The sequence below is a fragment of the Panthera leo genome, chromosome A2, assembly GCF_018350215.1.
Source record: "Panthera leo isolate Ple1 chromosome A2, P.leo_Ple1_pat1.1, whole genome shotgun sequence".
Taxonomy (NCBI): domain Eukaryota; kingdom Metazoa; phylum Chordata; class Mammalia; order Carnivora; family Felidae; genus Panthera; species Panthera leo.
The window spans coordinates 99,512,894-99,584,982 of record NC_056680.1 but is presented as its reverse complement, the minus strand read 5'-3'; the positions used below and the strand labels follow the sequence as shown (position 1 = coordinate 99,584,982).

At 39.1% G+C, this 72,089-nt stretch overlaps 1 protein-coding gene across 3 annotated transcripts; it reads right to left on the bottom strand.

Annotated features, from left to right (window-relative positions):
* Nucleotides 1–44,383: 44,383 nt before the first annotated feature.
* On the bottom strand, nt 44,384–52,510 carry TAC1 (tachykinin precursor 1). Of its 3 annotated transcripts, none has more exons than XM_042927584.1 (7): nt 52,273–52,509; nt 51,757–51,879; nt 50,599–50,695; nt 50,092–50,136; nt 49,595–49,618; nt 47,995–48,048; nt 44,384–44,949 (listed from the first exon to the last, which is right to left on the bottom strand). In XM_042927584.1, exons 2-7 carry the CDS (start codon nt 51,868–51,870, stop codon nt 44,900–44,902), a joined length of 384 nt encoding a protein of 127 aa, XP_042783518.1. In that variant the 5' UTR covers nt 51,871–51,879; nt 52,273–52,509; the 3' UTR covers nt 44,384–44,899. The 3 variants fall into 3 exon arrangements, with proteins under 3 accessions (XP_042783518.1, XP_042783520.1, XP_042783521.1); XM_042927586.1 differs by lacking the exon at nt 52,273–52,509 and adding an exon at nt 52,107–52,182; XM_042927587.1 differs by lacking the exon at nt 50,092–50,136 and having other exon boundaries at nt 52,273–52,510.
* Nucleotides 52,511–72,089: the final 19,579 nt, after the last annotated feature.

The following is a 72,089-nucleotide window of genomic DNA, read 5'->3' as shown; positions in this document are numbered from 1 at the left end:
ATTCCCATTTTGATTTATTGATTTAAAGAGTTTTAAGTTTATTGAGGGGTTTTTGTTGGCTTTTTAATTAAAAAATTATTTTTGGCGAATAAGTATACAGTATAGGAATCTTTGTATTTGAATAGTCATTTAGTGTATTATCAAGTTAAGTAAAACTAGCTGCTGTAACAAACAACCTCCAAATCTCAGTTGCTAAATATAATAAATGTTTTTTTATCTTTTTCATAGTTTAAAGTGTGTTTGATGGGCAATCTTTCCTGTGATGATTTAGGTGCCCAGACTCCTTCATTTAGTGGCTCCATCATCCACTGGGGCAGTCTCAAATTTCCACGTTGAAACAAACCTCTGCCATTCTGCTGCCTTGTGAGTCATGAGAAAAAACACGGAAGATCATAGTAAAAGTTCTAGAAGTCAAGCCTGGAAATGCTTTATTTTATCTAAAATAGTTTTTTTATTAATGTTTTATTTATTCTTGAGAGAGAGAGAAAGAGCATGAACAAGGGAGGGGCAGAGTGAGAGAGGGACACAGAATCCAAAGCAGACTTCAGGCTCTGAGCTGTCAGCACAGAGCCCGATGTGGGGCTCAAACTCATGAGCGATGAGATCATGACCTGAGCCAAAGTCAGAAGCTCAACCGGCTGAGCCACCCAGGCGCCCCAAGCCTGGAAATGCTTTAAATTACCCCTGCCCTCTTTCCATTACCTGGAACCCAATCACATCGCTCAACTTCATAGTAAGGGGGGAAGTAAATGTTGTTTAAAGGGTTTCTCAGCAAGAGGAGAAAAGACACGGATATTGAGGAGTGCTGGCATTCTCTACTGTAGCACATTTAGAATTATCTGGAACTAGGCTGCCCTGTATAAAGTCATATATTCCTCAATTTCTTAAACTATCTGAAATTACCTGTTCCATTCATCTCTAAATAAAGCATCTCAGGATACGTTCCTGTAAAACTGCTGACAATTACAATGAAGTCCTTATAGGATTTCAGCTTGTCACCCATAATCCAAGAGCTCTTTTCCTTGTTTTTGATGTTTCATTTCTGCTACTGCAAGTTGCCCCACTTCACTATAAACATGACCAGAGCTTTCTTTCTTTTTTTTTTTTTTAATTTTTAATGTTTATTTTTGAGAGAGAGACAGAGAGAGACAGAGAGAGAGCGAGTGCGTGAGTGGGGGAGGGACATAGAGAGAAAGAGGGAGACACAGAATCAGAAGCAGGCTCCAGGCTCTGAGCTGTCAGCACAGAGCCTGATGCGGAGCTCAAACTCACAAACTGAGAGATCATGACCTGAGCTGAAGTCAGACGCTCAACCGACTGAGCCACCCAGGTGCCCCTAGCTCACTTTCTTCATTCTTTAAGACTACACCAATACAAGATAGATGGTGAGTAGTACTGATTATTAGCAAAGCATTATTGAAGACCTGGGTAGACAATCAAGGAGTTTTAATATGGAAAAGAAAGATACTTGACATTGCTGTTTCAAAGCTCTAGCAGCCAAACCCTGCCATAGAAGCCCCTCACTGGTAATTTCTCTGCAGTTCTAAGGATCTGGCCTATTGGCATGAATATGGAGGCTATTCTAAGGCCATCTCCCAATTTATTTTCTCTCTCCTCCCAAAGTCTTCCCCTAAACCAATCAACCAACCAGCCAACCAACCAATCAACAAACCAACCAGCAGCCTCTCAGCTGCCAGAAGAATCAGCAAAATACTCACTTTAGAAAAATCAAAACTATTGGCCAGCCATTCAAATAATAACAAAGCCAATAGGAAATAATTTCTCTGCCAAAGGAAAACTTCTTTTTACCTAATTATGCTGAACAACTTTAACTTCCTTTAGAGTCAACATTTCTGACCCAGAGTAGTCTTTGGTATTGGCTTTGTCCATCTAAAAAGAATTTAAATAATTTTCTCTCTATAGTGATCCCCTAATTCCTAGAAAAACTACTTTTTTTTGGTCCTTACATTGTTTTTTTTTTGTTTATTTCATTTCCTCTGCCATTTTTAACCCTTATACCAGTGTTTATTCCAAAAGGTTTTCATACATTTAGGAAATTGTGAAAAAAATGAAAAGAAATCTGATCTTTCAAAGAATCATTAAGGGCAGACATTCTCAACCTTGTCTGCACACTAGAATCATGCGGGGAGCATCTAAACTTCTTCCTCCTCAGACCACACTCCAGACCAATTAGATTAGAATGGGGGAAAGGGTGAGTAGATATCAGTGCCTTTTTTTTTTTTTTTAAAGTTCTTCATATGATTTCAATGTGTAGCCAAGAGTGAAAGCTACTGGATTACAGAGAGAGCCATTCTCAATTTCAAGGAGTTAACTTTTAGATGATGGTCAAATTGCAACAAGATATATGTGTTTACAAAATTACAGAGCCAAGTGTACCTTGAGAGCCATTTCTCTTGGGAAATAGCATACAGTTTGCTTGGATCATCACTGTTTGAAGATCCTGACACTGGGATATGATACACTGGCTTCCAGATGAAATTAGATTGCTGTTTTCCCTGCAAGCAAAAGCAGCAACTGTGGTAATCACTCGACTGTCAAATTTGTACATTTCAAACCTGGCAGTGGGTCTCATTGCCAGTTGAATTTTATCCATGGGTAATTAAAACATCACAATAAATATAATTTAAAGTAAAAGAAATTTTACATAATTTCCAATGGCTCAGGTTATTAGACTGCTAGTAAACCTTTTAGAATCAGTGGTGTGAAGAAAATGGGAGAATGATTATATAACTTTATCGATACCCTACACTTCTAGACCACCAAGTATATAACTGTGGTAAAAATAAATTAATATCAAGATTAATTTTCTGGGCCCAGAGTTAGCTTCTCAAAAATAGTGACAGTTGTTTGAATTGGGGAATTTTGTACATATATGTGATACATACAGAGTCGTTTCCTTTAAGATGTCTTTTTACTCAACTCTTCCTAATTAGAGGCTGGTCGAGTGGCTGCTTTTGTTCCACTGAGGTTCCCATTCTTATTTCATAACTGTCTGGAGTATCATTACATTTTAGTCTTCCAAATCAGATACTTCTCAGGCCATCTTTGACTTTTGATTCCCCTCTATTTCCTAACTCCAGGGTCACCAAAATAAGTCATTTCTTACTTAAAAAATTTTTTCAGATATTTTACATTCTCTGCATTTCCACTGCTGCTTTTTATAGATCAGGTCTTTACTGCTGAAATTCCTAGCTGGTACCCCAGCTTCCATCAGGCTTTCTCTTTTTAATTTGCCCCATTCTTTTATGAACTTTACCTTCTTGATCACCACTTTCAGCAACGCCATGAATTCTAAACTCCTGTTTCTTAAGGCCTTTCATAAACAGGATACTCTCTGACTCTACAACCCATTCCCTACTATTCCAGCACCCACATGTGTTGGCAATGTAGATTTTCCATAGGATAGTCTTAAAAGAATTTCAAAAAGGGGAGAGGCAGTTGGTACTTAAGAGTAATTATGAGTTATCTTGAAAATTGTTTTTGGGGTGCCTGGGTGGCTCAGTTGATTGAGCATTTGCCAACTCTTGATTTGGGCCCAGGTCATGATTTCCTGGTTGGTAGGCTCAAGCTCCATGTCAGACTGTGCTGATGGTGTGGAGCCTGCTTGGGATTCTCTATTTCCCTCTCTCTGCCCCTCCCCCACTCACACACACTCTCTCTTTCTCTCTCAAAATAGGTGAATAAACTTAAAAAAAGAAAAGAAAAAGGAAAGAAAATTGCTTTTATTTATTTTAAATTTTTTAATATTTGTTTATTGTTGAGAGAGAGAGAGTGAACATGAGCAAGAGAGGGGCAGAGAGAGAGGGAAACATAGAATCTGAAGCAGGCTTCAGGCTCTGAGCTGTCAGCACAGAGCCCGACGCAGGGCTCAAACTCATGAACCGTGAGATTATGGCCTGAGGGAAGTTGGATGCTTAACAGATTGAGCCACCCAGGTGCCCCAGACAATTGCTTTTAATGTGATACAATTCCCTGAAGATGGAGTCTAGTTGGTTTACAAAAATACAATTTATTTGTTTCCCCTAGAGCTAACAGTTCTGTGTCTTGGGTTAGTCACTTTGCCACTTGCTCACCTATAAAGGTATGAGAGTAACTCCTGATCCCCATTCACTCTTTAGGAGCAATGAGCAATCAAAGGAGATGGTATACAAATAGCTGTGGGGCTCATGCCAAGATAATGAGTCAAAATTGTTGCTATTGTTGCTTTGGAAGTTGAACGTGAGCATGCAAAGCTGATCCTATTCAAAGATCATTCTCCTACCTTCAGGAAGACAGCGCTGGAGATGCTACTTAGTGGGTCTGCTTTCCCCCTTCCAGCTTCTTCCACTCTGAGCAAGTGCCCTCCATCTTCAACCCTTCCTGAAGGGACAGGCCCAGGTGGCCAGGTTTTTTACCTTATAACCCACTTCTCCCAGCTCTTCGGACCCAGGGTGGGTGTAGAGTAAACCCAGTGAGAGCAAAACCACAGCCCCCAGCCAGTGGCTGGCAGCTTGGCTCAGGCAATTATATTTACTCTTCAGGGAGCCTGAACTGAGTAACACCAAAAGGCCAGTTACTAGTAACTGAAAAATGGCCCCCAAATTGGAGAGGAGTGTCAACATTGTGTTCATTTTACTTCATCCTTTTCCCACCTCCTTCTCTTATGTTTGCATAGCAAATCTCAGACATTATGTTATTTCACCTCTAAATACACATTTATTCTAAATACACCACTTCGTTATACGTCTTTAACAAGTAAGGATTCCTTTTTTAAACATTTTAACAGATTTAATAGTGTAAGGGAGGGAAATAATTTTCCCTCTACCCTTCTGAGTTCTTAGCTGAGACCCATATAATAAAAGACAGAGTAATAAGAGAAAAACAAATAGAAATTTATTAACATGTTTACTTCATGTTTACATAGGAGAGACCCAGGGGAAAAATGAGTAATTCTCTTAGGTGGCTTAGAATTCAGACTTAAACACCATCTTAATTGGAAAAGGGGGAGGGAATATTGACCTTTTGGGGAGAATAAAGGATTTGGGGAAAGAAGAATGGGCCCTTGGAAAAAAATAGATGGGGGGTATAGTTTGTGAGTTTGTCAGAATGTGCTGCAGACCTCAGTCTCCTCTCCTATGATAAGAGTTAACCCTCCCTGGTTGGTGAGACTCCCAAGAGGTAGTTACGACATTTGAGTTCCTTTCGGAAGATCTGTATCGAATCAGATAAGGGGAATTCAGAGAAAGCCCTTTCCAGTATTTGCTATTTTTTTTAGACCTATGTTTCAAAATAATCAATATACCAACGTAGCATAGTGGGGGTAGTATTTCCTGAACTCCTACAGTCATATTTTGGGACCGCACATTCTGTTACCTTTCATCTCATATTATCTAACCAACCCATATTCAAGTGTCTCCAATTGTCTAAAAGATGTCCTTTTACAGTTCAGTTTATTTGAGTCAGAATCCAAACAAAACCTTCATATTGCTTTTAGTTATTCTGTAGTGAGCAGCCCCACTGTGATTATTTGTTGTATAGAATGTCCCATATTCTGTATTTGGCTGATTGCTTCTGTGAGCTGCTGTTTATCTTTTTCTTCTGTCCACTAAATCGTCAGAAACTGGGAGGGAGAGGCTTGGATTTGGTTTTTAAGACAAGAATACTTTATTGCTACTGTTGTATACTTTTTTTTTTATCATATCACCTTATGAACCCATAACATCAGACTGTCCCACTTTCAGAAACGTAGTGGCAGACTAACGTTCAGAAACGTAGTGGCACACCTCCCAGGGCGAAATGGAAGCTCTTTCCATCCCTTGAATCTGGGTTGACTCCTGTGCCCTACTTGGCCAGTTACAGCCCAGACTCTGGCAAGGCTGGCAAAACTCGAAAATAAGTTACATTCAGGGAAGCTTGCCTCTCTCTCTGGCTCCTCCACTCTTGTTCCTTTTCTCTTCTCATTGTAGGGAAACATTTTTATGAATTTTTAGTTTATCCTTTCATTGTTTCCTTATGAAAACAGAAATAGGTATGTATATTCGCATATATTTATATGTACCTTTTTTCTCACCCTAAAGGGCAGCACACCACAATTAGTATACTATACATAGCTTTTTTCACTTTACAATATAACCTGGAGATTACTCCATATCAGAATGTAGAGATTGACCTCATTTTGAAGGGAGTTTGGAATTAGGTTGTGAAAACAAATAAAAAGAAAACTGAAAAGCCTTGTCCTAGTACCAGTGAGGCTACAGTGGATGGCCCTGTGTAGATCCCACTTTGTATTTCCGCCTTTGAGGAAGATTTCTAGGAGTGAGGTTGATGAGTCAAAGGGTGAATGCATATGTAACCTTACTAGATGTGGTAAGCTGAAACCCAGGATAACAAAGGAAGTTCTCTGGTGGAGAGTTGAGAACGCAGAAGAAACACTGAGGAAAGTGGAGACCTAGAGAGAGCGGTGAGGTGGACCCTACCAGGGCCATAGTGAGAGTAACAGTTCTTAGAGCCACTTGAGTGCCCACAAGTGTTCAATTCCAATCTTAGGTCCAGTCCACCTGCATTCTTGAAAATTATTTTCTCTGGGTTACTTAAGTGGGTCTCTGATCCTTGGAACCAAAAAACTGTAACTAAAGTAGTCAGAGAGAAAAGTATATTGAAAAGGTACTCTTATTACTATTTTTATAAATTTCATCCAGTCTTCAATATTTTATTAGAAAAATTTCAAACAGGAAAGTTGAAAGAAGTGTGCAGTGAACATCCCTCTATCTACACAAACTCAACAATTGTTAGTATGCTTTTTTATTTTTAAGTTTATTTATTTATTTTGAGAGACAGAGTGAACAAGTGAACAGGGGAGGGGCAGAGAGACAGAGAGAGACAGAGACAGAGGGAGAGAGAGAATCCCAAGCAGGCTCTGCACTGTTAGCCCAGAGCCCAATGCAGGCCTTGAAATCACGAACGGTGAGATCATGACTTGAGCTGAAACCAAGAGTTGGATGCTTAACTGACCGAGCCACCCAGGCGCACCGTTAGTATTTTTCCTGCATAAGTTGTTTCTGTAGAATAATTTGGAACTAAGTTTCAAAATCATGATACCTCATTCCCTAAATACTTTAGTATTCATCTCCTAAGAATAAAGAGATTCTCCTGGATAACTATAACACTATTATCAGAACAAAGATAATTAATAACTTTCTAACACCATCTGATATCTCATCTATATTCAAATTTCATTATTTGTAGAATGATATTTTCATTCCCCTTCTTTTCAAGTTATATCCAACCAAGTTACATGTACTGGTAAGTATATATAAAACATGCATTCATGTTAAGGAAATATGTTTCACTGTATAATTTATTAAGTTTTATTAGAAAGGGTTTTTAGATTTTTGTTGAGTAAATTTTAGCATTTATGGAGATGATCAAGTGCCTTTTCTCCCCCAATCCCTTAATATAATCTAATTTTATATTAATGGATTTTCCAATAATATTATTTCCTTTAATTTCTTAAATAAATTCTAATTAGTTCTGATATATTTTTTAAAAGTTGTTGTTGGATTTTGTTTACTAATATCCTAAGATTTTTGTATTGCTATGAGACAGAGTGGTCCAAAGTACATTGCTTTCTTGTGTATATGTATGTGTGTGTAATGTTCATCAGGTTTGTTGTGCTCAATTCAATAAAAGAATTTAGAAGTTTTCTTTTTCTTCTTATTTATTGATTCATTTTTAATGTTTATTTATTTTTGAGAGAGAGAAACAGAGTGTGAGTGGGCAAGGGGCAGAGAGACAGGGAGACACAGAATCTGAGGCAGGCTCCAGGCTCTGAGTTGTCAGCACAGAGCCCAATGTGGGGCTCAAACTCTCAAACTGCAAGATCATGACCTGACCCAAAGTTGGATGCTTAAACTGAGTGAGCCACCGGGCACTTCAGAAGTTTTCTTTTTCTTCTTTATCTTTATGTTAGAGCATTTAATATAGATGGATATTATCCGTGTTTGAAGATTAGTAGATTTCCCTTGTGATGGCTTGTAGACCTGGTGCTTTCATAGGGGCAGGGATATTTCTTTGTTTTTTTGTTGTTGCTGTTGTTGTTGTTGTTGTTATTTCTTGTACAGAAGTGATACGTTTAATCATTTAAAAATTTTGCTGTGGTTAGTTTTGGGAAATTAAGTTTTCCTAGAAAATTATCCAGTTCATCAGGGTTTTCAATGTGTTCGTTTGTTGGCACACAATTGTGAAGTAATCTCCTAAGATTTTTAATTTCCCCTGTTTTGATGGTTATTTCTGCCTTGTGATTTTTTATTTTGGATATATGTGCTTGAAGTCTCCCCCTTTTTTTGATAATGTTAGCTAGTGGTTTGTCATTTTTTTTAATCTTTCCAAATAGACATTTTTCATTTTAAATGTTCTTTTTACTGACATTAATTTAAGATTTTATTAAATTCTTCCTTCTGATGTTCTGTGAGGGTTACTTTTTTCTAATTTTTTTGAGTTGGATGTTAAATTAATTTTCATTATTTCATTTTATTGATATTTAATGTTATTCATCTCCTCATCACTGTTTTAACTGCACTCCATAGATTATGATAGGTAGTATTTTCATCAATATTTCTTAAGAATTCTGCAATTTCTGGCACAAAAACAAACACTCAGATCAATGGAACAGAATAAAGAACCCAGAAATGGACCCACAAATGTATGGCCAACTAATAATCTTTGATGAAGCAGAAAGAATATCCAATGGAATAAAGACAGTCTCTTCAGCAAGTGGTGCTGGGAAAACAGGACAGCGACATGCAGAAGAATGAACTTGGACCACTTTCTTACAGCATACACAAAAATAAACTCAAAATGGATGAAAGACCTCAATGTAAGACAGGAAGCCATCAGAATCCTCGAGGAGAAAGCAGGCAAAAACCTCTTTGATTTTGGCCGCAGCAACTCCATACTCAACATGTCTACAGAGGCAAGGGAAACAAATGCAAAAATGAATTATTGAGACCTCATCAAAATAAAAAGCTTCTGCACAGAGAAGGAAACAATCAGAAAAACTAAAAGGCAACCAACAGAATGGGAGAAGATATTTGCAAACGACATATCAGATAAAGTGTTTTATCCAAAATCTATAAAGAACTTATCAAACTCAACACCCAAACAACAAATAATCCAGTGAAGAAATGGGCAAAAGACAGGAACAGACACTTCTCCAAAGAAGACATCCAGATGGCCAACAGACACATGAAAAAATTCTCCACATCACTCATCATCAGGGAAATACAAATCAAAACCACCACAAGATACCACCTTACACCTTTCAGAATGGCTAACATCAACAACTCAGGCAACAACAGATGTTGGTGAGGATGCAGAAAAAGAGGATCTCTTTTGCATTGTTGGTGGGAATGCAAGCTGGTGCAGCCACTCTGGAAAACAGTCTGGAGGTTCCTCAAAAAATTAAAAATAGAACTACCCTACGACTCAGTAATTGCACTACTAGGTATTTATCCAAGGGACACAGGCACATGCACCCCAATTTTTGTAGCAACACCATCAACAATAGCCAAAGTATGGTAAGAGCCCAAATGTCCATCGATGGATGAATGGATAAAGAAGATGTGGTATATATATACAATGGAGTATTATTCGGCAATCAAAAAGAATGAAATCTTGCCATTTGCAACCACGTGGATCGAACTAGAGGGTATTATGCTAAGCAAAATTAGTCAGTCAGAGAAAGACAAATATCATATGACTTCACTCATATGAGGACTTTTAAGACACAGAACAGATGAACACAAAGGAAGCGAAGCAAAAATAATACAAAAACAGGGAGGGGGACAAAACATAAGAGACTATTAAATATGGAGAACGATCAGAGGGTTACTGGATGGGTTGTGGCAAGGGGGATGGGCTAAACGGGTAAGGGGCATTAAGGAATCTATTCCTGAAATCATTATTGCACTATATCATAACTAACTCGGATGTAAATTAAAAAAATAAAATAAAAAGTTTTTTAAAAAAGGAAAAAAAAGAATTCTCCAATTTCACTTTGTACTTCTACCTTGGCCCAAGAATTGTATAATATTTAACTGTTTAATTTCCATGTAGAAGGATCTTTAAAAACTTTATTATGAACTTCTGGTATATAGCATCATGATTAAATAATATTTTTTATTATCTTTACTTGCTTAGATTTATTGAAATTTTCCTTGTAAGTTACCACACGGTCAATTTTTATGAGTGTTCCATGTTTACTTGGAAAACAACATGATGTTATTTTTTGTTTATTCTTGCTTCCCTTTGTAGTTTCTGAGTTTTGAAGTTTGCTGCTCTGTTACTTGGGTACATAGATATATTGAGGCGTAAATGTGGCCTTTAGCATTAAAACTTGTCCTTCTTCGCCTTGTTTAATGCTTTTTGGCCTAAATTCAACAGTGTCAAATGTCTTGATCTGAAGTTGTGGTTTGCACTTTCCCAGTACACCTGTGCTTATCTTTTTATTGTCAGCCTTTAGGAATTACTTTAAGAATCTCTTGTATTCTGCAGTTACATTTGGTTTTTTGGTGAGTCACTCTGAACTGTTAAAAAAAGTATTTGTCTGATTATAAAAGCAATATGCGCTTACTGGAAAACAACTGGGAACTACAGAAAGTATAAAGAAGAAAAAGAGCAAGCACTTCTAATCCTCTACCCCAAGGACAGCTGCTTTTAGCATTACGTTGTAATTCATTTAGTTGTTTTTTGGTTCCTTTCCTTATAAAACATTTGTTATACAATATTTCTATTTCATATGTTGCCTATTTTAAAAATAGTATTATTCTTCAGTATGTGAACTACATTTTCCACTTGTTTTCAGAACCATGAAGTGCAATGTGTTCACTTTTTCTATGCCCCTACATTCAAATATTCTGAGTGCGCATTAAGGTATTTATACCCAAGTACATATATTATTTTTTTAAAACTTTCATAAGATTTTTCATTACAAAGTTGAGTACTACAAATTTGGTCATTATGGAGAATATGCTCTTTGCTCTCTGCAATGGTGGGTCAAAATGGACAGTGACTATAAGTTATCCTCCAAATTGGGACTCCCTGAAAGTGAAGGCAGTACTATTAACATTAAGCTCAGGATAATAGGCATAAGCCAAGAATATCCAGGGCAAAGTGGAACGTATAATCATCATGCAGATAAAGAGCTCTGCCCTAAGGATGCTTCTGGACATTCCTCCTGGTAAGCTGCCTACATTTTGATACAGTTAAGAATGATGGAGTTTCAGATCATCTCTCCCTTTTTTGATGCACATATTCTTCCTTTTCAGCAGTATGATTCTTGCTTAGCTATTTTACCAAGTGTTTTTGTTACACCATTCAAGAATTGTCTGTTTATCATCATTATTGATCTTGCCTTAATATTCTTCAACTTCCATGTTGGTCTTCATGATGAATGCAAATATTTGAAGAAGTTCTTGGGAGAACAACTTGTCTCTTCATTCATCTTCAGCTTTGTATTTTTCTACTTCCTGGACTATCTATTCAAATCTGCCTTGCTTAAATGGCCTTTGTCATAATCTTGGCCTCTTTTTATGTATTCTTATGTTCAACAGACATATTGAAGGTGCTGGAGACACCTATATCAAATGTTTATTCAATCTGAGAAGCATCTGTGAGCTCAAACTTGCCTAGCGTGTTATTAGTCTCTGTTACTGCACACTCAGCTTCATAGAACTGAATAAGCACATCAGGCTGATCATTCAAGTTAGGTAATGACAGTTTGTGTCTACTTGGCAGAATGATGGGACCAGCAGTTATAATACCGAGGAACAGCGAGAGCTACCACAGGCAGCAAACCCCAGACATAGTCGGATTTGTCTCCAACTACAATGGTTGCCTGGACATCTACCATAAGCAGTAGCCTTGTCAGTGTTAAAGGTCTACTTTAAATTCTTACTTCTGAGGAAGTCCTGAAGGAGCTTCTGAGTCTTGGGGATATTGGCAGAGCCAGTGACCAAAGTGCTCATAGACTTGTGACTTGTCTTCATTTGACTTCATGAAGGGTTTTCACCACATGGTCCAGCATGTTGGCATTTAGTTATCAAAATGGATATTGGCAAGGTAGATCTAGATGGCATTAATCTAAATGTTGTCAAGGATGCCAAGAGTATGTGTTTAAAATGTCCACAAGCATCAGAGAAGTATCAGATAGTCTTCTTGTTTTCACTAATGTCCTTCTTATGTTTCCCTTGATTTTGACATTGAAATGGTTGACCTTTGGTTAAGGAAATTTTCTTCACCCAAGCAGATGTCCCCACTTCCTAGCTGAAGACTAGAAATGAAGAATTTATTCTTCAAAAAGGAGGATTCATACATCAAAAATGTCACCTCCTATGTCAAAGATCAACACATTTCATTTGACAACAACTATCTTGTCCAAGCCATAAACAGTAGCAGTGGCATTTGGCTCACTGACAATGCTAAGACCAGTAATGTTTCTAGAAGTGTTTGTGCCCTGGCACTGGGAGTCATTAAAGCTCTGTGTGCTGTACCAGCTTGACAAAGTAATCCCCTGTAATTCTATTTATCTTCTTTAAACCAAAGTTTAGATAAATTGTTTTTAGTCTCCTTATAATCTATCTAAAATTTTGGCTTGTTTGTATTACTAGAGAGTTGAGTAATTAAATCTATGTCCAATTGTACATTTGACACCAAAATTCATGTTGTGAGATTGATTCTAACTTGATTATTTACAGTATCTGTGATCAATCATTTTATGTCTGTAAAAGTGACATAGATTTGATAATCTTCTTTCCCTGAGTTTTGGCAATGAACTCAACCATGTCTTCTTAGAAGACACTCTCTTAGGAATCTGTGGTAGAGGATAAATGCCAACCGTGTGTTTCTTCAAACTGGTTTCTGGGGATGATCGATTTGGTGTAATAAAGACAGACATAGACACCAGAGCTGCTGATGCATTCAATAAACTTATAATTTCAAAGATAAAAATATGAAAATATACAAAGAATTATATGATAAATGTGATTCCAGAGTTTGTGTTCTCATATATTTCTATATGCTTTACGTTCAATCCTTTAAAGTTTTTTATTAAAATTTTTTTAAGTTTATTTATTTATTTTGAGAGAGAGAGAGGGTAGGGGCAGAGAGAAGGGGAGAGAGAATCCCAAGCAGACTCCATGCCATCAGCACAGAGCCCAATGTGAGGCTCGAACCTACAAACAGCCAGATGATGACCCAAGCAGAAATCCAGTCAGATGCTTAACCAACTGAGTCACCCAGGTGCCCCAATCCTTTAAAGTTTTTTAAAGTGTATATATATTTATATTGCTTATTCTCTTCAACTTGTGTTTCTCACTCAATGTTTCATGTGTGAGATCTAGCTATGCTCATGTGTGTACCTCCAATTCCTTTCCTGTTGCATAGCATTTCATTGTTTGACTATGCCTGCACTCATTTGCTCATTTTCCCATTTTTCCGGTGATGTATTAAGTTGTACCCATTTTTCCATTATTACAAACAATGCTGCTGTGATTATGAAAGAAAGGATCAACGGATTGAATTATATTAAACAGTGCATCAAAACATTTGAAAAAAGTGGGAAAGACAACCCATTGAATATATTTCCAGGGCATATAACCAACAGAAGGTTGGTATTCAGGATGCATAAGAACTGTTACAAATCAACAGGAAGAACATTAAAAAAACTCAATTGAAAAATGGGAAAAGTTATGAGACAATTTACAGAGGAACAGAAAAGTAAACGTGAATAACCAATAAAACATTAAAAGATATTCCACCTCACTAGAAATCAAGAAAAATGCAAAAACAAAACAAAACACCACAAAAGGGGCACCTGGGTGGCTCAGTCGGTTAAGCGTCTGACTTCAGCTCAGGTCATGATCTCGCAGTCCGTGAGTTCAAGCCCCACGTCAGGCTCTGTGCTGACAGCTCAGAGTCTGGATGGAGCCTGCTTCGGATTCTGTGTCTCCCTCTCCCTCTGCCCCACCCTCACTCATGCTTGGTCTCTCTCTGTCTCTCAAAAATGAATAAACTTAAACAAAAATTTAAAAAAACACAGAAAACAAAAACAACCCACTTACACCTAACACACTATAGAAAAGCATGATAAGCTCAAGCACTAGTAAAGATGTGAATTGATGAAAACTTTTTATCCAGCTCAAGGAAGTTTGAATTGGTATTTTCATTTTGGGGAGCAAACTGGCAATATCTAGCAAACTTAAAGATAAGAGACCCCTCTGACCAAGTACGTCCAAGACTGAGAATGTAGGTAGGCTAGAGAAACTCTTAGCTGGGTATCCAGGGAACTGTATGTAAATGCTTTTTACAGTTTTTCAGTGAGCATTGTTCTGTTAACATAATTTAGATCATGATGGCCATACTAATTTTTAAATTAGAATGATTTAGCTATCTCAATATTTAATTCATCAGTGTATGTTAATATAAAATAATATAAAATAAACTTTCATGGCCAGTGAGAATACCTAATGATTCTAACACATGCTCATTTTCTTTTACATTTATTGTGTGCCCATTGTGTGCTAGGTGGCATATTAGTCCTGAGGTGAATAAGACATAATAGCTATCAGTTATTAACATACATTTAAAACAATTACTCAAACACTGCTATCTCTGCTCTTATAAGCCTTTCTGTCCCCAAAGGCAAGTTGCAAACTTGGCAGGAAGCATAACATTTTCTGGATTAACCCACATCCGCTTCCTGTTGTCTGGTCTCTTGTCATGACCGTAGATGATTGTCTGTAAACACTGGCTGATGGTGATCAGTGATAAAGTTTTTGTCTGCCTATCTCCTGGGCTCTCATCTGTAAAGAGACAGTAAAGACATTCATTTAGTCACTCATAGGAAATGAATGCCAGATACAGAATGGCTTGTGAAATTATAAAGCACAGACAGCAATAATTCCCCGAAGTCCCATCTTTCATAGCTATTCATTCCATTCCTGACTTCTAAGATGCAGAGGAAATACGAATAATAAAACATGATAAAGAAAGAAGAGAAGGACATTTCTCCTGTCATCTTAGCACATTATCTAATGCATTGATCCTGAAATAGTTCAGAAGGAAAATGAAATGTATTATGTAATTTAAAGTTATTTTTTCTTTAATTGAGAGTAAGATATTGACAACATTGGTTTCCTCTTTATCAAATGCAGTGTCCTATTTTTTCAGGATGACAAAATATTTCAGAATGACAAACTGATTTTTCTATTCCACATATTCACCAAATTGATGAACACTTCTGTCTCGGTTGGCAAACTGAATTTTAATCTGATAAGCTTGATTGCAGGGCACATGCAGTATTCACCTCATTAAACCTGCCAATTGAATGAGACATTATAAGCAAGCAACATCCTACTTCTATTTAGAGATGGATAATTTTTTTGTGAATTTTTGGGAAAAATAACCTCAGACTATAGGCAATGTGAAAAAAGATTCTGCATTGATGAAATGATCCCTGTCTGTAGTATATGTGTCCCAACTATGCACTTCTGGCTGGATTTCTCCTACTTTGTGTAGCAGCGATGAGGAACAGACACATTTTGCTTCTTTTTTATTTTCCTCCATTCACACTGGCCAGACTCAGGGGATGGTCATCAACATCGAGAGCAAAAACTGGTTAATTTCATAGTACTAGGGCATGGCAGACAGCACGGATGAATTGAATATGTTACATCTTCTCTAGTTTTATTAAAACACTTTGAGACAGGGGCCCCTGGGTGGCTCAGTTGGTTGAGCGTCCGACTTCGGCTCAGGTCATGATCTCGCGGTCCGTGAGTTCGAGCCCCGCGTCGGTCTCTGGGCTGATGGCTCGGAGCCTGGAGCCTGCTTCTGATTCTGTGTCTCCCACTCTCTCTGACCCTCCCCTGTTCATGCTCTGTCTCTCTCTGTCTCAAAAATAAATAAACTAAAAAAACAAACAAACAAACAAAAAAAACAACAAAAACACTTTGGGACAATTTCTGCCACCAACAGTGGCTTTGCCCTACTGCTGCGGAAGGGTCCCGCTGTAAGAATATGCCTCTTTTATTCCAATGTACTATTTATTGTTAGTACTCTGCAGAAGCAGAATGGGCCCCCACATAAAATTGAGTTTTGATGTCAAGACTGGTGATGCCACACATACACAGGGTGTGACAGGTTTATTACTTATATAATGAAGCCATCTTGGGAGAGCAGAGCTTGAGGAAGCAAAGGAAAGAGACTGGCTTGGAGTTTTTACAGTGGTTAGAGGGTGGGGCCGTGGTGAGGGTCCATGCACACAGGCAAGAACTTGTGAAATTCGTTTGTTCCAGCAGCCAAAGAAAGTGCACCCAGCGTTTCTTATGAGCATGGCCAGATGTGGGAAGACACAAGGAAAAGAGGCTTCAAAGTTGTCAGCAAACATATAAATATGGAGTCAGACTCTTTATTATACTGTATGTGTTCTCTGCTTATATCAGAGCAAAACCATCCACCCTCCTTAGATAAGGGGAAATAAGGAACAAGTCACTGTTTTTACAAAGACACTGGGCACTTAAAGATTCCATTCACATCTGATGTAGACCGCGCATCAACTCATTACTTCTTCACTTGGGCTTGTTTTCTCTACTTATTTGTAATATCATGCATTGTATTAAGCCTTCTTTAAATTCAACATTTACTTACATTATTTTTGATGGCTCAAATTTCTTAGCACTTGGTATGTTCCACTTAAAATAAAATACATATTTATTAACCCAATCTGATTAAGCCGTTTTTTAAAATGTTTATTTATTTATTTATTTTATTTTTTGAAAGCTCCCAAATATTTATTTATTTATTTATTTATTTATTTATTTATTTATTTATTTATTTATTTTAATATATGAAATTTATTGTCAAATTGGTTTCCATACAACACCCAGTGCTCATCCCAAAAGGTGCCCTCCTCAATACCCATCACCCACCCTCCCCTCCCTCCCACCCCCCATCAACCCTCAGTTTGTTCTCAGTTTTTAAGAGTCTCTTATGCTTTGGCTCTCTCCCACTCTAACCTCTTTTTTTTTTTTCCCCTTCCCCTCCCCCATGGGTTTCTGTTAAGTTTCTCAGGATCCACATAGGAGTGAAACCATATGGTATCTGTCTTTCTCTGTATGGCTTATTTCACTTAGCATAACACTCTCCTGTTCCATCTGTGTTGCTACAAAGGGCCATATTTCATTCTTTCTCATTGCCACGTAGTACTCCACTGTGTATATAAACCACAATTTCTTCATCCATTCATCATTTGATGGACATTTAGGCTCTTTCCATAATTTGGCTATTGTTGAGAGTGCTGTGATTAAGCAGTTTTAAAGTGAGCTCTCAATTTTAGGCTAAGCAATAAATCTGGTTCCAAGTGATACAATTCACAGACTACTTGAAGAGATAGAGGGTGGTGTTAAAGGGAAGAAAGCAGAGAGAACACAGGGAATTATTATCTTCTGTAGGTTTGTAAGAGAATCCAAAACAGGAAAAAATAATTGCATGTGCAGAGAAGAACATCTTTCTCTCCTGTTATTAGAGGATGAAGGGTTTTGAGACAGGATGGAGGAAGTCATTCAAGATGTAGACCAGACAGAGGGGATTCCTGGGAATTGTGGGGAGATCAAGCCCGGCGGCTACCAAGGGTGGAGAGTCAGTGTGCAGCCACCAGGGGCAGGGAGACATGTCTGGAGTCACTATAGGTGAAGACCTACCGGGGGCTGGAGCAGGTTCCGGGACAGGCTCTTCTTCCTGGGGTAGTGGGAGCAGCCCCAACACTGGGCGGGGGGTGGAAGAGAACAAGGCTTCAGCATGAAGATGATGCAAGAAAGGCTGGCAAGGGTTTCTGTGAATTTTGTGAGGCCCAGGAAGAATATAATGGACAAGAGAGTCACCGACAAGCATGCTACATAAAGATAAGAGAAGATAGGTGAAAATGTCCTAGGAAAAAATATGAAATTGATCCTTTGAAGTCACATTTTACTATCAGGTACCAGTAGATGCATAAAAATGGAGAAGATGCCTTGTAATCCTTAGGAGCAAAACAGAAAAATAAATTTGGAACAAAATTCCAGACTATATTCATCTATATGTTCACCCATTCAATTATTCAGTGAATCTTCATTGAGTGCTTATTATGTGCTGGGACCTGTTTTAGGTAAGTGGAATAAACAGGTGGAGAAGATGGAGAATCTTTCTTCAAGAAGTTTATGACCTACATGAGTACTTAGGAAAAGGGAGGGATGAATTCTTGACTAGAGGCAAGTCCAAGGAAAGCCAGGAGACAGAGAACAAAACCAAACATACTCCAAGATTACGTCTACTTAGGTTTTAGGAAGAGGGGGTGCTTTTTTTTTAGAGGGAGCTGGGTATTAGATGTTTTTCTAGAAATAAAATACACTTTATAAAACACAGAAATGCAACTCAAATGTCAGCTTCCCCACTCTCTCAAGACCTAGGTGAAGTGGATATGGAGCCTACTTTTTGGTGAATTCTCAAAGGGAGGACTAAGAATGAGGTTAATTAACAATCTTAAGGGCACTTCATCTATGGAGTCATGGATCCACACCACATCAACCATCACGTGAAATTCGACCCTGTCTTCACTTTCCACCTCTGCATACCAAGCATTTTTCCCACTAGAAGCTTTGAGCTCCTGCACTGATAAGGAAAAACAATTGCTGTGATTCACGTAGATCAGGGTTTCTCAAGCCTGGCCCTATTGACATTTGGGGCCAGATGCTTCTTGGCCATGTGGGGTTGCCTTGGGCACTGTCACACGTTCAGTGACATCCCTGGCCTCTACCCATGAGATGCCAGTAGCAACCCCTTCTCCTGCCCAGTTGTGACAACCACATGTCCCCTGGGTGTCAGATCACTCCCTGGTAAGAACCATTGGCTTAGATCACTCATTCTTCCCTTGGGGCAGGGTTTTGAACAGTGGGGAGGAGAGTGGGGTGGTGCGTAATGGATGTTGAGGAGTGGCAAACATTGTCCATTCAGGGCCATCAAGTCACACAACTGCAAAGGGCGCTCTTCACACTGTGTTTGTTTAATAGCACCCCTAGCACATCTCCCCTGTGAGTGGCACTCCTTGAGTTATTCAACACAGAAGTACCATGATAGTTACCGAGGCAACCTACAAACTCCCCTTTGACCCCTAGTAACAGATACACACCCAGACTGGTCAGAGGGTCAGCCCAGGCACAGCTGTGAATTAGCAAGTTCATCTTTTGTGCTTCCTTCCCCATCTATACTTTTTTCTTCAACTTCTCCCTAATTGCCACCCTCGGGTCTCCTTGTACTCCCTGCCCTCCTCTCAAGAATAAAGTTCTCTGGCTGTCCTCAAAAATCTACTGTGAATTAGTATAATGGGTCTGAGGAGGGGCTGATAAAGGACTGAATCTCTAATAGTCTAATAGTGGAAGCACAGGTCCTACAACCCTTGGTTGCAGCGATAATGACAGCATGAGCTAATGTGCTGACCACTTACTGCAGTGACTATGCCAAGCACAGTCCTTGCATGTCATATCTAATTTTAACTATCATCTTAGGAGGTAAGAGCCATGGTCATTCCCACAAAGGAAGGGTTGAAGAGGTTAAGAAAGTTTCCCAGTGTCAAACAGTTCATAGATAACGGATGTGGAAATCGAACCCAAGTGGTCCAACTCCAGGGTGTGGTTTCCTAATTATTTTTCTATCAAATGGCCCACAGATAATATTACATACATAATCACTGTGCAGATGACCACTTTTTTGCACTCATGTCTAAGGCTGGCCTTGCTCATCATGACATTAAATCAGAGACAGAAGAACTGAAGTTGGAGCTGAAATCTACTTTCAGGGCTTGGGGTAGGGGGCTCAGGAGGGCCAGCGGGAAGCACAGGCTAGCCAGGCTGACACCAGGGAAGTCTCAGGTTCACACCTGAATCAGATAGGAGAAATACCAGGAGCACCTAGGTATGACATAAAGGGAGGAGACTGAACCAGCCTTGGGATGGAAAACAGAATACCACACCCAAAGTTTTTAGGTCTCAAAGAGAAGGCCAAGCAAGAAGTCCAGGGACTCCTGGGTGGCTCAGTTGGTTAAGAGTCCCACTTCAGGGGTGCCTGGGTGGCTCAGTCGGTTAAGTGGCCGACTTCGGCTCAGGTCATGATCTCGCGGTCCGTGAGTTCAAGCCCCACGTCAGGCTCTGTGCTGACAGCTCAGAGCCTGGAGCCTGTTTCAGATTCTGTGTCTCCCTCTCTCTGACCCTCCCCCATTCATGCTCTGTCTCTCTCTGTCTCAAAAATAAATAAACATTAAAAAATTAAAAAAAAAAAAAGAAAGAAAAAAGAGTCCCACTTAAGCTCAGGTCATGATCCCACGGTTCATGGGTTTGAGCCCGGTGTCAGGCTCTGTGCTGACAGCTCAGAGCCTGGACCCTGCTTCAGATTGTGTCTCCCTCTCTGCCCCTCCCCCACTCACTGTCTTTATCTCTCTCTCTCCTTCAAAAATAAACAAACATTAAAGAAGTCCAGAGCTGGTTGGCTGCAGGTGTGCTGCAATCTCAGATAAGGGCTCAGAGTCTGGGGCCTGAGTTCAAGGCACAGCATTGAGACCAACGCCATCTCATATCCCTTCTTGTCCTGCGGCATGGCATGATCCAGGTTTTCTTGGGGTGACAACTACAAAAAACGAAGACAAAGTAAGCTTCTGTCCACTTCTACAAGGTCAACTTACTACATAGCTCAGGGGCAGATGGAGTTATCAGTTACCCAGGGATTGTGATGTAGGGAAACTGAAAAAGCACCTTTAGCCCCCCAAAGGTCTCCCCAAGGTGCCTCTTATGGAATGTAGAATTTCACCCTCAGAGATTCACTTGTTTGGATTAGAGCTCATGTAAATGTCCGTGGATGCACCATGGAGAACCATCATTTCTCATTCATACCTTTCGAGATGACAAGTTTCCATCGAGAAAACAGTATGAATCCTTGTGGATGGGATGCAGAACATGTGGGTCTGATGGTGGCATGAAAGGCAAGGACAGATTCTGGGTGTTAAACACTCAGGAAGAGCGAGGCCAGTGGGCACAACCTTGGCAATTCATTTCAGTATGGGGCAGAACACAGCAGGACACAGGGACGTAGTGAGATGGTGGTGGTGGGGGGGGTGTTACTGGGAATAGAAGAGGAACAGAAAAGGGAGGTGGGTGTGAGGTTGGGGAAAGGGGTGGCATTGTACCAAACCTGACTCATTAGTTACCTTAATGCATGAGGGTCCCAATCCTTTGATGAGGTTCTTTTCAATTGTTGAACTTCATTTTCAATTTCTTTTTCTCCACTAACAATTTTTTTTTTTAGTATTTTAAATTCTTTTTTTGTGGTTTTGGGTCACCTTCTCTTTCTCTGTGTGCATTGGGTGTGACACAACCCTTAGTGTGAGTAACTAGAACCAAAAATTTTCCTGTGAGACGTCCAATTTTCAGGGATTGCCGACGTTTTCAAAACGAAAGCATCCTTTGGCAGCAGTGGGGGACTGTTTTGCAGCAGAAAACTTCTTAAAGATGATCTATTGTGGCATCATTTCACCAAATGCTAGTTCAGCTTTGGGCACTGAGCACAGAGACGATGGGAAAAGAATCCCAATGGTGACAATAAAACTTAGAGCATTTTTGCACTTAACTATTAAACACAGAATTGTAGGCATTTAAGCAGAATATCAAGTGGGAAAGCCAGCTGTGCACAGAAATGAGGACTATTCAAGAAAACCAGTCACTCTGCAGATACCACCTGAGGTTCAGTAATGAGAACATCCAGTAAATGCCCGTGCCGGGAGGAATGTTTTATTAATGCCGTGTCACCGATCGTTTCAGAAATGTCCTCAAAAAATGGCTCCTGCCACATTCTGTGGAGCTGAGATGTCCCATCGAAAAGTGGGAATTGCCGAAGCGGGTTGTGTGAGGCCTCTTTTGGCAGGGACCAGGAGGGATGCTGAGATGCCACACAGTAGCGGTGGCTGAGTAGCTGTAGGGGGCAGCACGCTCTTGGGTGGGTGGTATCCTAGTGCAAATGCCAGGAAGGAGAAGCAGGGCTCCTAGGTTAAGGGAATCAACACTGCAATGGAAGAAGGCAGGAGCGTGGTCACAGGTGAAGGGTTCAATACCGGGTGGGATGTGGACACTCTAGGGGCCTTATCTAGGTTTCTCAAGAAGAATCTTTTCATCAGAAGGCCTAACCTGCTCACAGCCCACTATTTTAAGTATTCTGCCTTCCTTTTTTTCCCCATAGATTCTTTTTTCTTTTTTTTTTAATTTTTAAGTTTATTTATTTTGAGAGAGACAGAGACAGTGAGAGCTGGGGAGGGGCAGAGAGAGAGGGAGACAGAGAATTCCAAGCAGGCTCTGCACTGATGGGGGCTCAATTCCATGAACCACGAGATCATGACTTGAGCTGAAATCAAGAGTCAGATGCTTAACCGGGTGAGCCACCCAGGTGCCCCTTTCCCCATAGATCCTTAACCTTTAATTAAATTAATTAGAAATATTTTGGATATACAAAAAGATCAAGAGGCTAATGACCCACTGTTCAGCTTAAGAATGAACACAATACATACTGTGGAGGCCTATCTCCAGAGGTAAACACTGTCCTGAATTTCATGTTTATCATCACGAGTAATGTTGTTCTATGTCTATGACATACACAGGTATTTATGTACAAGACATAGTATTGTTTTGCATATTTTAAATTTTCAAAAAAGTACTTTCTCAATATTTTAAAAAATTCCAACATTTCCTCAACATTGTGTTTTTGAGATTAAGCCCATTTTAACTATTGCATAGTACTCTGTTGACTAAATATGCCACAATTCTGTATTCATCCTCCTGCTGACAGAGATGCAGGAGTTTTTCTAAGGTACATGCCTAAGAATGGAAATTCTATACCATAGAATTTGTGCATCTGTAGCTTTCCAAGATGATTGCAAGGCATGGAGGCTCTTGTTAACTTGTAGGGGTTATTTATTTATTCTGCAAATTGGCAGAAGTTAGAAAGACCGACAATACCAGATGCAGCCAAAGTTGTAGAGCTTGGGAAACTCTCATCTGCTGTTGGGCAAAATGCAAATTGGTATGTTGCCTTTGAAAAACAGAGTGTATTATCTAGTGAAATTGAACAAAACCATACCACCCAGCCATTCTGCTACTAAGTATATACTCTCAGGAGACTTTGGCACATCTGTACCTGAATGTTTACAGCAGTACTGTTTGTATAGAAAAAAAAAAAACCCTGAAAAAACTTGTGTCCATAAATAGTGAGACAGATAAATACATATGAAATAGTTATCTAGTAAAATACTACGCTGTAGTGAAAATGAGTAACTTGAGTGCATACATCATCATAAACTTGAACAAAAGAAGCAAGTTATGGAATAAGAGACACATTTTATTCCATTACAAATGTTCAAACATAGGGACGTGTAGGTTGTAATGACTGGAAGAAAAACAGAATAACTGCAATTTCAGGATAATGGTTACCACTGAGAAGGATAAGGGGGGATTCAATCAGGGAGGGCACAGAGTGGCTTCTGGGGAGGGTAATATTCTATTTCTTGGCCTGGGTAGTAGGCATATGAGTGTTTATTTTATTATTTCTTTTTAAATTGTGCAAATGTTTTCGATACATACTTGTATGTAAGTCATGCTTTATAATTTTACCTCCCTCAGATTTTAGGTCGGTGTAACTTGACCTTGATGCCATTAGTTTACTCTTCATATTTCAGACCTTCCCTTTCCATTTTGCAGCCTCCTGCTTTACGCCCGTTTCGCTTTCTATATTCCACTGCCTCTACGACCCCTCTTATTTCGCTCTTAATGCCACCAACCCATGAACCAATCCCAGTAATGTCCCTCCTTGGTCCTGGAGAGCAGTAAAATGCTATGTTCTGTAAGTAAAGAAATGGTTCATACCTAGACAAGAGTGGAATTGAACATTAATGAATTCGCTAAGCTAATTTTTATTAAAGACCTGCTGCATGCCAAGCTGCCCGCTAAGTTTGGGGATAGCAGGGAGCCTGCTGCCCAGTCAGTCTTCCCTGGCTTGCCAATGCTGATCAGCTGATGGTGAGTGTTGCCGGCGGGGCTATTTGGAGAGGGATTTCTATGTCTGCAGTAGGGGAAGGGGTAGAATCAGTGTAATAGATTTGCTATCCCTACACCTGAAGGACAAACACATGAAAGAAATGTGACACTGACAAGGGTCACTTCTACAAATGCTGTTGGAATATATCAACATATCCACGCATGTTAAAAAATAAAAGAGACACTTGAATACCACCCGGAAGACAGAAAGTTTGCTCAGTAAACCCTTCCTACGGGATCTTTCTCCTGTGAGCTTCTGTGGTGCCAGTGCTCCTTATTTGGCATCAGGCATGAACTGCCCCCTTTTGTCTTCGATGTCTTTATTCTGTCTGTTCAACTCAAGTATTAGCTCTGTAAGGAACAGAGAACTGGCATCTATATGCTGTGTGGAAATTAACGGATAACCTTGCATTTTCTATGGCTAAGTATTTATTGACTGATACGTCTAACATGGTTTTGGTATCAGGACTGAACCAAATATTTAGTACTATTTAGATGTAATCACTCAAGTGAACCAAATTCATGTTGTTTATTTTTCTAGGGGGCGTGGCTTCTAGTTTTTAAAAGTGAAACAGCCTCAGACTTTGAGATTGTAACTTGTAAACTAAGGATAAACTTAATAGCATGTATGAGAAAAGAAATACTTAGTATTTGAATTGCTTCTTCTTTAAAAAGAAAAGCCTTTTTAAAAACTCAAAATAATGTTACATTGCACATTGTGCAATTCACATTGTACTAAAAGAAAAACATTCTTTTTATAGCACCCCACCTACACAGAATAATTTAAGAGAAGTGTATTATAGCATAATCCAAATACAGGCTGTTATCTTAAGTATATATCTTGCATTTTGTTGGAGAAATTGTTAGGTGTTTGTGTGCTACAAAAAACGAACGCCATAATAACATCCTTCTTCTGTTTTAGTAGCATGTTCCTCTGGATGGAAATATGTAAACCTGTGACAATAGGAACCAGCCCTAAAGAAAGCATTTAAGTTTAATATAATCATTTTCTTTAATATATAGTTTAATTATATTAGGCAATGTTTCTGATATTTGATGGAAGATTCAGATGTTGGGAAAATCATGCATATTAGAATCAAAGAGGAAATGTCAACCTGCAAATCAAACAGCGTATATGGAAACCTCAGCTACTGAAAACTTTAACCAAAGGAAAGTATGAGTTTTTTCTGTGTTTAAAACGTAAGTTTGAGTACAAAAGCCCAAGTTTATGAAGGGCTGGTCTCATACGTTGCATGTGTTCTATGGTTTCAGGTATATCTGGATTGTTGTCATGTTTTCCACAACCTTTCCCCACCTGTCGTTTGATACTGTAAGTGTGTACAACATTGGACAAGCTATTCATTGTACTTTCTGCTTTAAGGTTTAAAGTGAAGTTACCCTGGGAGACTATGACACCATGATTTAAATTCAAACTATGGCCTTCTGTTACTGATACCAGCTACTTAATTAGAATAGATTTGGGGAGATGGACAAGGAAAGAGAGTATAGGAAAGATCATAGCTAGCATGAGAAATCCCAGCTGAAAATGTAGTTGTATATCATGACTTTTTTTTTCATAAAATGCAAGTGGCAGCTACTTCTCTTTTAAAATGTTAATGCCGTAAGTCAAAATGTGTGTGTGTGTATGTGTATAATATGTCATACCTAAAGTATTTAGGAAAAGCAACTTTGTTCCTTGATGAGGGGAACAAAGGCAAGAGAAATGTAGCTTAAATTAAAGTTCCTTACAGCCTGCATCTCACAGACACCTGAAACACGCAGAGCGTGACCTTCCTCAAGCAACTCATGGCTGCCTTAGTTCATTAATGTTTTTGTTTTATTAAAGAGGAAAAGTAACCTTATCTTAACAGCAGCTAGACCCTCAAGGTCCTGGAAGCCTAGCTTTCAAATTCCTTAGAGACTTACATTATCCTTAGCCCCCACTAACTTAAACATATACAATCAGTCACTCCTCACAACCCTAGTACAGCTCTTTCTGCCCATGAATCCTGTCCCCGTGTTTTAATAAAATCACCTTTTTGCAACAAAGACCTCTCAAGAATTCTTTCTTACCCATTGGCTCAAGAACCCCCTCGCTTCTGACATTGGCTTTCTCTCCAAGATTGGAGACGTGAATGCAGGGAGTCACATCTTACCTGAGCAGCATCCTGACAGGAAACCATAGCCGGAACCAGTGCTGGGGAAGGAAAACCAGAACCGTAACTGAGGAATAGCTGGAGGTTCAGTGTTGACGAGTCTGAGAGGTTAAAACTTCAGGGGGACCTACTCATAGGGGGCCCCTACAATATTGTGAGATTTATCTCCAGGAGCTTGGCCAGGTTCCCACAGTAAATAGCAGAGGAAAATCTCATAGTACTTCTAGCGGGAAGAAGGGAAAAGGAGCCGTTTTGAAATATACCAAAGCCCTCAGGGGAAACTAGTTAACTTCAGCCTAATTTACAGGGATGTTGCCAAAGCCTAATTGACCTGAGGAAAGGGAAATAGGCAACTCCAGCCCACTTTAGCCATCTGTATCATCTAAGGGGGGAGAAAAAAATGGAGAAAGTCTGGTGAAGCTCACAGTCCAGAGGCGCAGGCTCATTGAAAGACTGGGACCTACTCATAGGACCATAGAACAGTTCGCTCCCCCATGCCTCACCAGCACATTGCTAACAGTTTATTTTCAGCAGTTTCTTTTAATCAGTACATCAAGTCTGGTTATCAAGAAAAAATTATAAGGCATATCAAATGGACCTCGGGGCACTGCTGAGGGGCTAAGGCAGGGTCCAGGAGAGAGAAAGAGAAGATCTGAAATAGCTGTAGCCATGGAAATGGTCAGGTGGGACATCTGCCAGCAGCATGCAATGTTTTTTGGTCTTTATAACAAGTGCATCTTCTACTGAGCGCAAAACAGAGGCTTTAAGATCATCATAAATGAAGCGTTGTCTTTACAATACACAAAACCATCACTTGTCGTTACTTTTATTTTCAATGATGAAGGGGAGAATCAGAACACAGCTTTTACAGGAAGACCATAATTTTGAGTAGCTGATATATATAATCTCAAATCAGACATTTAAAATGTTTCTGTTCCCCCTGATAATCTAATGTTATTTAGATTGGATACCACTCTTTACATAAGGCTATAAGCCTCTTGAATTTTTTTTTTTTTTTTTTTTTTTTTTTTTGATATTTGGGGAGTGGGCAAGAACTTCTGAAGCTCATTAATCTCCCACGGCCACAGCCTCAGTCGCACTGCCCTCAGAAATGTGCTGAATCCTGATGCACCTTCTGTTCAGCTCAGTGAAGCCCACAGCTGGGCCAGTGCTATGGCAGGCTGCTGAAATGCAAGGGTTCTGTGGTAGGTAGAATGTTTTTAAGTTTATTTATTTATTTTGAGGGAGACAGAGACAGCATGAGAGAAGGAGGAGCAGAGAGTTAGGAACAATGTAAATGCAGAGCCTGACAAGGGGTTCAAACTCACAAACTGATATCATGACCTGAGCTGAAAACAAGAGTGGGACACTTAACCAACTGAGACCTGCCTACCCAGGCTCCCCTGTGGTAGGCAGAATTCTAGGATGATCTCCAACCCTTGAGTATGGGAGGGACTGGTAAATGTGGTGGGTTATCATTCTCACGATTAGGTTATTCTACTTGGCACAGTTGGCTTTTAAACAGGGAGATTATTCTGGGCGACCTGACTTTGTCAGGTAAGCCCTTGAAAGGAATGGGGCTCTTCCTAGAGAAAGGGGTTCAAAGTCGGGGAAATTTGAAATGTGAGAGGGAGTGAACATGAGAAAGATTCTTCATAGTTGACTTTGAGCATTAGGTGACCACACGGCACGGAGTACAGGCAGCTTTCAGGAGCTGAGAGCATCTCTCAGTGGACAATCAAGGAAATGGTGACTACCGTGCTACAAGCTCAAGGTGCTGGATTCTGCTGCAACCACATGAGCTGGGCAGAAACTCTGAGCTCTGGATGAGAGTGAAGTGGGTCGAGACCTGTATTTCAGCCTTTTGAGAACGAGCTGAGGACCCCTTCTCCATTCTGTGCACGGACCACTGACCCACCATGCTGTAAGCATTTCGTAAACGGGAGTCGTTTTAAGCCACCAAATTTGTAGTGGTTTGTTCTATAGCAATAGAAATGAAGAAGATTCTAACTTGAGTTTAAGAAAAGCCAATAAATCACATTCCCACAACTAGAACCAAATAATCATCTCAGGGACTAAGGGGAGAAAGGCTTTCTCCTCACTGCTTTGCTGTCACTGAGGAGCGACCTGACTTCTCTGGATGTCAGCTTCCTCAGCCAGAAGTCGTTAGGTAAGATTTTGTCTGGTCTCTCTAACTCAAACATTCTGTAATTCCCTTCTGGCCACTTCTACCTATAACCAACAAAGTAAAAGTTATTGCTAAAAGAATAATTCCATTATCTGCTTGCAGTATTGTGGGGGGGGGGGGGAGGAGGAAGTGTGATTTCTGGAAGTAATGCTGTAGTGCTTGCCGAAGATACGGTTTTATCTTTCTCTTCCTATTTGTGGGCTTACTCAGCTGTGCTACGCTCCTGAGGCACACGTGGAAACCTTTGGGCTCAGCATTCCGGGAAGACATTAAAACATTTACAGACAGCTTGGCCCTAGTTGAGGGATTTATTAATATAAGTCTTTTGAGTGTGTCATATTTTAGGTCTATCGACTTCAGCAGAATCCTCCTCACATTATTTTATTTAAAACAAAACAAAGAAGGACAAAACTACACAAAACAAGAAAACAAAAACAGATCAGTTGATCCACTCAGGATACATTGTCTCTGCTGCATGGAAGACTGAATATACAATTCATTTTCCACGGAAGACTCTTTTGCCACAGCTATAAGCACAAAAACATGTGAGATGCTCCTTATACCAACTCAGTGCCAAGAAAGAATCATGACGCCATGGTTATTGTATTGCTTTGGAAGCCAGGCTTCCTGACTTTCAATAAACTGGTTTTGTGCTACGACTTAATGGCTACTAATCATTCACTGCACTCAGTGATTCCAGTTTTTCTATAAATGAATAAAATTTCCTGAATAAAATTCTAATTTATAATATCCCTTCACCCTCTTCACCAATTTGGGGCTTCTATTAACATAACAATTTTAGTGTTTGTCTCATGTATTCCCCTTCTTATTTTTGAAGAAGAGGAATCTTTTTTCTTTTTAAATTATAGTATTAATTCAGATATATTGTGAAGATTTTAAAAATACTATATATATATATATATATATATATATATATATATATATATATTCCACAGTTCAATTCACACATTCATTCAGGTGAAATAGACTGTGATAGTATCTCCTTAAATTTTCCACCCTGGGCCCTTCCCTTGCCTTTCTTGGGCCTGGCCCTGCAGTGTGCATAACACTGTGTTACAGAGAAAAAATTCTGTGGGTCAAAGACATTTGCAAAACACTGTTGTGTATCAGTGGTTCTCAAATTTTAATGTGCATGGGTCTCCTGTATATCTTGTGAAAACTGCAGGTTCCAATCCAGTAGGTCTGGGATGGACTTAGATTCTGCCTTTCTAACAATGCTTCTGATTCTCAGACTGCTGGCAAAATTAACAAGCCCTTTAAAGGGTTCAGATGTCTGCTTTAATTTCGGAATCACCGTAGTTTCCTTTAAACACTGATGCTGGCCTCAACTCCCAGAGTTACTGATTTAGTAGGTTTAGGAATGGGCTTAGGAATTCACAGTTCTAACATGTTCATAGGTGATGCTGCTGCTGCTGGCCCAGGGACCACACTTTGAGAACCACTACAGTGCTCTGTCCATTGGGCTGCAAACTTATTTCCCAGGCTGGAGTTCCCACGTTGTTACTAACCTCACAAGATTTATCTTAATTTCTCGCAGCATCGTTCATTAATATAAAAGCATATTTGACAATATTTTCCCATTACAAATACTTTTCTAAAATTTTTTAATGTTTTTTTTTATTTTTGAGAGAGAGACAGAGTGAGAGCAGGGGAGGTGCACAGAGAGAGGGAGACACAGAACCCGAAGCAGGCTCCAGGCTCTGAGCTGTCAGCACAGAGCCTGACGCGGGGCTTGAATTCATGAACTCTGAGATCGTGACTTGAGCCAAAGTCAGACACGTAACTGATTGAGCCACCCAGGTGCCCCTCCCCTTACAAATATTTTAAGATGGTTTGAGGCTTGATGATCTTTGGGCTCTCCGGTATTCAAATAGCTAGTAATTGAACACAACTCTTATTTCTTCCACTTGATGGTTCTGTGTCTCAACTCAATTCATTTAATTGAGGAGCTGCAGGGTTTGTTTTTACTTTTTCTTGGTTAGGAAGCTAAGTTAGAATATTACAGTCATACATAGAGTATCCTCTCTTCCTTTAATGTCAGTAGGTCTTGGGGTGGGGAGGAGCATACCTTACATGCAACTGCCATCTTCACCACAAGCTTATGGCTCAATTTCTGATTGGTCTTCTTAAAACCTAAGATTTTCCCTTCATCCTCTTTATCATACACACAGTGTTCAGTAAATGCATATTAAGTGAAATAGGCAAAATGTTCAGTAATTTTAAAAATTGCAGTGAATCTTGAGTTAAGATAAAGCACATTTTGTAATTTGCCATTTATAGAAGTCTAACATAAAACAGCCATTCAATGTTCACAGGCATTCAATGAATTGATCAGTAAGAGACAAAACGGAATTCAGGGACTCCTCATTTGTCTCTGTAAAAGGCCAGTGCCCGTCGCAGAGCCTGAAGCCTAGCAGACATCCCATAAACGCGTGGCGAAAGAAAGGCGCTCAGCTGAGTGAGCTGATTCGTTAATACTATATCATGTATCATAATTTATGAATGATGGAAAACAGTAGTGGTACCTACAATGAAATACCAGGGAGTCAGGAGCAGACGTGAGGTGAGTCACAACAATAACAGTTAAAATTCTAAGGTTTTAGAACTTAAAAAGGAGAAAAACTAAGGTAAAGAAAAAGAATATCACTGTTATTCACTCACATTCCTGCATGCTTTGTTTGAGCATGAGGGTAGCATTGCTGGAAATTGTTTACCGTCTTCAGAATGTCCTGTTTGGAGGCCCTCTATCTAGGATCAGGTCAGCTGCAGTGTTTTGCGAATGCCATGCATCATGGTCCCAGGGTGACGGGTTTTTTTGAGAACCACTGAAATATATCATTCCACTTGGCTTAATGATTTCTAATATAAATCACACAGGAAAATAGCTCTAGTGTGTTTAAAAACAAGTGGTAATTATTTATTGCACGTTACATAAATGACTTACTATTTGAAAGCATTTTGAAAGATTTTTTTAGTTTTTCTTTTTTTTCTTTTTTAAGTTATTTAAATTCCAGTCAGTTAACAGAGTGTAATATTGGTTTCTGGTGTGCAGTCGAGTGATGCAACATTTCTGTATCACACCTGCTGCTCATCACAAGTGCGCTCCCTAATACCATCACTTATTTCACCCTCCCCCGCCCCCCTCCTCCCTGGAACCATGAGTTCTCTGTAGTTCAGAGTCTGTTTCTTGGTTTGCCTCTCTCAAAAGAGCATTTTTTTCAAGCTTCACTAGTTTTCTTGGACAAATGTTTGATGGGAAATTTTCTCCCTCAGTTTCTTCTATTAAGATCAAGAAACTGATATCCACAAGCCTATAAGAAAGTCTTAGAACATTTTAGAAGAGTGAAGGGATATGACATTGTCTCATGCATTATTACTTTAATTTTGAGGAAAACCTTGACAATCTAAGATGCAAAGTGAAAAGAAAAATGAGATAGACATATTTTAAAATAAAAAACAAGGGTTTTTAAATATTCCTTACACTATTGCTAGCTAATAGAACTTTCTGAAAGTATTTTTTTTTAAACTATCAGATTTGAGGTGAGGTGTTCCACATGTTGATTTATTTTCTGAGTCAATGGTAAAGAGCAGACAGAGTATCTTTGGCTATTCCTGAATAATGGAAGAAATCTGTAGTTAACATAGAAGGATGGTATACGTAAAATATAGTTTATCCTGGACATTAAGGGAAAGACGTTGGCATATCTTCTCTAACTATGACATCAAAGACACAGCATTAACACTACATCATGTTGCTGATACAGGGGGAAATATGCTAACCATCTAGGAGCATAGGTAAGATCCCTTTCTGAGCCATCTTACACTTAAAAAAATAGAATGTTCTTTTGTTTGTTCCATGGTATATGTTACTAGTGGGTATTATGTGGGAAGGGCTTGTCCACTCTTTGAAGTTTTTGCAAGGATATTTCTATGGTTGAGAAGCACATGCATGGTTTCTATTAAAAAAAAAATTCTAGTCCTCCTGATGTACTTGTTTGCAATACAATAAGTCTTTAAAATAATCATCCAGGAGTTTTTAGTCTGATCTTACTTCAAGCTCTTAACTGAGTTGCTGGCAACTCAGAAGTTCCAATAGATAGATGGGTAGTTAGTACTTCAGTTCTATTGAGCTTTTTAGAAACACAATATTACAAATTCTTGCACACTATTGGTCAGAATGCAAAATGGTGTAGCACTATAGAAGAAATGTAGAGATTCCTTAGATAGCTAAAAATAGAACTTCCATATGGTTCAGCAATCCCATTTCTGGATATTTGTCCAAAAAGATTGAGATCGGGATCTTAAAGAGATATTAGCACTCCTATGTTCATTGCAGAACTATTCTCAGGAGTTAAGAAGTGGAAACAATTTAAATGCCCATCAACAGATGACTGGATAGTGACAATGTGGTATATTCACACAATGGACTGCTACTAAGCTTTACAAAAGAAGGACGTTCTGTAATATGTAATAACATGGATGAACCTTAAGGATAAGTGCAGTAAGTGAAATAACTGGGGTGAAATACGCCAGTCACAGAAAGACACACACTGCATGATTTCACTTGTATGAAAATTTTAAATAGTCAAATTTATAGAATCAAAGAGTGGAATGCCAGGGGCTGGAGGGAGGAAGAAATTGGGAGGTACTAATCAATGGGCATAAAGTTTTAGTTAAGGAAGAGGAATCAGCCCTAGAGATCTGCTGTGCAACATCATACATATAACCAACAATAATGTATTATATACTTGAAATTTTGATAAGAGGGTAGATCTTCCGTATTTTTATAATAATAAAATAAAATTTAAAAATCAAATTAATGTAAAAATTAATGTTCTGTTGCTGAAAAAATATGCCATTGCCTTATAGTGGGTAGTTGAAGACTTATTTAAGTACGACAGTAATGTAAGCATGCATCCAGTCTCCTTTTTGATCTCTATGCCTTGTCACCACATGGAACAAATATTCTGTAATTGTGGGTTCTCTTTAAGATATTCAAGAATCATGTTACTGAATGATCTATTTGTACATTTCAGTGGAAGAAGTATCAGGACTCCCAAATATCAAAGCCTCTCTAAAAGGATAAAAATGTAACCATTGTGGATGTTAAAAAGAGTTGATGAGTATTATGGAGGCAACTGAATAATATTTTGTATATTGAATAATATCAATATCTTGGAACTAAGTGCATAAACCTCAAGATGACTCCTTTGAAAGGACAGCACTCATTTGATGAATGGACCATAGTTCAACAAATTTTCCCAAGTTTCTGGAACTTCATTTGCCCTTATATTCATAGATGACTTCTCACGTAATTGTAGTAGGACAGTGTGGAGAGGGAGATTGGGACTACACTGAAGCACTTACTGCCCAGCTGGGAAAGAACAGAAACAGAGCAATCAAAGTAAGACTCACAAGTATGACCTTGGTTCTTGAAACCTGCCTTTTTCATCTTCCCATAACCACATCTTTCCGTCACTGAAGCCTGTATTCCATGCCACCTCCTCTTGTAGTCACTCTTTCTCCCCCTCCCCCATTCAGTGAATATGAGCGCTTATTCAGCAAGTATGAGCCAGCACTGTCTCAGGTGTAAGGGATTACCAGAGAGCCAAAAGGAAATGGTCTCTGGCATCACATGTTAATCATACTTTACCTGTATTTCTCTTATGGCAATTGCTGTACTTGGGCATATGTCAGCCTCCTGTAAGACAGTGAGTGCTTTGATGTCAGTACCACCCAAAAATACTTCTGTGCAATTGTAGAATACATTTTTATTTTATTTTATTTATTTAAAATTTTTTAATCTTTATTTTTGAGAGAGACAGAGAAAGACAGAGAGAGAGGGAGATACAGAGTGCGAGTGGGGGAGGGAACCGGTAGCACAGAGCCCAATGTGGGGCTCGAACTCATGAGCTGCGAGATTATGACCTGAGTCGAAGTCAGACGCTTAACTGACTGAGCCACCCAGGCGTCCCTAGAATACATTTTTTATAGCCTGACATATCTGAGTCAAAATTGACATGGAGGCTGCAAATGCAGAATGACGTATTTTCCTAGCAGACTTAACATCTATTTAGAGGAGGCCATTAGTGTGTATTATGAAGAAATACCATTTTACAAATGGCAGTAGACGAAAATTTTTTAACTTCCTTAAATATTCCTTTATTCCAAATAATGACTCAGTAAAGCAGTGATTAGAAATCATCTCTATACTTGTATTTATTTTTATTTTTAAAATTTTATTTTAGAGAGAGAGTGTGCTCAAGTGGGGGAGAGGGGCAGAGGGAGAGAGAGGGAGAATCTAAAGCAGGCTCCACACTCATCATAGAGCCCAATGCAGGGCTCGATCCTGTGACCCTGGGATCATGACCTGAGCCGAAGTCAAAAATCAGACGCTCAACTGACTAAGCCACCTAGGCACCTGTTCTGGTATTTAAAAGATGTTTAAAAGATGTGCTTGTGTTTACATTGGTAATAGGAGTCTTAGTGATGACAACTTTCACTATATTCTTCATGTTGAGTAACACTTTTTGGACCTAGAGAGAAGCTCTTTCTTTGTAGTGCATGCTGCCACCCTGAAATCTACCTTGCAATTAGCCAGGAAATTCTTTTCGCTTCTTTCCTGAGTCCTAAGCTTGTTTTTCATATTTATTACTTTTTCTTTGTTAGCTCTCTTTTTGTTGAGCATAACCATTAACATATTTGAGAAAGGGTCTGTGCAAGGTAAATTTTTTTTAACTTGGAATGCTTGAAAATATCTCTAATCTACCATTATATGTGAATGATAGTATGGCTAGGGTCTCAGTCTGGGTTCTCTTGAAAACAGAAAAATAGTAAGATGCCACCACAGCTGTGTTCCAAGGGTGCAAACCCCTCAGAGGGGTTCTAATGTGTGCAAAGCTGCTGATATTTTGGTAGTGACATACAAAGAGTAGCTTAAACAAGCTGTAGAACTGGCCACTCTTAGGTCCCAAACCTGATGCTGAGTCCCTGTCCAGTCCCGTCGTGAAAGGCAAATCAGCTTCTACTGAGCAGAATCTCTGGAGAGCTTTTTCTTTCCTGCTTCGTTAGAAGAAAATTCTTTCTTCCCCTTTCTATGGTTTATGCTTCTTTGTTGTTCCAGAATAATTGTCAACGAAATACCCATTCGTAAGAGAGAAATTCAGGAGAGGGAGATGAGGGGAGATCTTCTATTCCAACCCAGAGGTTTCCACAGCTCAGACAAAGCACAACTGGCAATCATATGATCTCCCAAGTCTGGCTTGTTTGGTAAATAATAGTACATGTGCGAGAACAATCCAGTTTGCATTTTACTGAAAAACAGGCCAGTTGCTCTGAAGAAACAGATATCAGGAACTTCCAGTGAGCAAGAATTTGATGAAAAAGATACACACTGTTTTCAAGAACAAATGGTACTTTCCAGAAATAGGGCCGCCAGAATTGTGGAGAAATTCTAGGGGAAAAATGCTAACCCTGAAAGGAAATAGTTGTGTTAAAAGTGTGTTTAATTTGCATCATTAGAGCACAACTTCTTAGTTTGAAACATCTAAATGTGGGTTAGTGGTGACTTCATGGCTATGGTATATAAGCACATACACTCTGCTTAAGAATGAGGGAAAGAAAAAAGGGAGGGAGGAGAGAGAGAGGACAGGAAGGAAAGGGAGTCAGTTTCTTATCATTAAAGTGTTGGGGCACCTGGGTGGCTCAGTTGGTTAAGCCTCTGACTCTGGGTTTCTAAGCAGAGCCTACTTGGGATTCTCTCTCACTCTCTGCCCCTCTCCTGCTCCCATGCACGAGCTCTCTTTCTCTCTCTCTCTCTCTCAAAATAAATAAATACATACATACATACATACATACATACATACATAAAGTGTTAGCTCTACTTAAAAGTTAAGAAAATGTCTAAAGACTATAATTCTTTTTTCCAAAGTTACTGTTCTCATGCTTCTGTTTAGCAAGAAAAAGATAAAGCAACAATCTTGTTATACTGTACCCATAGAGTCACTTTATTTACTCGTTACTTCAAATGTTTCAAAACATCCCTGAGGTAGATTACCTAAATTATTAAAACAATGATTATAGTGAAAATTCTTCATGGTTCAAATATTGCAATAGCAGATGTAAATGATTCAATGGCATGCTTGTGACATTTTCTCCAAGATGCACTGTTTCCAAAGTCCATAAAAACCTCCATTTGTGTTGACTCTCTCTGGTGGTTAAAGAGCTAACTAAGCGCTTTGCAGCAGTTTTTCTCAGTACAGTGGTTCCTGACATTTCTTTGCAAACAGTCTAAGAAGCTTTTTGTTTAATAACACTATTCTTTCACATGGCTTTGTCCAAGTTCAGTGCTTTCTTAATATTTCTATGATAAACAACCCATTTTGGCTTTATTTTTAAAACAAAACAAATTGTCTCCCAAAGCTACAATGAACCCTTCATCTGTAGAAAGAGAAGGGTATTTGTAACTCTTCAGTGATATTTCTCCACCTCTGAAAATAATTAAAAATCAACCAGCTATTCCATTAGTGTTAGTATGGAAGCAAGAAATTCTTGTATGATCTCATACAAGCCTGTCTCTCCAGACTCTCTTCCCACTTGTTATGTGCTGTAATCAGACTCAAATATTTGCACTCCTTAGAGCACATCCTGTTCTTTCACACCTACTTGTCTGTCTTTAGATTTATTCCTTGCTTCCAAACACCTTTCCTCCCTGACTGCCCCCTGAAAACTTTCTGTTTTTGGAGACTCACCTCTCTCATACCTCCCAGATAATACCCTTTCTGCATTCCGAGGACACTTTCACTTCTCCCTAATCTTGCCTTATTGCATTTAAATCATTTCTCGCATGTGTATTCCTCCTACTAGCTCTGAGCCTCTTGAGGTTGAGGACTGTGATTCATATATTGCTGAACCATAACTGAATACAATGATCACATCTAAATATTAACAATAATTCTTCACTGTCATCAAATACCCATTGTTCAAACTTCTCTGATTGTTTCATAATTTTTTAAAGTTTATTAGTTTAAAAAAGACTCAATTGGTTGATCTTGTCTCTTGGTATCTTGTCTCTTTTCATCTATAATTACCTCTCTATTTTATTTTCCTTAATCTTTAAATTTTTTTTAATGTTTTATTTATTTTTGAGAGAGAGAGAGACAGAGCACGAGCAGGGGAGGGGCAGAGAGAGGGAGACACAGAATCTGAAACGGGCTCCAGGCTCTGAGCTGTCAGCATAGAGCCCGATGCGGGGCTCGAACTCACAAACTGTGAGATCATGACCTGAGCCAAAGTTGGACACCCAACCGACTGAGCCACCCAAGCACCCCAAGGGTTCCCTTTTCTTTACATCTTTTCTCTACATCTTTGCCAATACTCATGATCTCTTGTCTTTTTGATGACAGACATTCTAATATGTGTGCAGTGATCTATCATTGTGGCTTTGGTTTGCGTTTCCCTGATGGTTAATGATGTTGAACATCTTTTCATGCCTCTGTTGGCCATTTGTATGCCTTGTTTGCTAAAAGGTCTATTTAGGGCCTCTGCTCATTTTTAAATCAGATTTGTTTTCTATGTACTTGTGTGAATTCCTTATATATTTTGAACCTTAAGCCCTTATCAAATATATGGTTTGCAAATATTTTTCTCCCCATCCAGTAAGTTGCCTTTTAATTTTATTGTTCCTTCTGCTGTGCAGAGGCTTTTTAGTTTGATGTAGTCCGACTTGTTGTTTTTTGCTTTTGTTTTTTTGTGCTTTTGGTGTCATATCCAAAAAATCATTGCCAAAACCAATGTCAAGGAGACTTTTCCCTATATTTTCTTCCAGGAGTTTTACAATTTGGGGTATTATATTTAAATCCTTAATTCATTACAAGGAATTTTTGTAAGCTATGTAAGATGAAGATCCAATTTTATTCTTTTGTATGTGAATATACAATTTTCCCTGCACAATTTATTGAAGAAACTGTTGTTTCTATTTTTAGCTTCCTTGTCAAATATTAGTTGACTGTGTATGTATGGATTTATTTCTGGGCTCTTGATTGTATTCCATTAATCTAGGTGTCTGTTTTTGTGCCAGTACCATACTGTTTTGATTACTAGAGCTTTGTAATATAGTTACAGGAATCAGGGAGTATGATGTCTCCAGCTTTGTTTTTCTTTCTCCAGATTGTTTTGGCTCTTTTGAGTCTTCTGTGGTTTCCTACAAATTTTAGGATTGTTTTTCTATTTCTGTAAGAAAATACCATTAGAATTATGATAGGGATTGCATTGAATATATAGATCACCTGGGCAGTATATACCTTTTATCAATGTTAATTTTTCCAATCCATGAGCATGGAATATCTTTCCATTTATTTGTGACTTCTTCAATTTCTTTCATCAGTGTCTAATTAGCTTTTCATTTATAGATTGTTCTCCTACTTGGTCAGATTTCTTCCTAAGTGTTTCATTGGCTCTGATACTTTTGTAAATGGGATTTTTAAAATTTCTTTTTCAGATATTTCATTGTTAGTGTGTACAAACACAACTGATTTGCATATGTTGATTTTGTATCCTGCAACTTCACTGAACTCGTTTATTAGTTCTAACAGTTTTTTGACGGAGTCATTAGAGTTAGGCTGGTATTATTGAATGGGTTGGGTAGTTTCTTTTGGGGTGAGACCAAACTTGTTAATTGTGTTGGGTCGTTACCCTGTCCTGTTTTCCTAGTTTTGAAACAGTTTGTAAAACCTGAAAAAATTCATTCCTTTATTCCTGGAGCTTTAGTTGATTTTCTTTATTAAGTGGCCTGCACCATAGCCTTTTGGGTATCGGTGTGAGAGAAGCAGTGTAGTTAACGAGTACAGCTGTAAACTCTTCACAGTTATTCACAGGTTTATTTTAACTAGCGTCAATATTTTTAAAATGTTTGTTTATTCATTTTGAGAGAGAGAGAAAAAGAGAGAGTGTGTGCATGCACACGAGCAGGGGAGGGGCAGGGAGAGAGAGAATCTCAAGCAGGCTTCACACTGTCAGTTGCAGAGCCCAACATGGGGCTGAGTCTCCTGAACTGTGAGATCATGACCTGAGCTGAAATGAAGTTAGATGCTTAATGGAATGAGCCCCCAGGCACCCCATGACTTTGAATATTTTTTAATATCCAAAAATATCCTTTCACTGATGTTTTTGCATGCATTGGTACCATTTTATATGGTATTATCTTAAAAAATTTCAAACTCCTGTGTATCTATAGCCATTTTCCTGCCAATGTCAAGTTTTACCTTCTGTTTTTCTTAAATATAAATTTCCAAAGTTTTACCTTAAAACTTTTTTTCTTTGGAAAAAAATTGATCAAGCTTACCATTTTGTGTTTGTTCTTATAGTTTTTGTTTTATTACTATCTGGTTTAATCTCAATTCCTTCACTCTGTCTTCAGTGGACTTATTTTGTTGTTCTTTTTAGTGTCTTTTGGTGAAATCTTTTTCATTAGATTTCAACCCCTTTTATTTGGGGAAAAATACATTTATGGCCATAAATTTCTTCCTGAGAATTTCTCTGGTTCCATACCCAGGTTTTGATATAGAGGCCATGCATGTTTTGCAAAAAACTAGTTCACATAGCAGGCCTGAGACTGTTACACTTGACAAGTCCTGCCTGCAAGATTGGCCCTTGGCTGGTGTTGGGCAGCTTGACTGGTAAATTCAATCCTTCGCTGATATTAAAACTTTTCCCGTATGATAGGGTAGTTCACTATGCCTAAACATTTGCTTTCCTTATGGGAGTCTGAGGGTGCCTATGTGACCAGACATCTATACTCCCCCAGCTAATTCTCATGTTGACATCTTATGGAGTTTTATTTCCAGATGGTTTATTTAACACACATACAAATTTCATTTTAGCAATGTTGTTTCATATGATTTCTTTGTTGCCATGTTTTTTACTCATTACTCCCTCTCAGATTTATTTTTCTTCATGCTAAAATAATATCCTGGGGTAATTCTTTCAAAGAATGTGGATAGTAAGCTTTCTAAGGTCTGATATGTTTGAAAATGTCCTTCATTCATGAAAGAAGCTAAATGGCTGAATTTATTCTCCTGATTCTAGCAAGATCTAGTCCTTACCTCTTCCTCCTCACCACTCCTACTAAATCCAGACTATCTAACAGCTGCTAAAATTTTAGATCCACTCTCACAGTCCCCAAATCCTGTCCCTTGACTAATGCAGCCTAAGTTCCCCATGCCTTCTGAGAACTGGAACAGTGAACAATTCTTAGAATATAACAGAACTTTGACCCTCATCAGTTTAACATAGAAATTCTTTAGGCTGTCTGCTCTCCAGCAGAACAGCTATCTTGAATTTTTCTGTTGTGATGATTTTAATGTAAGCTAACAGATTTTAGTTGGTTTTTCTTCTTTTACAAGTTCATTCTCATTTTTAAAGGATAGTTTGACCAAGTATTTTTTTTCCTTAAGAAGTTTTAGATTTTGTTACCTTATCTCATGGCACCCAGTGTTGCTGATGAGAAGTCCATATTCTGCAGCAGTATAGTTCCCTATTCTGGGGTTGGCCCCTTTTTTTGCAGCCTCTGTGATTCCCTGCAAGGGCCATATCTTGTCAGTGTGGCCCCTTGTGTGCTTTCTTTCTCAAGGATCACATAATTTCTGGTCCTCTGAAAAGCATAATTACTCTGCTTTTCACAAATCACAATGTACTTACTCTTTTAAAATATGACAAAAAATCATAATGACTTGGTCTTAAGAGGGGAGATTTCAGCATGTGCTCCAATTAAAATATTATTTTTATTTGTTTGGATAAGTCCCTATGAAACTATATTCCAAGGGAAAACAACTGGGTGTCCAGAGGAAGACTCATTTTTACTTTATACTTTTCTCTATTTGAATTTCAACTTATTGTTTCTGTTTTTGGATTCACAATAATGGCATATATAACCCATTGGACGTCATTTTATTATCTACCTCTAAATGCACCCATCAGCTTTTCCCACCTGCTCTGGTGCCCTATGTATTCTGCTTACTGGTGTGGGCTACATCAAGGGCTCCTAGCCCTCTGTTTCCAGTTGGGTTTGCCTAATAGGAGGTGAGTGAGGTTGGGGCCTTTCCACCCTGGCCTTTCCACCCTCTTCCTCCACTACATAACTGACTACCCTGTGTTGGTTCTGCCCTCCTACTGAAGACAGCAGCTGCCAGGTGCTCCTCTGCACACAGAGACCCTCATTTCCTCCTCTTGATCCTTTAGGCCTGGGGTAGCAGTGGCTCCTAAGGGTGCCAGCCTGGAGACCCACATTCCATTGCTGGCTTATCTACACCCTGCTACCAGCTTTGTAATTAGTCCCTTCATTAAATTCTCCTCAAATTGCTCAGCTTGAGTATCATTTGTTTTTGCCCTCATTCCTGACCCAAACCAAAACCAGAAAACAAAAAACCAAAGCAATAAAGTATTTAGGTAACTTAATTATATAGATTCATCTTCTTGCTGTTTCATAACAGAATAAAATATTTAAGAAAGAAGAAAGGTGAAGAAAACTTATTTTCATCAAAGGAACCATGCCACAGAGGGAAAGTAATAGTAAATATTTCATGAGTACACACGTAAAGCTGAACTTCCTCTCCCTTTCCTTCCCGACAAGTGTTGTCGGCTGTCTGGGCCTGGAGGGAAAGCAGGCGTGGATGAATTCTTGCTGATGCAGGTCCTTCTGCAGTACTGTGGGGTCCTGCTGCGGAGACTTATAGACGCTCAGAGGTGAAACGGGCCATGGGGACCATCTAGCACAACAATGAACAGCATAGAGCATTGCAGTTTGTGATATAACCTTAGATTTAATTTGCGTAGCAAGTATATAAAAACCACCCCATGCTGGTGCTGCTTCAGTGTGCTCTTAAAAAACATTCCAGTTGCCAAAAACTGGTGCTAATTTTCCCTCTGGCTTTTGGGAGAGTAGCTAACAATGGCAACAGGTAACATTCACTAAATACTTGGCTGTGGGCTGGAGACTATGCTCCAAGCTTTATAGGTATCATGTTCCACAGCCCTCACCTAAGCTCCACAGAGGATACCCATCCACTGCATCCTAGTGTATGATAGTGGCAGGTACTAGCATTAATCCAGCATTAATCCAATTCTGATGAGGATCATGAGGCAGAAAGAAGTTAAGGGGCTTGCCCATCAACACATGGCCATTCAACTGATGGAGCCAGGATCCAAACTTGAGCGGTTCAAACCCCACGCTCATCCATTGCATCGTTCCTTCCTGGTAGAGTATGCAGAAATAAATATGTATATATAATGCAGGCATATTGTTTTGTGCCTGAGAGTATACCAGATATCCTGTTCTATGTCACTAAACACATAATGCCATTTTAAGTGATGGCAGAACATTCAGTTGTATCAATATACCAGTTTGCTTAATCAATCTCATTGTTAGATTTTAATTTGTTCCTCTCCTTCTCCTTGATAATCCCTTTGTAGTACTGACTCCTCTCATTATAATCTCTGACCCCACGATCTCCTTGAGCTTCATATCATCTGTAAATTGATGCTGGTAATACTTCCCTCATTGAGTGATTATATATGATAGCTATTATTATATATTGCAATTATTTTTTAATTTTTTATTTGAGAGAGCACACCCGAGTGGGGGGAGGGGCAAAGAGGGAGGGAAACACAGGATCTGAAGCAGGCTCCAGGCTCCGAGCTGTCAGCACAGAGCCTGAGGCAGGGACTGAACTCACAAAGGCATGACAAAGAGGTCATGACCTGAGCGGAAGTCAGGTGCCCAGCTGACTAAGCCACCCAGGCTCCCCAGCAATTATTATTAAATAGAATGTTAAACATTACTATTGGGGAGTGGGCTCTAGATGACGCCAATTTTCTCCATTTTGCTTATTATTTATACTTTGTAATATTTCAATGTATTGTGTAACAGGAAATGAGTTTGTTAGAGTTTAAGACAAATTTTTCATTTAAAAATATAAAGGTTAAAATACACTTTAGCTCTCCTGTCCCACAAATGGTTTTAACATTGATCAACAACAGTCGCTAATACAGGCTAAAATCATGGAGTTTTGTCACCAAACATTGCTACTCCTGAGTCATTGTCCCATTTGTCAATATCCCACACTCTCTATGCAATCAGAAAACAATTCCAACGACACTTACCAATCCTTCCCCTTAAATAAATACACAAAAGCCTTGCTCTGATTGCTCTGTATTTATTCCTGATACACATGCTTCTGCTAGAGAGTGTTTTAGGTGCTGGCAATTCACAGGACTCCTTAGAAATGCTAGAAAGGTGCTCTTGTCTTTGTTACAGGAGTGATGCTGTATTCTCAATCATATGTTTCCGTATCATCTTTTGATGACCTTTGTGAGAGTTTGATATCTTAATTCTAGTAAGAATCACACATTGATGCATTTATACCTGAGCTCCAAGCAGGGCTTAAATGGGCTGCTGATGAAATAACCAGTGGAATGCATCTTTAAGACAGATTATTATCTTATCTGTAAAAGATGGAATCATAGGCATGTATAAACAGAACTTATCCTTTACTGTTTGGATTACAAAATGTAATTGTTTTCCTCGTGAATGATCTCATGCCAAATGACTGAGCTGCCAACAACAACAACAACAACAACAACAAACAGCATGTGTGTGTGTGTGTGTGTGTGTGTGTGTGTGTGTGTGTGTGTGTGTGTATGTGTGTGAGAGAGAGAGGGAAACATTATATTGTAGTAATTTTCCACAAGAGAAATTTGGTTGCTTTATGTTTCACCATGTAGCAGCCAAAATAGCTTCAAACAGATTTCATCTACTAAAAGAAAGTTTGCTGGTTTGAGAATTATTAATGAAAGAATAAAACCCAATCTTCAAGGTAATTTTTCTTTTATTTAAAATGTTAACTCACAACGCATTATACAATGAAGTGAAGACCTTAGAATCACATTAAAACTTTAAAAACATCTCTATATAGTCACAACACATGAAACATGCTGCAGGGATACAGTTTTATACCAAATCTTAGTACATTTCCACCATGAAAACAGATTAAGCACAAGCCTGTGAGTTTCCTTTCCTTTAGCAGTGGCTGACGTGACTGCTTCCAACAAACAAAAATGACTTCTTTCTTTGGAGACTGTATTTCACTTTCATTGAACACTGTGCCTTGTTGAGGAATTACCACTGGCTTCTATGTCTGAGGGAGTCCTATTAGAATTCTAACACACTTTCACAACACATATTGGCACGATATGAAAAACAGTTTTTTGAGTTTTCAACTCAAAACAATTGTTATTAAATAATTATTCCTCATAGTGCATGTCTCATTTTACCTTTCACTGGCCACTGACACAAATGAAGCTCAATAAATTACACATTAGCTGGTTTATTTACGTCTTCTTTCATAATCCTGCATCGCACGCCTTTCGTAAGCCACTGAGAACAAAGAGAACGTAGAGAGTTTTTTAAGAGGATTCACTGAGGTAAATAAACTTCAAGACATAGGGGAATTTATTAAAAACTCATCATGACTTTCCCCCCTCCACTGAAGTATTTCTAGGAATTTTATTTGCATGTCCTCCAATCTTGCTTCAGTCTCCATCCTGATTGGAAGTGTTCTAACCACAGAATTCTTGGTTGTTCAGCTTATCTGCCATATACTTTGTGTCCCCAAAGCACATTCCCACAATCTGTTGCAGTGTTACTCCCCAACAACTTTCTTAAGTATGGGCAGGCCCCATGGGGATTTATAGAATGGATAATTCCTCAAGTACAGGAATAGAAATAGCAGGATAAAAGCAAAATGTGAAACTTCTATTCTAGGACAGAGTCAACAAACTACAGGTCATGGGACAAACCCAGCCCACCACCTTTTCTTGAAAATAACATCTTGGGGCACCTGGGGGGCTCAGCTGGTTAAGCGTCCAACTTCAGCTCAGGTCACGATCTCACAGCTTGTGGGTTTGAGCCCTGCATTGGGCTCTGGGCTGACAGCTCGGAGCCTAGGGCCTGCCTCCGATTCTGTCTCCCTCTTCCTCTCCCTCTGCCCCTCCCCGATTTGCACTCTGTCTCTCTCTCAAAAATAAATAAACATTAAAACAGTTTTTTTTAAATAAAGAAAAGAATGTCTTACTGGAACATGGCCACACCCATGTACTATGGCTACTTTAGTATTATATTGACAGATAGGAGTAGTGCTACGGAGACTGCACAGCTCACAAAATCTGAAATATTTGCTATCTGACTCTTTACAGAAAAAGTTTGTGGATCCCTGTTATAGGAGTACCTAATGCTGTGAGGGTCTCCTGTCTTGTGGATACCTTCCAGTGATGGACTGTCCTTGTTCATTGTCAGTAGGTAGGGCAATTGTGCCACCCACATACAACACAGTTTAACTTACCTCCTAGCAGCCTAATGGCCTGTGAAAGATTAATCACTGCTCCAAAGGTACTTAACGTATGGCTAGCAAGTAATTTAAATACTCTATCTGGACTTAAAAAAAAGCCAGAATTATACTATATTACATATTATATTAAATTATATGCAATTTCAAGGAGGTCTGCAGTTGTCAGAGAAGGAAAAGTCCATTTCTCATCCTGCTTTGTTTGTATAAGGAGAAGGAGGAAGAGGAGGGCAAGCCCAAGTTCAGTTCCTGACTAGCTTCAGGTAACAGGATCTGACCTTCAGGGAAGTGAGGTGAAATAATGTAAACTAACCAAAGACTCATTAGTGTCAGCTGGAACATAATAGCCTCTTCCCCAGAAGCAGAATTTTTTTACCTGGTCCTTGAACTCTCCACAACTATATGTGTGTTCATAAGCTAATGAGGCGTTCTCTACAAAGCAGGGCTCTAGATTTCTCAGATTGTCAGAGGGGTCTGTGACCACAAAAGGCTAAGAATCAGATGTCTGCAGAACACAATCACAGCCTTAACTCAGCTGGTCATATGAAAAGATCTGAGTGTAGGTTACATTTTTGCCCATTTTTCCCTTTTACATTTTCTTAACTGAATGGAGGAGTGAAGATTTAGTCATAAATTGATTCTGATTCATTCTAGTGATTCTATTTATCTGTAATTATATGATTACCCTACCTACATTTAAAAGCATTTGATCTGTGTAAATTGCACAATATCTGTATTATTTGTAAAATTAACCATGTTCTGATACCTGTATTAATTCTGGAAATAGATAGCTGGTGACTAATAGGATTATCAAGAAGACCACAGTTGTATAAGAGCTGGTGTACATTTCTGCTACAAGCCAGGGTGGTTTAAATTTATATTCCATTTCCAAAAGCTAGAGGATAGCATGTGGTAAGATAATTTCAAGCTTTTCATTAGGCACATTGTTAACTTCTTCAAAATTTTAACTTGAGCAGCCCCAAAATTACTGACACGGGTATACGAATGTCATATCTAGATTTGGAAGGTACGGAACCCATAGTAGGGATACATCACTTTCACACAAATTTTTCAGATAATTATGCCAGCACTTCTTAGTTACAGATTTTCTAAAAACTTGCAATATTCTAAATGATTGAGTCATGCAGTTGCTTTCTAATTAATTACTTGATTAGTACTATAATTCTCTTTCCATTGAACGTAAAATAGTTTGAATAGCTTTCCTAAGGAACCTAATCATTATAAAAGCTGAATGTGCTTTACAAAAAAATCAGTCTCTATGAAAAGGATATAGGAATTACTTCACATTGAAAAATGGTATGGTGAGTGGGTTTTCAGATCTACGTATGAGGCCTTTTCACAGAAGACAAACTAAAGAGAGGCAAGGAAATATGCAGCCTTTATGGTAAGTGAAAGACTTATCCAAGATTAAACTGGGTTAAGAGAACTGTGGCATCCTTTCACGCTCAGTTTTGCAGCCGGAAGGGATCACAGCCCTTCAGGGTGGCTTGATCATGTTCCTTTTTGAAGGCACTGGGATGGACTATGTCATTCTCATACTCTCAAACATCCATCAGGATGTTTCGAGTTTGAGTCTTTACAACTTCATAAAGAGCAAGTGATCTGTATAAATGGAAATAGTGTTTTGTTTATGTTGTGCTGAAAGACTGCCGGATGTAATGTGTTCTAAGACTTTCAAATTACCTTGGTAGTAAGTGAAACCTGGTCTTATTTCACCACATACCCTTCCTCTCTTAGTTCAGTGAAGTTAAGTGTGGCTGATGTAACAAATATAAGGGGAAGAGTAGTAGACTAGCCCAAGGATTCAGGTTAAGTAAGAATTACGTGGGAGAGATGCTGGGAAGGCTGATGGTTTGAGAAAGATCGATGCATCCTGGGTGATATTAGCTTAATCAGCTACAAATCCATGCCTGGACTTATTTATTGCAGTTACATTTTTTTCATCACAAATACTCATTTTGAATTTATTATGCCTTTTTAGTACTTTGAAAATTAAGCTTTAGAAAAAAATATAGATTTAAGATATTGTCTATTTTCAGTCATGGTTTTATACATACCAGAATTTAAAGCTCTTTTGCCCATTAGTCCAACAAAGGAATCTGTTTTATGCCCTGAAAAAATACATTTAGGGGTATTTCAATATGTAGATCTTCGAGGAAATCAACGGTTAAAACTTGTACCGAAGAAAAGCAAGCTTTTGAATATATGCCTATATAATAAATACATAACCATTTCAAGTTTTGGGGAGACTGAAGAAATGATGATTCCTAATAAGTCTTACAAATGACATTAAACAATACAAAAGAAAGCATTTTTCTTAATTCTATGTCTAAATATTAGCAAGTACACTTTATTCATATTACATTCTATCTGCTCATATATGTTTTAAATATTGTTGCTATTTAAGCTAGCTTTGACTTTTAGGGGGTTAACTTCACAAACAGAAATATTCAAGTAGATGTCCTTGTGTCTCTGACTACGTTGTTATTTCTCAGGAGCTGAACCTTAGTTGAGTAGATCCTTGCACCTGATGATTATAAACTTCTAGAAGGTCACTATTTTTATTTTGTTGGATTTTAAAAAAATACTCCTTTTGGAAAAGTGTGTTTTCACACTAATAGAGCACATTTATTTTCATCATATAGAATTTTGCTATATACAATTCCCTTCAAAGTCAAATCTTTACAATGTAAATAGGAATAAGATAGATTTATTTTCAAACATAAAGCTTTCGGGAAAGCTTACTATTTCAACTTTAGTGGCACAAGGTCTCGTGGTTTAAACTGTATTATTTGAGAATAGGACTGCTGTTTAAACGTGACTTCCTCTGCCAGCCAGTGAACCCAAGTCTAAGTAGGAGATGTGAGTGGACCCTGGGGTAAGTGAGTAGGATTGAGATGGACCCGGGGGGACTTCCTGTCAACTTGAGCTCTACTAACTGGAAAACTAAGATCTAATGAACGTCAAGTGCCACAAGTCTGCCATCTCCACTGCCCTATGAAATATTTCCCTGAACTTTGATAGATCAATTATGGGATCAAAAAACTGCATTTCTAGCTCTCTTTACTATGGATTCTCTACTCGTTCACTCGATCCTCTCAATTGGCTGTTGGATGACCCTAATGCATGATGTCCTCAGGAGACCTAGCAGACTGAAATGTTAGGAGATGCCTATAAATGCTTATTGTTATTGTTTTTGTTTTTGCAGTGGAGGTGGTAAGGGATGGGAGAGGGTGTGTGTGAAAGGAGAGGACTCTGTTGTGGATTTTTACCCCTGGACTGAAATTCTTATCTAAAACTAACAATTTATAGGAGTTAAAGGATTTCTTCTTGCTTTTTTTTTTTTTTTTTGCACTTAAACAACAATAAACATTTATTATCTCACAGTTTCCATGGATAAGGAATTCAGCAACAGGTTAGGTAGGAGTTAAAAGGATTTTTAACATAATGCATCATTTTGGTAGGTAGCCAGGTCTAAAAAACAGCTTTGAACAAACCTATTCTGGATATAATTAATAGGAGTCTCCCCCCTTCTAATACCGTCTTCATTAAAAATACTAAGTCCTAAATTATTACAGAAGATATAAAATGAAATTCAATCTAATTTACCTTTGCATTGGTAAATGTCAAAATTATTCAAAATAATTAGAAACTTACTTTTATGAGAGATCTGGCCATGCCCTAGAAGAAAGAAAGGCCAAGTTAGCAGAGCAACAGATTTGTTTTAAAGACGCTACATTTTTAAAAGAGAATTATAAAATATGTTGATTTTTAAAATACCTAACATTTCCCATTCCTGTACTATCCTGAGGAATATAGCAGAACCATAAATGCTAACCAAATTGTTAATGATAAAAACAGAATAGCAACCAAAAATATTCCAAAGGGAGTATTTTTGAGGGCCTTCTATGGGCCAGATTTAAACCCAGAACTATTAGGCCCCTGAAGCCTAACAGTAACTGTTAGGCCACACCACCTGTTTTCATATAAGAACCATATCTCGGGGCGGGACTACTATTTGACATTCAGAGATGGATACAAGTCTATAGTTTTATTAAACAGGTATGACCAAGAATCTATTTCAGCCCATAAAAGACTTTCTTTCCTACATGTGCATTCACATTAGTAAAATAAAGATTTATAGAAATGTTTACCATAAAGAGCCTTTAACAGGGCCACTTGTTTTTCAATTGAGGAATCTGACAAAAGATGAATTGACATTAACTATTTGCACGTTCCACTGATGTGACAAATAAAAGGTAACAATATTTCTATCACGAGACATGAGGCACCTGAATCTAATCTAACCCCAATGGTCTAAAATGGGTTTCCACAGGCAGTTAGCCCCCCTGGAGGCCCCGCGCCTTCCGCTTTGTCATTTTGGATCTTCAGTCAAGGCAGAGCTCAGCTAAGGCTGGTCTCCGTTCTTGATTTGGGTCACTCTAATTGTGTGAGGCACGCGCAAACGATCTCTCCCTCCCTCCGCGGACTGGTGTGTGTGTTGGTGGGTGAAGGCCAGAGTCGCTCCTCGGGGATATATCCATTTTAGGATGGAAACTTCTACTCAAAGAGCAAGAGAGACTGGGAGCTCTGAGAAGAGGCGACGGGGAGAGAGGGCGACTGCTCAGAGAGACAGAGAGAGGGATGGCTGCCTATCTCACCAGCATCCCGTTTGCCCATTAATCCGAAGAACTGCTGAGGCTTGGGTCTCCGGGCGATTCTCTGCACAAGATGCTCAAAGGGCTCGGGCAGCTCCTCCTGGGGGCGGACGCACAGACAAACGAGCGTGTAGGCAACCAGCGCGTGGCGCCGGGAAACCCGAATCATTCCAGTGGTGCGCGCCAGCCTTGGGAGAAGCTCGGCTGCGGGCACCACCGCCGCCAGGGCCCGAAAGCTCGCCCCAAAGGGAGGCGAGAGGAGGCCCGGCTTCCCCGCGCCGGGGCGGAGTGGGGTCCTAGCCAGGGAGCTCCCTTCCTACACCCCTCCCGGCGGAACTCGGTTCTAGCCGCGCCTCCACCCCCCAGCCCCGCCCCCGATGGTTAGCAGGCGGCGCGGCATCCCCGAGCTCTGCACGCTTTCCGCTTTTTGCTCCTAGCTTGGAGACCCTCCGCTCATCTGTCGCGCGGCCACCTGACTTTCTCTGGACTCTGGCGCGGGCTTTGGAGACGCCTGACCGCCCTAAACGCACACAGGTGTGTGGCGGGAGTGGGGAGGGAATGACAACGCTTTACTGGAGACCTGCACCGCGAGACTTTTACTGTTCCCTCGAGGCGCGCCCCCTTGCAGGAATAGCTTGCGAGCCCAGTAAAAGAAAACTCGCGGCTCCGTCCTCGGGTCAGCAAAATAAAAGTCAAGGCTGGAAGCTACCTTCCCACCCACCCCGCCCTTCGAAGCCCCCAGCAACTTGCCCTTTGCCCCTGCTTCTACCAGCGTTGGGCGCGCCCCCTTCTGCCGCTGCCCAGCCGTTTCCAAACACCCGGTCCTTGCAGGTAGACTGGAGTCCCCGAAATCTCCGTTACCCCAGGATGAAACCTTGTGAGGTTTTCAGCCTTATGAGGACCCCCCTCCCCCCGGGAGTTCCCGAGACCCGACGGCGCAGACCCCGGGAGGAAACTTGGGATCCTGGGCACAAAAATATCGTGCGGGCCCCGGGGAATGGCGTTCCTTTACAGCCCCCCCCCCCCCACTCCCCGCGCGCCTCCACCGCCCCTGGTCGCGGTCACGGTGTCTCCCAGGCTAACTAGAATGTTATCGCAGGGGAAGTGATGGCCCCCTAGGCCTGGAAAAACGGCGCGCGCCGGCTGGAGACCCGTTCTCACCTTGATCTGGGCGCTGTCGGACCAGTAATTCAGATCATCGTTATCTCCGATTTCTTCTGCGAACAGTTGAGTGGAGATGAGAAAAAAGACGGCCAAGGCCACGATGATTTTCATGTTGGATTTCTGGGAATTGTGGGGAGGAAAAAATGTACATATTGGGGATGGTTATCCAAGAGTTTGGGCAGCATAATTTCTGGTCCCACAGCCAAATCAGGGCCGATTGAACCGAGGGATAAAAAGCCTAAAGGATACCTTGTACGCCTTAGGAAAGATAATCATGCCCCAAAGCTTCTCAAATCCCTTTCTCCCTGGAACCCGACTCCTTCCGCCCCAGACCCACCGATTCATACCTTCAAGCCAGCAGGCTCTGCAGGTGGGTAACAATGAGGGGCTTTGGCGTTTGGGATACCCGTCGCCCCGCTGTCCCCCCGCAGTCCTCCCGCTGTCCCTCGCTCCAGCGGCCCATCCAGCGTGGCCACCCGCCACCTCGGAGCGATGCGCGGCGCGGGCACTTACTGCGGCGGGCAGGCCCGAAGGATTCCTCTGGCTGCTCTGAGCGCACGCGGGGCGCTCTGCGCTCTCGGTCTCCGAGGTGGTGGTGGAGGCAGCGGCGCGCTCTTTTGCCCGCTCGGTGCCGCGCGGTATTTATCTGAGCCCCGACGAGCCCCGAGGCCCACGTGACACGCTCCCCACGCGACTTTCTGCTCAATTTTTAATTAACCGCCTCCTCTCCTTTCGCTTGCGTCTGATTGAGAGTTTCCGAGACGGTAACCCGTCGGTGCCCATAACATCTGGACCCAATTGGGTTCGAAATGACGCAACTTTGGGAAAATCGAGATCTCGCCATCCAATCCCGAGCGGCCCGTCTTCTTCCGTCTGCAGAGCTGACGTCCCCTCCCCTCTCCTTCGGAAAGAGGTTCCATGACACCTGAGATTACTCATCAAAATTGAGCAAAGTGACTCATTCCTCGGACTTCCGTAACTTTTTTGTCCCTTGAGACGTCAGAATAAGTTGCACTTTTAAGGATGGCCAAATAACTTAAGGTATTAAGATACTGTCGTCGGAAATTATGCTAAGAAGAGCATTTCAAATGGAAGGAAAAGGCTTTTTTTTCCCCCCTTCTATCTCATCTGCAGTGTCTTAAGTGTTTCTGAGATATAGTATCTTCTATGAGCAGAGCATCCTTCTCCCAAACCAGATAGAATACTGGCGTTTCTCCAGCATTACAAAAGGATTTTCAGTCCTATAGCATTTCAGAGGATGGAAAGCAGATGTATTTTACATTTTGGAGAAAGGAGAATTTAAACGTGGCGATACACGTAGAACTTTTGTATCAGTGCCATCCTAGGATATCTTTTGTTCCAAGCTAGCAAAATCCTCTTCCTTCACACATCCAGGAACAGGGGTTGGAAGAGGACGTTTTCTGTTCTCTCCTACCCTTTCTCGCTGAAGACTAAGACACCGGCGAGACCATGTACAGGATCCTTACTGGATGTCATTAAAGGATTCTACAGATCATCCACTGATTTCTCCTGTATATGAAAATAAGTGTAATGAAGATGCTAACTGGATGGTCATTAACAATATGAAACTATTAGACAAATAATGTCTGTACAGAAATCACAGCTTTCCATGAGTCCATGGTTTCACCTTGCAGACACATTTCTTTCATCTCTAAATGAATCAAATGAGGTATCTTGGGTGCAGCTGTTTTCTCCTCTTTGCTAAGTAAGTATTAACATTTTTCAATTAATTCTGATGTGTTTAGTATACCGCATAAAGGAAATAACATTTTTTTTTGCAATTCGCTTAAGTCAGTAATGTTTTTTCCTCTCACATTTGCTGTTCTTTCTTAAATAGTCCTGAATTTTGAAATTCCCACATCTCTATCTCATTTCTTTACAGCCATCCTCACAGGGTGAGGCATTCTATTTTTGTATTTATAACTTCTTATGTGGGAAATTATATACAAAAGTAGAGAGAATCATTCACTTGAAACCATTTGCAAGTTTTATGGACAAACCTTTCCTATTTCCCCTCCACTCAGATTATTTTAAAGCAAATTCCAGATATCATTTCAATGGTGAATATTTCAACATGTCTATAAAGATGGTAAGGATTAAAAAATACAAAAGCAGAACCGTGCCATTATTCCACCTAAAAATAATATCAAATAAGTCCTTATCACATTAAATATCTGGTTAATGTTCAAGTATCCCTCATTGTTTCATAAACCCCTCCTCCACAGAGTTTAATAGTTGAAATCAGAATTGTAATGAAGTCCATACACTGAAATTGGTTCACTTATTTCTTAAATGTACCCTAACCAATAGCTCTCCTCTCTCCATCACTGCTCCCTTCTTGTAGTTTATGGATAAAACCGGTCAGTAAAGTGTACTACATTCTGGAGTTTGCTGATTGCCTCCTGATGGTTTCTTTTACCTTGTTCCTCTGTCCTCTTTCCTGTTAATTGGTAATGGTACCTAGAAGCTTCATCCTATGTGGGTTCAGGTTTTCTGACAAGACCATGTGTTGTTAACGAAATGCATGATACCTGGTTGTTCCTCCCTTTGAGATGTTAGCAGATATTGATGATCATTTTCTAGATCCATTAATTCATTAGTACTTTCAAAATAGGCTTATTCTGATTTTGTCATTTATTAATTTATTAGCTAGACTATTTCTTCTATATAAAGAGCAACTTTTCCTCAACAACCATTTAATTACTCTAAGAGCTGATATAGGAAACATGGGATAAATGCTTAATTACTTCCCTTTGCCAATTTTAAAAATAATGATTTAGGAAGTTAACACATTCGTATGTGGCCTCCTCTCCCCAAATTTAGGATTATTATGACTTCGTGGACTTAAACACATTTGAAGTATTTCACTCCTTTGAAGTCTTCTAATTGATGCTTAGATTATCCCAATTCTTGGCCAGCAGGACTTTTCAAAATTGGCTCCTGAAGCTTTTGATATGCCTTAAATGGGCTTTAATGGCTTTTTGTTTTTTCGTCTGACAAGATATTTCACGTTTACCTTTTATATTTCCTGTCTCAGACCTGCAGTTTGCATTAAGGAGGTCTTGTTTCCTTTGAATTAGAAATGATAATTAGAGATTATAATCTGGGCATTATGGGTGCACATTGCCACAGAGTTCTTCATTGTTTCAAGATCTTTTCAATGAATAGAGCTGAAAATGTGTAAGTGGGTGTGGGTGTATATAAAATTGTGAATGAACGTATGCTGACACTTTCTATCCAGATCAGGACACTCTACGGTCTTCCCTTGCACCTTTTCTTCCATGCCAAAAAGTCCCAGTTCCCAGTGACATCAATATGATTACTCATTTGCTTTATCTCAATACACAATGCCAACATAATTAACAGTACAGTTATTGGAAGCAGATCAAGAGTGTTTATTTACAATTCCTTTTGTCCTTAGGATATACCACATTAGGTCTGTTCAGTAAACTTACAGTGTTTTAAAGTCACTTAAAAGTTTTTTCTCTGTTTGGTTATGCTACCAACTTTTATACACATGGTTCATTTGCTCATTTTGCTCTTGAGTTTTAGGGATTGCTTTTTATGTTTTATTTAACATTATGTAAAATACATATTCCAAATGCAAACATTCAAAACATAATGTATTCAAAGGAATGTAGTTTCACTCCCAGCCCCTCTATTTCCTTCTTTACTATTACTTTTTAGGCTCTCAGTTTATCCTTTTATTATTACTGTTATTGTGGTTATTTTAATATAAGCAGATATGTATTTATGTCCCTCTCCAGCTAGTAAAATTCCATACCTAAAGGGCGGCATTTTAGATTAATTTTTTGTTTGTTTCTTTGTTGATGACGTGGTATTTGAGGTAACAATAAGGACAGCTTTTTCTTCACAATTTCTTCCCTGTTGGCTCTTTCATAGGATTGAGTAATAAACAATAATGAGATAGACAAGTGGTCAAAGAACTCGTTACTCACTTTTTCCATGTCATTCATTAATTGCTAACTTAGTGTTCCTGGTAAGATCATGCACTTACTGACATGCTTTCTCCTTGAACATTGCAGGGCTTGGGATACTTACATTCTTTATTTGTTTCATTTGAGATATTTAGGCTCTTTATGTGCTTTATTTCCCAGAGCATCAACTTTGTGAAAATATACATATTAATAAAATACATATGTATGAGAAGTAGAATGGTGGAAAAGTAAGTAGTTAGTAAATCATTATTTATGTTTGTAAATTAAAAGCTTACAGAAAAGTACAAAGAAAAAATTGCTATCACTCAATTTTATCATAACCTAGAATGAACCACTGGTAACATCTTGATATACTGCTCACAATTTTTAAAGGGAAAAGAGTTGCCTGTTTGTTTTGAAAAATAAGATGTGATGTACTCTTTATAAGGAATAAAGCAATGCAGAAAAGTTCAATAATATATTTTTTAAAAAATTACTCAAAACTCAGAAATTGCCACCCTACGCATTGAAAGAACATCATTATGAGTGTTGCTCTAGGCATATTATATCAATCGAAGAATAGAGCAGTAGGTGAGTAAAAGTTATGAAAGTAGGATTGGACCCTTACAAGTATTTTTAATGACAGGTAGTAATTTATATTTTATTTGTCTTAAGTAGAAGTCAAAACAAAAGTGAAAAATTTCTTCACAAGATACTTTTTTCTGTAAAAGAATCTGTTAATGTTCAAAAACAAGATTTAGGAATAAACGTTAGAGGCTAGCATGTAATACTTAAAACAATAGATATTCAGACAATATCTATTTATTCTCTGTTTTGAAAGATGAGGGCATTAACTTCCTCCCATTACCCCTTCCCCCCACCTCCCAATTTTCGTAGTTATACAATTATTTGAACATTATTGAGGTTTATAACATTCACATTTAATTTTACTACCATATTTCCATTAGTTGTCTACTGTTCGTTCTATACTTAAACAAATTCATTGTTCGCCACGAGCCTTTTAACCTAGCTTTGCCTTTCTTGTTTATTTTTCATCTCTGATTCGGCTGGATATCATTGTCAAGCACATTATTTTCCTTAAGAAGAAAGCAGGCATACTGCATTCCTTGAGTTCTTTCATGCTAGCATATATCTGTCAGGGGCTTCTGAGCTCGAAAAACATCTTGATTAGTTAAAGTAGTTTAAAATTATGCTTCATTTTCCCAGGACTTTGTGGATATTGCTCCATTGCCTCGGGTGTCCTGGAGAATTCTGAGGTGGGACAGTTTTTCCCCTTGCTTGTATGTGTTTTGCGTTTTTGCTTGAATATCTGAGAAAGTCTTTCTTTATATTTGACATTCAGTAGTTCAGTTAGGATATGCCTTGTTGATCATCTTACATCTAATTTTCTTGGAGTATCATGAACTGTTTTGGTTTTGCAGATTATTCTCTTTCTTTACTTTAGGGAAATTTTATTTTATTCTGTCTGTGAACATATTACTGAGGTGGAAATTCCACTTCAAGAATATTATGGGCAGGGCACCTGGGTGGCTCAGTCTGTTGAGAGTCTGACTCTTGATTTTGGGTCAAGTCATGATCTCACGGTTCATGGGATAGAGCCCCACATCTCTCACTGCACTCACTGGCGTGTGCTCTTTTTCTCTCTCTGAAAATAAACTTAACAACAAAAAAGAATATTATGATCTTTTTCTTTGTGTCCTGGTATATATTTATTTATATATATTTATGTAATATTGTAAGACAATATTTCATGCCTCTAATATTTTTCTGATTTGCTTTAATTTTTTGCCCTTTTCATCTGCATTCACTTAGATTGTCTGAACTCTTTCTTCTTTGTGTCAGTAGTTCACTTTTGTCTATACTATACTTGCTGTTTCTAATTTACTTATTATTTCCATAATCGTGTTGTATAGTCTCCAGTTTCTTCTCAGAGACTAGTAATTTCCTTTTTTGTCTCATTTGATTGCTTTATTATTTTGGTGGTATGCTCTTATTGTATGCATGCTCTTATGAAGATGTTTTTAGTATGAAGTAATTGAGGGAATATCCTTCTGTTTCCTGAGTTACGTTTTCTTCTAGGTCGGTGGTAAAATGCATGAGTTTTGAGCGAGTGCTACCAATTTTAATGCTGGCTTAGCCACTTGCTAGCCATGTGGCCTTGGACAAGTTACTGAAGCACTCCCTGCCTCAATTTTCTAATCTGTCAAACAGGATAATAAATAGTACTTATCTCATAAGGTTGCTGTGGGAATTGAATGAGTAAATACCTGTGAACTATAAAGGCCAGTGTCTAGCCCATGCAATGAATGTTAACTATTATTATTACTCTAGGTGGCTATGTGTGTGTTTATCAATGGTTAATTTTATGTGTCAACTTCGCTAGGCTATGTTGCCCAGTTGTTTCGTCAAACACCACTCCAAATGTTGCCATGAAAGTATTTTTAGATGTAATGAATATTTAAATCTGTAGCCTTTGGGTAGAGCCATTACAATCTCCATTATATGGGTGGGATTCATGTAAGCAGTTGAAGGTTTTAAAAGAAAGAAGCTGAGGCCCTTCAAAAAGGAAATTCTTGCCTTCGGATTGCCTTTACTCTCAAGACATCAGTTTCTTGCTGTATTTCCAGCCTGCCAGCCTACCTTGCAGATTTTAGATTTGTGAACCCCCACAACTGTGTGAGCTAATTCCTTAAAATCCTTAATTGATTCTTTAAAATCAATCTCTGTCTCCTTCTCCACACAAGCGCACGCCTTCACCCTCACCCCATGCCTCCTGTTGGTTCTGTTTCTCTGGAGAATCCTCATACAGTATATAGTATATTTGCACAGTTTCTGGGACATTCTCTCCATCTTGATGTTGCTTGGGTGGCTCTGGACAAAGTGAAAGTGGAGTGCTACGTAACTCTGTTCCTATAACATTGGAGATATTTTTCCTACTGATGACTAGGAATTTTGTGTTCTGCTCGCTCTTCTTAGCCTGAGGGAATGACAAAGGCTGGGAAGTTTGGATGAGGTGGAGTGCAATCTGAGTACCTAGACTGCTCTTTCCCCTGAGATTTTGTTTTTAATTTTTTTTTACATTTGCTTATTTTTGAGAGACAGAGTGAGACAAAGTGAGGTGGGGGAAGGGCAGAGAGAGAGGGAGACGCAGGATTGAAAGCAGGCTCCAGGCTCTGAGCTGTCAGCACAGAGCCCGATGTGGGGCTCGAACCCACAGACTGTGAGATCATGACCTGAGCCGAAGTCGGACGCTCAACTGACTGAGCCACCCAGGCGCCCCTCCCCTGAGATTTTGTGCAATGTCTTATTCCATATCCATTCCCTGTTTGGAGGGTCTGCTCCTTTCTTGTGAGGGGCCCTCTTGGACTTTGATTTCTGTGTGACCTAGGAGCCCCCCTGCTCTCCCCTTGAAGAGTCAGCTCTGTTCTCTTTCCTGGCTTCATGAGTTTCTGTCAGCCACTTATGTGCCTTCCATTTTGAAAGAAAAAAAATCTACTCAGCTTTCTTCTCTCCATGCGTAACATCACTGAGAATTCTGAGAATTTTGTCAATTTATCAATAAACTTTTGGAAGGTGATGGTGAGGTGGGCAGGACAGGGGCTCTGTGGAGCCAGGTAGTGGTGGGCTTCTCTGATTTCCTGCAGGATTTTCCATTTCTTTCACTGGCTACAGATTCTTGAAGCTTATGGCAATAATTAGATTGTGACTCTTGCTTTGTTTGGCTCCTGATTGTGGTTTTTTTTTTTTTCCTTGGGATTAACAATTTTCCCTTTATTTTGTAGGTGTTAGAGAGAGTCTAGAATAGTACCATGTACATGTTCTCTAGTGTCTGTGGAATTGTTGGATCTTGTCTACAGACCAAGTGGGTACATTAGTTCTTTACTGTTTTGTGGCCCCAGACTCCAGTACTTTAGAAAATCCTCTGAAACACAACTATTGTTGCAAGTGTTACATTGGAAGACTATGTTGTCTGCAGGCAAAGTCCCTGCCCTCCTCCCTACACATTCGCTTGCCTTTTACATGTTACGTACCTGGGAAGTCTTGCTGTTATGATCACTTCTCTTTTTGTATTGCCTCATCAGAATTCTAACTTGCTCTATTAATTTTAGCTGTATATTTTTATTTGAGCACACTCATGTCAATCACTAAACATCCTCCCAGTCTACCTTGTTACCTGGTCTGAGTTATTACGCATTTGCCACTGAATGAGAAGAGACACCACTATAGAGGCAAAGGTAGGATTACAAGGTTCTGTACCATCTGAGGCAGGACAGAAGGGATTTCAAGCACTTTACACAAAACCAGCTAATATAATCATGGTTTTATCAGGGAACGCTAATCCCCTGTGTCTGAATCTATTACTACTGCTTTCTATGTTTCATGATGCTGCTTCTTCAGAGAGTCTTTGTGCTGCCATCCCTTTGTCCAGAAAGCCACTGCTTATGGGAAACTCATCTTAGTTCCTGGAATAGTAAAGTCAAAACTAAGCATGCTACTGGGAAAAGGACATAATATTTCAACCCTCCAACCTTCTTTAGATATCATAAGAAGAATTAATTAAATAAACATTTATTTAATATTTGCTATTTGCCAAACAAATATGGTGCTGGGAATACAGAGATGAATGAGTCAGTTTTTGCCTCAGCAGGGTTCAAGGAAGTCAGGGAGGAAGGGCATATAACAGATGCTGTAACAGAGGAGTTAGCACTGTATTATGAGACATGGAGTGGAATTTTCTCAGATTGGAGAGTATGGGGAGAAAAATAACACCTTAAGCAAAGGCAGCGAGTTAAGAGTATGCATTGGATATCCATCAAGAAGCCAGAATCAAGGTAGCAAATGTTCGAGGGGGCTAGGGATTGGAAAGGGTAGAACAAGATGAGGTCAACTGACATCAACTCTTTGTTCAGGGTAAGTATCAACAAATTCTACTAGCAAGCAAAGATAACTTGCTCTGGAAGAAGTACAAAAGTCACAGCTGTTGTTTTTCACGTAATAAACGCCTAGTCTAGGTTGTTCTAGACGAGTAATAAACTTCTAGTCATAGGTGGTTCTAGAATCAAAAGATTAGGGGTTGGTGGTTTTTTGAACTACTGATATATAGTTAAGATAACAAACAGTCTTTAAAAACATTTAATAAATGTGTTTTCCTTCCATTGCTTCTGGGTGCAATTAAGAAATTCACATTGTATACACTTGTCAAAAGATAATCTCATTCAACATGACTCTGCACTCTTAAAATAACAAGCCAGACTAAGAAGTACACTGAAAATACTCCTGATCAAATAACAGTTTGACTAAACTGGATCCTTAAAGTTCAAAAATTCAATTGAAATTAGGTGCAGCCAGCCCAACTGTCTTAGCAAAATGGTAAGTTTGTACATGTCATAGGAACACTAGTTCAAAATCAGTAAATAAATCATTTCAGACTAGATTCATAATGAAAATATTCACATTTAGATTCATTGGATACCCTGAAACACGGAAGTTTATTTTTCAAAATCAAACTGAGAAATCCAGTTGAGGAGCCATACCTTAATCATTTCTTCCTCTAGGCAGTAGTGTAATAGTTAATGTAGCAGGCAATTGACTTTGAACTCTTTGCCAGCAGAGAGTATAGTCCATACTGGAACTTTTCTTTCTTGATTATCCCAGTCCTGAGACCACCTTGCCGTTTGGTATCAGTAGCTGCTCTAATGACACTGCTTCCATTAGTGTCTCTGGTGAATGGGTGTTGGACTTGAGCTGTCTGGTTCCAGAGTCCATGCCATTAGTTCTTATCTGCCATGCTGTCTGTACTGCTGTAGAGTGGATCTCACTAAGGTACTTCGTGTTTGGGTAGGGGATGTCTAAGGGAACCACTCATCATCTATTCCTATTTTCCAAGCTCTATTTCTGAATCAAGTCAAGTCACTGTAAAACTCATTATTTGGATTCCACTGCTCCTACTTTCTGTGAAAATACCATCACAGGTGTACAGTAGAATGTCTTCAATTTTAATTCGGTATTTGGATATAAGATACAAGTTTTTGACATGAAAAATCATTTTTTGCTTATTTTATTAAATAGCTATTATGGTATAGTTTATTATAGTCCTTAATGTTCCTTATATAAAAGGCTAGGAGATCTGTTTCAAAAAAAATTTTTTTAATGTTTTATTTACTTTTGAGACAGAGAGAGACAGAGCATGAGCAGGGGAGGAGCAGAGAGAGAGGGAGACACAGAATCTGAAGCAGGCTCCAGGCTCTGAGCTGTCAGCACAGAGCCTGACGCGGGGCTCGAACTCACAAACCACGAGATCATGACCTGAGCCGAAGTTGGACGCTTAACCAGCTGAGTCACCCAGGCGCCCCAAGACTAGGACATATATTTATAATTCAGTGTATGATTTTATACACAGTGTAAAATTCAGTATATCTCCCCCAGAAAGCTGATATGTCTCCTTCTAGCAATTGGAAGCTATATAATCCAACAATTTTCACCTGCTTCCACTTGTTTTTATTCTGTTTATCTTAGCTGTCAGAGAACTCAGAGCTAATTTTTGGTCTCAGTCATACTAACTTCTTAGTCTAGTCCAGCTTAATTACTCAACATTTGCCTTAAAAATTTGGCACTTATGTTTATGATTTAATGTTTAAAAGTATTTTGTATTCAGGGGAGACTGGGTGTCTCAGTCGGCTGAGTGTCTGACTTCAGCTCAGGTCATGATCTTCCAGTTTGTGGGTTCGAGCTCTGCATCAGACTCTGTCCAAACAGCTTGGAGCCTGAAGTCTGCTTTGAATTCTGTGTCTCCCTCTGTCTCTGCCTCTCCCCTGCTTTCGCTCTGTCTCTCTCTCTCTCAAAAATAAATAAACACTAAAAAAAATTTTTAAGTGTTTTGTATTGTTTATGTTATTTAGTTGTGAATAATAATTAGTCTCAAATTATATATTTCATATATATGGGCTATATTTATTTAAATATAAAAATAAATAAACCAATCAATCTCTCCAACCAAAAGACTTCTTGAGTTTATATTTCTTGCCATTTCTAATACTAATAACCCTGGACCTACTCTTTATTATCTTTCTATGAGATTTCAGTAATTTATTAACAATTTCCCCCAACTCCTGACACATTTGTCTCTGTACCCAATGCAACACTGTTTATAGCACAAACTCTGGTTATGCTTTTCTGCTCTTCAAAATTCTTCAGTAACTTTCTGTATTTTACTAAGACAAATCAATCTCCTTAGCTCATTACGTAAGATATTTTCTTTTGGAACAGCTTCAGGAGAATAGGTGTTAACTCTTTAAATGTTTGGTAGAATTACCATCCGGCCCTGGACTCTTGTTTTTTGGGAGATTTTTGATTACTAATTTGATTTATTTACCGGTTATGGGTGTATTCAAATTTTCTATTTCTTCCTGTTTCAGTTTTGGTAGTTTATATGTTTCTAGGAATTTGTCCATTTCTTCCAGATTCCTCATTTTATTGGCATATAATTGCTCATAACATTCTCTTATTATTGTTTGTATTTCTGCAGTGTTGGTTGTGATCTCTCCTTTTCATTCTTTTTTTAAAATTTTTTTAATGTTTATTTATTTCTGAGACAGAGACAGAGCATGAGTGGGGGAGGGGCAGAGAGCGAGGGAGACACACAATCCGACGCAGGCTCCAGACTCTGAGCTGTCAGCACAGAGCCCGACGCAGGGCTCGAACCCACAAACCATGAGATCATGACCTGAGCTGAAGTCGGTCGCTCAACCGACTGAGCCACCCAGGTGCCCCTCTCCTCTTTCATTCTTGATTTTACTTATTTGGGTCCTTTCCCTTTTCATTTTGATCAAACTTGCTAGGGGTTTATCAGTTTTGTTAACTCTTTGAAAGAACCAGCTCCTGGTTTCATCAATCGGTTCTACTGGTTTTTTTTGTTTCGATAGCATTGATTTCTGCTCTAATCTTTATTATTTCCTGTCTTCTGCTGGTTTTGGATTTTGTTTGCTGTTCTTTTTCCAGCTGTTTGAGGTGTAAGGTTAGGTTGTGTTTCCTCTTACGACCACCTTTGCTGCATCCCAGAGGTTTTGGGCTGTGGTGTTATCATTTTCATTGGCTTCTATGTACTTTTTAATTTCTTCTTTAATTTCTTGGTTAGCCCATTCATTCTTTAGTAGGATGTTCTTTAGTCTCCAACTCTTTGTTATCTTTCCAAATTTTTTCTTGTGGTTGATTTCGAGTTTCATAGTGTTGTGGTCTGAAAACACACATGGTATGATCTTGATCTTTTTGTACTTGTTGAGGGCTTATTTGTGTCCCGTATGTGATCTATTCTGGAGAATGTTCCATGTACACTTGAGAAGAATGTGTATTCTGCTTTAGGATGAAATGTTCTGAATATATCTGTTAAGTCCATCTGGTCCAGTGTGTCATTAAAAGCCATTGTTTCCTTGTTGATTGTTAGCTGATCTGTGCATTGTTGTAAGTGGGGTATTGAAGTCCCCTACTATTATGGTATTATTATCAAGGAGTTTCTTTATGTTTGTGATTAGTTGATTTATATATTTGGGTGCTTTCACATTTGGAACATAAATGTTTACAATTGTGAGGTCTTCTTGGTGGATAAACTTCTTAATTATGGTATAATGCCCTTCTTTATCTTTTGTTACAGGTTTTAAAATCTAGATTGTCTGATATAAGTATGGCTACTCTGGCTTTCTTTGGATGACCATTGGCATGATAGATGGTTCTCCATCCCCTTATTTTCAATCTGAAGGTGTCTTTAGGTCTAAAATGGGTCTTGTTAACATCATATAGATGGATCTTGTTTTCTTATCCATTCTGTTACCCTGTGTCTTTTGATTGGAGCGTTTAGATCATTGACGTTTAACATGAGTACTGAAAGATATGAATTTATCGCCATTGTGTTGCCTGTAGAGTTGGAATTTCTGGTAGTGTTTTCTTGTCCTTTCTAGTCTTTGTTGCTTTTGGTCTTTTTTTTTCTGTCTTTTCTCCCCTCAGAGAGTCCCCCTTAAAATTTCTTGCAGGGCTAGGTTAGTGGTCACTGACTCCTTTAATTTTTGTTTGGGAAACTTTTTATCTCTCCTTCCATTTTGAATGACAGCCTTGCTGGGTAAAGAATTCTTGGCTGCATATTTTTCCGATTCAGCACATTGAATATATCCTGCCACTCCTTCCTGGCCTGCCAAGTTTCTGTGGATAGGTTTGCTGCAAACCTGATCTGCCGTCCCTTGTAGGTTAAGGACTTTTTTTCCCTTGCTGCTTTCATGATTCTTTCCTTGCCTTAGTATTTTGTGAATTTGACTATGATATGCCTTGTTTGATGGTAGTTTTTTGTTGAATTTAATGGGAGTCCTCTATGCTTCATGGATTTTGATGTCTGTGTCTTTCCCCAGGTTAGGAAAGTTTTTTGCTATGATTTACTCACATAAATTTTCTACCCCTTTTTCTCTCTCTTCATCTTCTGGGACCCCTATGATTCTGATGTTATTCCTTTTTAATGAGTCACTGAGCTCTCTAATTTTTATTTTGTGCTCTTTTGCCTTAGTCCCCCCTTTTTTTCTGCTTCATTATTCTCCATAAGTTTGTTCTCTATATTATTGATTTGCTGCTGTGCCCCATCCATCCTTGCTGCCATAGCATTCATTCGAGATTGCAGCTTAGTTATAGCATTTTTTATTTTATCCTGACTGGCTTTTACTTCTTTTGTCTCCACAGAAGAGGATTCTAATCTATTTTCGACCCCAGCTAGTATTCTTATTATTGTGATTCTAAATTCTGGTTTGGGCATCTTGCTTGTATCTGTGTTAAGTCCCTGGCTGTCATTTCTTCCTGTTCTTTCTTTTGGGGTGAATTCCTTTGTTTCATCATTTTGGAGGAAGAAAAGGAATTAATAAAGTAAAAATAATTAAAATTAAAAATTAAAAACAACACAGAGAAATCAAATAAAGGATGCTAAATCCTAGCATTTTGTTCTAGTTGAAGGAAGCTTGATAGATTAGAGAAAAAAGGGAAGGATCAGAAAAGGAAAATAAAGAAGAAAAAAGAACAAATAAAGAGAAAAAAGGAAAACGTTTAAAATTTGAAAAAAGTGAATACAATAAAATAGAATAAAATGAAATGATGAAAGTAAAATAGAATTTAAAAATTTACAAAATAAAAAATATAATAGAAAAAAATAAATCTTTTTAATAAAAATGGAAAATAAAAATAGATTTTTTTTCCCTTTTTGTATTCAAGGATAAGAAAAGAAAAAGAAAAAAAAATTAAATAAAAGGACCAGCAAACAGAATGAAGTACGATTGAAATTACATCTGGTTTCTCGTAGAAGTCAAGCTATGAAGCACTTTATAGTCCATAAACTAAGCAGACGGAGAGACTTGTGGTGTTCATCAAGAGCGCTGTTGGCCTAGTTGGGCAGGGTTTAGTGTAATGGCTCCATTCTCCACTAGATGGTGCTGCTTAGCTTACTGGGGTGGGTTGTTGTGGCACGCGTAGGAGTGTATGCACATGCGCAGGAGGGGTGAAAATGGCGTCACCCAGTTACCCAGTCTCTAATATAGGAACTCTGCTCTCCAAACCTAGCAATGAAGCACCCGTCCTTTGTCTCTGGCTTCCATCTACTCCCCACTTCTCTATAGCCAAGCTGTCAGGCTGCCAGGCGGCACTTCCCTCCTGAGTTTTATCTCAAATGGGGCTGAGTTTCCTGGCCCCTCACTTCTGACTTCTGAGGGACTGTGGCTTTGACCTGCTCAGACCTTCTGGGGGAGGGTCTCACTGAGCAATGGCCAGGTGCTGGCCCATCCCCAGGAATGTTCACAGAGACCACCCTGCTGCCAATGCCCGGAGACTGTGGCTGGATGCCAGCCCGCGCCAGAGAAAGTTCACACGATGTAGCAGCAGCATTTCAGGGTATGGAAAGTCACAACACACATCTGGTGCCAGACTTCCCCCTTAATATCCTTGTTCCAACACCAGCAAATGTGGTTGTTCTCCGGGGTCCGTTGGGATCTTTGCCTGTGGGGTGGCTGCACAGCCTCCACCAAATGTCCTCCCAGCAGGGGGACTGCCTCTCCCCATGTGGCCTGAGGACCCTGATGACCTTGCTCTCTGCTTCTGGGAAATCGCCCTTCCTACCAGAGCACTGCCAGTTATCAAGCTGCATAGTTTCAGACTCTGCTTCCCCTGTTTATATGGAATTAAACCCTCTCCTTTTTCCTTTCTCCTTTTTTTGTTCAGAAACAAAGGAGTGGCTTTTTTCACTGTGGCTGTTTTCACTCTTCCACTTTCTCTCCAGCTGCCTTTTTTCTGAGGGTGGAGGGTTGGTTTTCCCATACTCTACCCTCAGCTCTGTCCTCTCTCCACAAGCAAAAACAGCTCTCTGCCCTCTACGGCTTCTCTCTCCCCCAGTTCACCTCTCTGCACTGTGTACCTGCTGAATTCTGCGGTTCAGGTTGTGCAGATTGTTGTGTTAGTCCTCAAATCAGTTTTCTAGGTGTGCAAGATGGTTTAGTGTTGATCTGTCTGCATTTCAGGGACAAGAGACGTAAAAAAAAACTTCCATGCTTTTCTGCCATCTTTGCCCCTCGAGAGCATTTATTTTTTTTTAATGCTGCAATCACTGAGTGATTGGTGTGTACCAGGAGCTGTGTTGGGTCCTGGGTAAATGCGTTCTCTACCTCAGGAGACTTAGAGCTCAGTGGCGGATTCCAACAGTAGATTGATGGCACGGCAGTGCATCTATATGTTCACACTGTGTGTTCAGCAAGTGTTATATTTTAAGATATTTTCTAATATGGGTTAAACTTAACTTGCAATGCTTTTCTGTCTCTAGTCTTCCCCTTTGAATTTATCATTTAACTCAAGTTGACTGCCTATGGTCAATCCAATTGCTCTAGCCAGAGAGCTGAGCATCAAACTTAATTTTCCCCTCTCTTTCATCATTGTGTCCCCACCCCAGCACAATCCATGATTTAGGATCCTCACTTTTCAATGTTTCTGGAATATATTCACTTCCCATTTTCATTGCCATCATGTGAATCCAGGCCATGATGGCACCTCCAGAACTACAATAGTCTTCTAGTCCATTCTCCACATAGAAATTGTAATGAGCTTTTAAAACACACACCATGTTACTACCCTGCTAAAACTATAAGTTGTTTAAATATCATCCAAAGTCCTTACCCTGGCCTCCAAAGACATGCGCAACCTGAGCCCTGCTTGCCTGTTAAGCTCATTTCATGCCCCTCCCCTCCCACTTATTCTACTTTAGCCATACCAGTGTCCTATCGGTTCCTTGAACACAGCAATACCTCTCCTGTCCTTGCCTAGGTCGTATGTGTGCCTAGAGTAGGAGTTGGCAAATTATAGCTGATAGGCCACATCTGGCCCACAGACTGTTTCTGTCAATAAACTTTTATTGGAACGCACACCCATATTCATTTGTTTAGGAATTGTCAATAGCAGTATTGAGTAGTTGCAACAGAGAACAAATGGCCCTCAAAACATAAAATATTTACTCTTTGTCCCATTACAAAATGTTTTTTGACTAAAGTATTCATCCCCCGACATTTTGCACAGCTGATCTTTTCTCATTGTACAACCCTCAAGTTAAATATGAGGCTTTCCTTGTCACTGTTTCTAAACAGGTGATCTCCTAAATTTTCTGTAATTGTACCAATTTTGTGATTCCATTACATTCACCACAAGTTGTGTTTATATATTGTTTACCTGTAACTGTATCTTTAATTGGAATATTAATTTCTTAAGGGCAGAGAATGCGTCGTTTTGCTCTTCATTTTATCTATATTTGAGAGAGAGAGAGAGAGAGAGAGAGCGTGCATGCGTGAGTGGAGGAGGGACAGTGAGAGAGGCAGAGAGAGAGAATCCTAAGCAGGCTCCACATTCAGCACAGAGCCTGACTTGAGGCTTCATCTCATGACCCTGAGATGATGACCTGAGCTGAAATCAAGAGTTAGATGCTCAAATGACTAAGCCACCCAGGGGCTCCTTGTTCTTCACTTTAAACTCAGTTCCTAGAATAATATATGATTACAGTAGGTAATAAATGTTAACTGAACAAATGAATGAACATGTCCCATTTCCTACTTTCATGTTTAAAAATAATTTTTCTTTTGCTTAGTGATTTTTTTGAGATTTTAAGTAGTCCCTTTCCCAATTCATCTTTCATTGAAAATACCCTTCCTATATAACTGCCCTATGGGCCCTGTCTTGATTTAATCTAGTCTCATGGGTGAGATCAGACGATAGTCCTTAAATCTTTGTTTTGTCATGAGTTGTTGTGACAATGTACTTACCACAGAGAGTAAAGTGGAGTTTCAGAAAAACACTTCCCTTATTGAATAGTTTTATCAAAATTAAAATGAAGTAACTGATGGAAACAGATAAACTATGAAGAGTCTTTAGTCAGAGCTGTACAAACCATATCTGCTTAGAGATGATTTTCTTATTAAAAAGTATAGAAACATCCAATCTTTAAAACAATAATAAATACATGTATAGGTAAACTTCCTAATATGTATTGTCTATATTAAAATATAGATAGAATATATTACATATTAATATATATTATAAATTGTATGTATACATAAATTTCCTAATAGAGCGTGCCCTTAGTAATGAAATTTCATGATCAGAACAATTTCATGGGAAGATTTCAGAGAGATGTTTAATTGTTCAATAGTCCTGTGTCCCTATTTACATTGATAGTTTTGATGTTTGAGTACCATCTATAAGCCTAATTAATTGATTGATTACTTATAAAATCTTTGAGCTGCCTCCATGATGTTTTTAGTAGATTTGTCTGAAAGGAACCAGGAGCAAGAAATACATGAAGGACTGTATTCCAAGATGCCCTGCTAAAGTAACTGGTGAAAACTTCAGGAAAAAGGGGAATTGAAAGACAAGGAGGTATTCAGGTTATTAGTGGGAGGGAGTTTTGCCCAAGACCTTGGATATTAGGGGATATGGTTCATAATATGGAAGAAACCAAACTTGGACAATGGTTTTCATAGCCTTTAATAGAATTTAAAGGAAATCATAAACTCTTGTGGTGGGAAGTATTAGCACTATATGGTTGTGATCATCTTCAAAGTTTGAGGGGACACCTGAAGACACTAATGCATCAGCCATGGAGAAGTCTGATACTTCAGCCTAGATGTTTATTCTATAAACAGAAAGGAAAAGGCCTGCAGCCTTCCACTGTGCTTGTTTTATATAGGCCATGAGTCATTGTTAGTGACATGTAAACATCAGTCATAAAGCTATCCCAGTAATAGAGTTATCCTGGATGCAGTTACCTGGAATAACACTTGTATATGAAATAATAATTTATTATTATTATTATTTATTAGCCACAAGGATCAATAGAATTATGGATAAATGAATTTTTAATTATAAGGAAGTAATTTAAGTAGAGATTCAATAATTTCTCTTCCTCTCTTCTAGCCAACTGAATTCAAGAGATTTGGAATTGATTTCTTCCAAAATTAGCAAATAGCATTATAAGTAGCTGGGAATTCAGAGAAGCCTTTAGAAGTTTATTGCCTTTTATAAACCTTTAGAAGTTTATCCCTTTTCCATTTACTTGATTTTGGATTCCCCTATCATCTAATGGTAAGTTATCCATTAGCAGAAGACTTCGTGGAGGGGAAGGAAGTCCAGTTATTTTTGATTTTTAAAATTTGTTACAGCAGCATATTCACTTTGTTCTACTTGATGTTTCTCAAGCATGTGCTAAACCTGCAAAGGAGAATCATTTAAATTACTTCATCCATTCTAGTTTGATTGGGTTTTATTACTTTAAGCCATCCTCTGCATAGCTACTTTAAGATTTAGAGATACAGAAGTGACAAATATGCACACACACACTTAGAATCCATTAGAGTTTATAAGAACATAGATAATGTTTTTTTATCTGAATTTTTAAAATTTTAATTAATTTATTTTTTAATGTTTATTTCTGAGAGAGAGATAGACACAGAACATGAGCAGGGGAGGGACAGAGAGAGAGAGAGGGAGACGTAGAATCTGAAACAGGCTCCAGGCTCTGAGCTGTCAGCACAGAGCCTGACATGGGGCTCCAGCCCACAAACTGTCAGATCATGACCTGAGCTGAAGTCGGATGCTTAACCAACTGAGCCACCCAGGTGCCTCAAGAACACAGATAATGAAATGAAACACAGGTATTACAGTAAGATGGACCTGTCTTGTAGTCTGGTTTTTAATCATACACTCACTGTTTGACTTTGGGCATATAATTTAACATCTGATTCTGTGTGTGCACGTGTGTGTGTGTGTGTGCGCGCGCGTGCGTGTGTTTAATATGCCCACATCATAGGGTGTTTGTGATGAAAACATAAAATCATAGTGGAAAACACATATGTAGTGCCTGGGAAATGGTAGACAGTAAATTAAAAAGATGATTGTGTCATTATTATTGACTCTTAGGATTCAGGTGTTTTAGGGGAAACAACGCTTCACTGAAGGACACATCTTGTTATGAAGACTATTTCTAGGGAACAGATAGCTCTGAACACCTAAATGAAATTAGCTTACTCAACACTCACTTTTTGTAAATAAAACTAAATCCTGTGGATCTTTACTTTTCTTATTACATATCTAAGCTTGCAGCACTGGTCTGTATTTTATGATCACAGGCTTCCTGAGTTTAGAAAGCATAATTAAGGCATAGCTCACTTTAAGCAAACTGGGATTTAAAGGCGACAGGAGCAACTACCCAAAGAGGCTGGGCCATATGAGAATATAAAGAATAGTGAGATTAATGATAGTTATTGTTTACTGAGTGCTTACCAAATGCCAGATTTGTGCTATGTGCTTTATTTCATTTAATTATTGCAGTACCCCTATGACATGAATGCTATCATTATCTGTGTCTTGTTGACAAGGCAACTGAGGCTTTGAGAGATTAATTTGACCCAAGCTCACAAAGATAGTAGATAAGGGAGATAGGATCCATGCAGGGTTATTTTATGCATTTCCCAGGCACCACCGTCCCAGACTCTCCAAGTGCAGCAAAACCTATACTGTAACCTTGTCAATAGTGATTGATCTTTGCATCAATATCAATTCTTTGAAGAATGCTGAAGGGTGAAGTAGTGAATACAGATGTGAAACCAAGTTGTTTGTCTTTTTTTCTTTACGTTTTAAACTTTTGTGTTTTATTTGCTTATTTAAAAAATGATGCATTCCAATAGTTAAAATCATTTGAACAACAACAACACTGTAACAAATTGCAACAACAAATGCAATGGAATCAGACTGCCATTCTGGTCACATTGCATTTTACAGCCTGCAGGACACCTTGGACCAGTT

What these genes read in the sequence shown, in the direction of transcription:
- TAC1 (XM_042927584.1), bottom strand. Translation starts at nt 51,870, where the DNA reads ATGAAAATCATCGTGGCCTTGGCCGTCTTTTTTCTCATCTCCACTCAA. An exon ending in TGGCCAGATCTCTCATAAAA is followed by an intron (nt 48,049 to 49,594) that starts GTAAGTTTCTAA and finishes GTATTTTTTCAG; the next exon opens with GGCATAAAACAGATTCCTTT. An exon ending in CAAAAGAGCTTTAAATTCTG is followed by an intron (nt 44,950 to 47,994) that starts GTATGTATAAAA and finishes CTTTGTTCTCAG; the next exon opens with TGGCTTACGAAAGGCGTGCG.